Below are 62,307 nucleotides of genomic sequence, written 5' to 3'. Positions count from 1 at the left end.
AACGAATAAGAAGAAGAAGGTTTTAGGAGGAGAAATTTTGTATATGTTCAACTAGTAATAAACCTTTTGTTATAAGCTCTATCTTGTAATTTGAGGTTGAAATTTTGTAGGAGAAAATGCTAAATCACCCATTGTATTTACCCATATTTTGTTAAATACAATATAGAGAAGACTCTAAGGTCGATAACAAAACACCAATTAATTAGAGATTTTGAGTTCAATTCTCAACAAAGTCATATTATTCTCATTCTCTCGAATGAAAACTCCTATATTTCATATAATTTACACTGATTCCCTTGTACTATTGAACGGTTAGACCCCAATAATACTATAAAATCTATTGCTTATACGAAACACCAAAAATTGATGGGGAAGTGGTTTTATATTGCCCTTGTTCAATTTTAAATTCTATGATTTAATCTACAAGAACTAGATTTGTAAAGAAGAAAAAAAGAGAGAAGAAGAAGGAAAAAATAAGAGAAGAAAAGGAAAAGAAGAAAGCTTGTGAGAGGCACTAGTTAGGGTCAAGATTAGGGTTTAGAGAAGAGCTCAATGATCCTCCTTCCCCTCACTATACTACTTATATAGATGGGCTTGAATGCCCTAGTGTATAAACAAGTAAGAAAATAACTCTCAACTTATAACTAATTACAACTTATGCTACACACTCTCTTAATTACATGATATGCCACTTGAAGATCTTCAACATTCAATGATTTTTATTTCTTTATATAAAATAGCTTATAAAGGGTTCACCTCCTGTTGTTTAAATTAAGATTTCCAAATGAATGTATTAAGGTCGGAAAAGGCATATTAGACACTTGTTATCATTAAAATGTCTTATCTAGGTCTTGGAAACTTTATTTTAAAGTAGGAAAATCAAATGACAATAGTTGCTTTGATAGAGAAAATGGTTACTTAACCATAAATCTTTTAAATCCTTAAAGTTGAAGACTCTAACTGAGATCTAGGAAGCATGCATTGATGAAAATGAAGCTTTAGTGAAAACAATTTGAAACAAAATGGGAGAAACTTATTATTGAAGAGAGTATAATTCGCATTGCGATAACGTTTTAACCTTTTAACCATAAATATTTGAGACTTTATGTGGAGAAGAAAAATGAATGAGAATACAAAATACAATAAATACAACTGGACTACCAAATTTTCTAGTTCGGTGACATTTGTCCCAACTCAAAATCCGATCTCATGTAAAATTTGATCACAAAGCTTATTTGTTATATTCGATTTTTTCCGAACAATTGTTTGATGTATTTACAATTCAACTACCATTGGACCCGATAGACCTACTTGAACCACAACAAGATGTTTCGCTTGTTCAATTTATTCTTTATCTATACAGATGGACTTAATGGTAATATCATGGTTGCAAAAATGAAGTAAACTTATTTACAAGCTTAATTTATTAACTAAGAAAGAAAGTGATTTTATTTTCTCTCAATTATTCTCGGCTACAAAATAACAGAAAATACCATTATTTTTTTTCACAGTCACGACTCACGCGCCTCCGCATCCCGTACGTGCCGTGTTCCGTGGGTTTTTTGCTAAAACATAGAAAATCATGGGTATTCTCGTAAAATGCAGAGAGGTCCGTGCCATTTTCGTAGATTTGGAGCATATTTACAATATGATGCTACCAGCCTAATTGCTCACAAAGCAAAAACCTCTCTCCTTGTGATCTTCCCACCCCTCTCACTTCGTTGTGGACATTCCCAACGGAGGTTTCTCAAATCTTATTCCGCTTCTCGAATTCTCTGTTGCAGATCTTTAGATACACAGTTTTTTAGGTTCGTACTCTGCCGATCTTCGTGTTCTTCGCTACTCGTCGCGCAGGGTTCCCTTTGGGGTTTCGTCCAGCAAAATGGTAGGGTTTATGTCGTTTTTGTTTCGTTAATTTTGTTGTTTTGCTTGAATTCCGCTTAGATCTGGTTTAAGTCCGCTGTCATTTGGCATACGGGTTCGGTACATGCTTCATTGGACTAAATTTACTTCTCGTGGTGCTCAAAACTGATTCTATTTCAGTTTCTGCTTATGATTATCTCAATAGAATTGACACGTACTTGTATTATTGCGAGATCTGTTATTTAAAGTGATCACTGATTTATCTTTTCCGTTGCGTAATTTGTTGCTTGTGTGCATTGTTGATGCAGCCGCTCAGACTTGAAATCAAGGTAATGTTCTGCTTCGGTTCCTACTTTATTATTAATTGTCATTTTTCCTTTAAGCATCTCTGACATCTTTCCCGTGATTATGCCAATATGAACTGTGGGATCAGAGAAAGTTTGCGCAAAGATCAGAAAGAGTCAAATCTGTAGATCTGCATCCTACGGAACCATGGTAATGTCAATTATGTTTCGCAAGTTTATTAATTTTGCATATTTGGACTTCTTCACTAATAATCTCTAGAATCATCAAAAGCAATCTTCGCGGTTACATATAACATATAACGGCAGCAGATCTCAAATTTTACCTTTTTCAATTGAAAGCGTCTTCCTTGAGGCAACATAGTCATATATGTCCACTTCAATGCAGAAAGTGGCAATGACTTCTGTTGATCCTGTGATGCTTCAGACTTGTTTCTTTATGCACTTAACTTTTGACCAGGAAATTTAATTTTTGAAAGTGACTTCTCCGCTCAATTTCTTTCTTCAGGATACTCGCAAGTCTTTATTCTGGGACAGTCTGCATATGGAACTATCAGTCACAGGTCAGGACTAAATTTTGGATCTTCAACTCTCTTATGTTCTTATTTACTGCAGAACTAGTTACGGAATCAGATAGTCAGGTTTAATCTGCTTTGCCAGGACTATGTTACTTCTCATGCCAAATTATGTGAAGTTGTCTTTGTTGAAGTGACTGATTTATCTTATTTTTATTTCAGACTATGGCTAAGTCTTTTGAGGTCACCGAATTACCAGGTATTGTTTTGGTTCACTCTTATTCGTGTACTGCTCCAGACACTACCGGCGAATAGTAGTATACATAGGTTTGAATGTCTTTCCATTTGGGGTGTGTGGCTGTGTCAAGGGAATTAAAGTTGATTGCTAAATTTTGATTCTTTTTGTCTTAATTCTGCAGTTCGTTCCGCAAAGTTCATAGCTCGCAAGCAGTGGATTGTGGCTGGAGCCGATGATATGTATATTCGTGTTTACAATTATAATACAATGGATAAGGTGAAAGTGTTTGAAGCACACACTGATTACATTAGGTGTGTAGCAGTGCACCCTACCCTTCCATATGTGTTGTCATCATCTGATGACATGACTATAAAGCTTTGGGATTGGGAAAAGGGTTGGATAAACACTCAGGTGTTTGAAGGCCACTCACATTATGTGATGCAAGTGACCTTTAATCCAAAAGACACCAACACTTTTGCAAGTGCCTCCCTTGATCGTACTATAAAGGTGGGTTCATTTTTGTCTGTTCTCTATTTGTTCGGCAAGCTTGATCTTCATTGTTTCGTAAATTTGATAAATTTTACAATGCAGATTTGGAATCTTGGATCTGTTGAACCAAATTTTACACTAGATGCCCATTTGAAAGGAGTGAATTGTGTTGATTACTACACAGGCGGTGATAGACCATATTTGATCACTGGTTCCGATGATCATACTGCTAAGGTGCTCCTGATTCTGAATCCCGAGTGCTCATTTCAGTTTGTTTAGTATCCATGTTTTTGCTCATACTCATTCTATTTTATTTTATCTTTTTGGGTAACAGGTGTGGGATTACCAAACCAGAAGCTGTGTCCAGACACTAGAAGGCCATACACACAATGTTTCTGCAGTCTGTTTCCATCCTGAATTACCTATTATAATAACAGGTTCAGAAGATGGAACTGTGCGCATTTGGCATGCTACAACTTATAGGTCAGATTTGATTTTTTGAGCTCCATTGAGATGATCACCACTGTTTCTGACTGGCTCAAAAGCATTTTAAGCTATGAATTTTATTGTCTTTCTACAAGAGCTGTCTTGCATCCCTCATGTGCAAGCTGTGGCTTCTGAAAGGAACGAGCTCATCATCATATTTGTATATTTTAGTAGTTTTATTGGTTATGTTTTTCATTACATTTTTGTATGTTTTGATAGTTTAATGAGATTGAAGTATTACATGTTTCATTTGAAAAAAATGGTATAGCATGTTTATTATTTTGTATGTCAAGTCTTTCTCTCTTTCTCTTTCTCCCCTCGGTTTTAACTTTCTTTTTTAACTTCATTGACATAGCTTCTTTGTGAAATGAAGCTGAAAGTTGTTTTTTTCTTACTTGGATTTCATCTTTGATTAGTTCAGAATGTAGAAAGATGGCCACAACATCATTTTTTAGCATGAATCTCTGGGAAATGGTCCACTGTGTTTTTTGGTCTTCTCCCTTAACTAGTTGATTTTGGCTGGCTTAATTCAAGTGGACCAGAAACACTAAGTTTTTGTTCACAAGCATAAAAAACTTAATTGGAAATTTTTAGGTTTCTGTTGTGCCCTTAGGGTTTACAAATTTCTGCATGTAGCTTCTAACTCTCTGAGGTGCTGTTGTCCGATTAGATATTGCATTTTTTACATAGCTGAAATTTAGTTGTTTCATATGACCCTGGTAACTTCTACAGAATCTGCAGAGAAATGAAATCACTAGATGCTTGTTTTAAAACTTTCAACTTCCTTATCTTCTGTACTCCAACACCTGATCATTTTTTGTGAATGCTATACATGACTTTTGTTGGGTGGGTGCTTACTTTTTTATCAGGTAAATTATTTGGAGTATCATGATTTGTTTAGAAAACGAGATGCATTATTTGTTGAGTAGTGATATTTTTTTAACCTTACCATTTACTTGGTTGAACATAGTTGTTCTGCATGATAGTTGTCTTTGCACAAATGAATAAAAATTATTTATTCTTAAAAAGCTTTATTTAATTTATTTTTGTTTTTTATTCCATCCATTTTTTTTGTTTCCTCTCTATGAGTTTGTTAATGTTGTATTATTTATCTTTTCGACATTAAGCCCATGATGTTGTCACATTTTATTTGTTTAAGAGCATGTGTGAAATTGTAGAAATAAATCATCTGGTTGGAGCTGACTTCCTTACTGAAATCATTTATCTACAGGCTTGAGAATACATTGAATTATGGTCTTGAGCGAGTTTGGGCTCTTGGGTATATGAAAGGTTCACGCAGGTAACTCTTTGAAACTTTTGTCTTTTGAAGGTAGTTAACAAATATTTTTTCAAAGGCAAGCTTCAGAAGTTTGATGGTGACGATGCATTTTTATGTTGAAAAGCCCATCTGTAATGTTTTGTGTTCATAAATAGGGTCTGTATTGGATATGATGAAGGCACCATTATGATAAAGATTGGTCGAGAAGAACCTGTAGCTAGTATGGACAGCAGTGGCAAAGTTATATGGGCCAGGCATAATGAAATTCAAACTGTTAATATTAGGACTGTGGGGGCTGATGTTGAGGTTTGGTTCTTAAACTTACTTTGACACGTCATGTTCTGCTCGTAGCATTTTGTGGTTATTGCTGCATTCTGCTTGTAGCTGATATGAGTTTTATGCTGTTATTCATGTCTCAGGTGGCTGATGGGGAAAGGTTGCCTTTGGCGGTGAGGGAGTTAGGGAACTGTGATCTTTATCCTCAAGTAAGTTCTTTAAATGTAAATGTCTGTGAGTTTATCTGACTTTTTAATGGTTTTCTGAATCCATGCCTGACTTTTGTGCATCACACACATTCCTCCTAATATTCTTTGGAACATTTTATTTTGTCTAACTTGAGTGGAACATTTTGTCCTGTGAACAAACTATAACAGTGAATCTGCTTATGTGCAATTGGGTTTCTCTCTTTTTTTCTTGCCTCAGTTTTTGTTCATTTATACGCTTCTGTTTTTCTTAGAACTTGCATATTTTTGTCCTTGTAATTCTTTAGGTTTCTCAAAGAGGATTGCTGAGAGAATATTTAGCATGCATTTGAGTATCTGGCCTTGTTCAAGTTCTTTTTATGTCTTAAAATACAGCAAATGTTCCATTTCAAGGAAAAAAGGCACAGCTGGTATTGCTGCTTGAACTAGTTTGACCCAGTTCTGGTTGGATGATTGGGTACATCACAGCTGAATAGCCAATTTGAAACTGAAGAACCTGGTGGTATTTGAAGATGAACAGTTTGACCCAGCTGAGTGAAATGACTTGGTTTTAACTTAGATAAGTAGAACGCATCAGATGTATGGTTCCTTTTCTCTTCAATGTCACATCATCATCATCAGGGCTTCTTCCAAACTACATTGGTGTCCGGTACACGGATCCTCCTATTTGTTCTATTTTAGAGCTAGCTCAATTAGTTTAAAGCCTTCTTCAATTATACCTATTGCCACATCATGATGATGGCATCTGGTTAGCTAGTTTGATCTGTTCTGGGCACTTTGTTGGTTATCTGACTGGGCATTAACATATCAAATTTAAATCTTTTACAAGTTCAATCCAAGTTGACCACCAGACCTTGGGAATGATAACAGTGTACCTGGATATTTTTGTTTGAGGATTTGGATCATTCTATTGGACAATATATGGCTGTCGAAGTACCTGGTCAGTGGTGTTTTTGATGAGCGACGATTTCTCATGATTTATTTTTTGATGAAAATGAGAAGATAGGATTCATTAAGAAAAAGCCTCACTAGGGAGAGGTTCGATCAAGGAATTACACTGATAGCAACCATAAAAAGCCAAAATATCAAGGTGGAGGCCTGATCTGAGAATGACTTGTTGCCAGTTAACGCCTTCCATGGCCAACGCAACAGCAATGCTGTTGTCACTTCTAGGGGTGTTTAACCATGTAATGTCTAATTTATTACATGTATCTTAATTTTCATCAAAATAAATCAGACACTGGCCTAGGGGAGCTTGCTCTCATGACCCAACTGGTTACTCTCAACTGAGTTTCCTTCTACAATGAGAAGGGTGGGGAAACGGTTGGCATAGAGCTGATGGCCTTGAAGCTGATAACTGTCTGAGATGTCTCACACTCAGTAAAGTTTCATTAAGTTCAGAAGTATTTGAAGTCAAGCAATTGTTCCTCTGGAAACAGTGCCAAATTAAAACTTTCACCTGGAAAAGGAGAACTTTCAAATTGCTCAACCATTTTCTGCAGTATAAATGCACAGTAGCCCAAGGGTTTATGAATTTCTATGTAAACAATTAACTGTGCCATTTTGTTGAACAAAAAATATGTAAAGTTTAGTAGAAGGAAAGATGTTAAATCATTTCCATGTTGTATCTTAACAACTCTGAAGGGCTCAAATTGTAGAAGTGTATTTTTTGGTGCAGTGTCAGGCTTCCTTGCTTTCTTTTTTCCTTTCTTTGTTCTCTGTAGTTTATTATCATGGGATATTAATCTCTCAATCCTGTTTTTGTACTTTCTCATTTTTTGAAGTTATTCATATATATATATATATATATATTTGGATTCAAATAATTGTTGATATTTTTATTTCGTTCTCAACTATTTTTTTTTTGCTTTCCCTTTAGTATTTCAAAGATATTGTTAACCTTCTTCAGGAAAAAAACTTTGTTCACTAGCTACTTTATTTTGTAAGAGATATATTCCTAATTGAAGGTTTGATGCTAGATCCTTTATTAGATGTAGCAAAAAAAACAAAAATGGATTTCTTTTGTGGGTTTTGTAATGTTGAAAAATTGGTATGGCACTGTTAAGACTTGTGTATGTGTAATAGTTACTTAAGTTTACATCTATTATTCACTAGCTAGATATCTTCATTTTCTGGTCTACTGTAGTGGAATGATCCTAGAAATATATAGTGGTTAGAGGTTGTTCTTATTGTGCTTCTCGTTTGTGTTTTCAGAGCTTAAAGCATAACCCGAATGGGAGGTTCGTTGTTGTGTGTGGTGATGGGGAATACATTATATATACAGCTCTGGCATGGAGAAATAGATCTTTTGGCTCTGCCTTAGAGTTTGTTTGGTCATCTGATGGAGAGTATGCAGTCAGAGAAAGTACATCAAGGGTTAAAATTTTCAGCAAAAATTTCCAGGTCTGGTTCTTCTCTCTGCTGATCTAGTTAGCATGGATTTTGCCTGAAACAATTTGTGACAAATGTCATTTTCCAAATTCATGTGGTTAGGTCTCTGTCTTTCTCCGTCTCTTTCCCTGTCTCTCTGCTGCTCTGTATCACTTTCTTGTTCTTGTTCTGCTCCTTCCCCTCCCTCTTGTGTGCTGATCATAGGTGAACACAACATCTTTCAGGAAAAGAAAAGTATTCGACCTACATTTTCTGCTGAACACATTTTTGGAGGAACCTTATTGGCTATGGGCTCAAATGATTTTATTTGCTTCTATGATTGGGCTGACTGCAGGCTGATTCGCCGCATTGATGTTAATGTCAAAGTGAGTTCTGGTTTCTATTTAGTAGCTACTTGGTTACTCAGTTTTCTTCTGTATAGATTTCAGTTAGCATTTGAAATATACTATGGTTTTGTGTTCTTTTTCAGAATCTCTATTGGGCTGATAGTGGTGATCTGGTCTGCATTGCTAGTGACACATCATTTTATATTCTGAAGTACAATGTAAGATTGCATACTGCATACTTTCTTTTGTCATAAGTCATTAATTTTAAGTCTCATAAAGTAACATACAGGTTATAGATTTCATCTGTAACTTATATAATGGGAGTTTTAAGTTTGTTGAATGACTGTTTTTGCAGAGAGACATTGTATCCTCTTATTTAGATAGTGGAAAGGTTGTGGATGAAGAAGGTGTTCAAGATGCCTTTGAACTTCTACATGAAACCAATGAGCGAGTGAGGACTGGAGTGTGGGTTGGAGATTGTTTTATTTACAATAATTCCTCTTGGCGACTTAACTACTGTGTTGGTGGGGAGGTATGGAATATATTTTAGCCTTTTGCTTATTAATCTATTTATGATCCATGTCTGGTTCTTATGTGTCCTATCTGTTTAGGTGACCACCATGTTCCATCTGGACCGTCCAATGTATTTGTTAGGCTATCTCGCAAGTCAAAGCAAGGTGTACCTAATTGACAAAGAATTCAAGTGAGTGCGGTATAAAAGCCAGAATCTGAATACAGTGGCATTTTTTTTGTTGATTGTGTTACTAATGCTCTTATTTAATCCAGTGTCATGGGATACACATTACTTCTGAGTTTGATCGAGTACAAAACCCTTGTAATGCGTGGAGATCTCGAACGTGCTAATGAAAATTTGCCTTCAATTCCAAAGGAGCATCATAATAGGTACTTCATGTTTATGAGTTGCTAAAATGTCTTGTGGTAGCTGATGATCTTTCCTGTACAATTAAATGCTATTAAGTTCACTATTTCCAAAAAAAAAAAGTTCACAAAACTGGTAACAGTAGTATGAAGATGGCTCTGGTCCTAATTTTATTTGCATTTTCACTTAGTTATGTGTTAGTGGCTTTATGAATTTTGATTTTGCTAGGGGCCTTGTTGTTTGGGTAAAGCTTTTGCTTGACCTTTATCACAAGCTTACTTCTGTCCTCCAAAATTTTGAAGCAAGGAATCTATCTTTAAATCAGGCAAGATGTGATTGGAATGTTGAGGAACAGAAAATGACACAGTTTCCCCTTAGTTTTAGTCTATGAAATAATCAGGGAGCTTCCTCTTAGAGCCACTTCAAATTGTTATGTTGCTTTTGAAAAGTTTCTATCCACGGTAAAGTTTGCTTTAGCTGCCTCATAAAAGCTGAGTGTCTGTTACTTGATTAGAACAAAACGACAAGAATAAAATCGTCAGTGAGTGGCCTTCATGATGTACTAGTGTGCTGCATTGGTGAAACACGCTATGGCCAGCTTGTTCCTAGACTTAGTGATTTCTAGCAAGATTCTGTTCATTTCTAGAGGGTAAAGAGGCTGGATTCGAGTTCAGCCTATGTTGGATGCCCATATTATTTTTTTTCGTTAGAAAAGCCACTCTATTATAAGAATGCCATTTACTTCTTATCTTTACAACAATGCCATTATTACCATTTTATCATTAGAAGTTGATAAAAAAATCTCAAATGAATAATAAATCAAATTTTAAGTCATTCAATTCAAATTTGATGGTTAAACTAAAAATAAGTTGTACCTAGCTTAGATGGAATTGTTTTTTTTTACTATCTTCGTAAGTTTTACTTGTTCAAATCAGGTCAGGAAAATGTTTGTGGGGCTTTTAGCAGATAATATATTTTTTTAATATTGTTGCATGTAGCATTTTTATTCAACTCTTTACTTTGTGGGGCTTTTAGCTTAAATGCATCAACCTGCAATGTTAGTGCCCACTTTTATTGTGCTTTGAGTAAAAGAACTAGGAAAAGAAACAAAGATAATGATAAAGAAGGTAGGAGGGCCAATAACAAAATTTAAAGCCCCTCATGGTGGGTTCACAAGCCATTGGCTTGATTCACTCTGGCGCTTCTGCCTCTCATCTTCCTTTGAATAGAAAAAGGAAGAGCCAATTTCCTCTCTTCCTCTAGGATTTAATTCAGACTATTCATAATTAGTGAATGGATATCCTTGTCACATCTTCTGTTCGTTTTTTATGGAATCATTTAAAAAAAACTAGTGAATTTTATTGTGGATCGTGTATTCTAGATGACCGCACATTTTTTGTTTGTTTGTTGAGACATCTGCAGACCTTTTATTTTGTAATCTCTTATACCATCTTTTTCACGCCTATCATAGACCATCTGTATTTCAATTTTGATAAAGCGATTTGAGCTTCTAATTCAACACTTTTGCTTGGCAGTGTGGCTCACTTCTTGGAGTCTCGTGGTATGCTGGAAGATGCACTTGAAGTAGCCACAGATCCTAATTACAGATTTGATCTAGCTATACAGCTTGGCAGACTAGAAGTTGCGAAGGTGTGTTTCCATTATTCTGAATTTGGATGCATTACTATAGAGAGAAAAAAAAAAAAAAACTGAGATGTAACACCTTATCTGCTTGCAGGGAATTGCTGTGGAAATTCAAAGTGAGTCAAAATGGAAGCAACTGGGAGAGCTGGCAATGTCAACTGGGAAGGTATTGACACCCTACATCTGGCTTTCCATCACAATATCTGGTAGCATTTATTTATAACTGTTGTAAATAATTTGATGTGATTAGTCATTATAAAAACAAGTGTCAGTGAAGTGAGTCCTCTTTGATTAGGAGGCTCTGTTACTTGTGTATGAAGTCCCCTTTGAGGTTCTATATGCTACTTTCTGTGATGATAAATGGTGAATCGGTGATTTTGAACTGTCAAATTTCATTTAAGCGGTACCTGAAATGCCATTTAACAAAAATAGATAGAAGATATCTGGCAGTATGTTGACCTTGGATGTATGTTTCTGATGCAGTTAGAAATGGCCGAGGAGTGTTTAGTTCATGCAGTGGATTTGAGTGGTTTATTGCTCTTGTACTCTGCTCTTGGAGATGCTGAAGGAATATCCCGACTTGCATCTCAAGCCAAAGAGCAAGGGAAGAACAACGTGGCTTTCCTCTGTCTATTCATGCTTGGAAAATTAGAGGAGTGTCTCCAGTTATTGGTGGAGAGGTAAGTAGAACAATTTCATTTTAGAGACTACACTCAGTAATGTTAAAACTTGATCTTTGGATGCTTAATAACCACTTTCAGTCTCCAGTTATTCGTGGAGAGGTAAGTAGAGCAATTTCATTTAAGGGACTACACTCAGCAATGTTAAAACTTGATCTTTGGATGCTTAATAACTACTTTCAACAAGGCTATAACATTTTATTTGCTTTTCAGTAATCGGATACCTGAAGCTGCTTTAATGGCACGATCCTATCTTCCAAGCAAAGTTTCTGAGATTGTGGAAATTTGGAGAAATGACCTGAATAAGGTTCCAAGTCAAGCTTTTGCTTTCATATCTCTCTGTTTGTTTATTTGGGTAGAAGATGGATTTGTTTGGTCGTATAATGTTTGCTGAATTGTAGTTTCTGTATTGGTCTTTATGTATAAGGAAGTTTGTAGAGGAAGGTTGGTCTTTATGTGTAAGGAGTTTGGTCTTTCTCTTTAACTGCCTATAACTGTGCTAGCTTCTTTTTACTTTGTAGAGAAAATAGTTATAGCTCTTCAACTTACATCTTGTCATTTCCTTTTGCTGTTAGGTTAACCAAAAAGCTGCCGAGTCCTTGGCAGATCCGGAGGAATACCCTAATCTGTTTGAGGATTGGCAGGTTGCCCTTGGGGTTGAATCCAAACTTTCTGAGACGAGGTAACTTTTGTGGACCATTCTCCTTTTCTACGATCAGATATTTGTTATTTGGATATGTAAATCAATAAAGGGCACAATCCTTTTTTTTCCATCTTTTGTATGTGTACATAAATAACTGCCTATTGATGTCTCAAAATCTATTTGGCTATCTTTTCCTCAGAATTCTGTGATTCGGTTGGTTTTGAGAGGCCTTCCCTTTACTTGCTCTATCAGAGCTAACATCAGATTCTGGCTTGATGTTTGGGTGTGATGGTCATCAGTATGAGTCAATTTGTTGATTTTTAGTGTTGATCAGTCTACTTGCAACAGGGGAAACTATCCTTCTGCTGAGGACTATTTGAGATACGCTGAGAGGTCAAGTATCGATCTTGTAGAGGCATTCAAAAGAATGCAAATCGAACATGAGGAAGGAGTACCACTTGAAAATGGGGATTCTGTTCTTGAGGTATGCTGTGCTCGAGCTATAATCTCTTTTGCTATGAATTTAATTCAGGGGTTTGTCTGTGTATTTCTGATTCATGACAGGGAAGAAGAAAAGAGTGTTTTTGCATGCGTTTATCACTTACCACCTGGTTGCAGCGTTGAATAATTGCCTTTGTTAGTTTTTCTTGCTGTTGCTAGGGGAGGACAATCATCGAGTGACATTCTTTTTGGATAAAATTTTTTATATGTGCTGTCTGGGGGATTTTTTTTTCTTAAGTGAAACACCATTATTAAGCTTTCATGGCTTGAGAAGCTGGTTCTGAACATTTTGGCATGACTATCTTCTTACATAATCTGCATATGTCTTGTTCAGTACCAGATATGGATTTTGATGCTAAGAGCCTGACAGTAAAAATGGTTATCTTGCTAAGTTTGTAGCATGCATTTGTTATTTAAAATAAATATTGGCTGCTTTGTTTTAATTTTAGGAAGGTTTATTGGTATTATGTTCTCTTCTTTATTGAACATGCACCCCTATAGTTACTTTGACAGCTAGATTCTTGTGGACATCAGGATGTAGAAGGGATAGAAGAGAATGGAGAAGAAGAGGGCATTGAGGTGGATGAGGCTGATGGTTCTACTGATGGTGCTGTCCTTGTTAATGGCAGTGAGGCTGATGAAGAGTGGGGTACGAATAATGCAGGAACCCCGTCAGCATAAAAGCAATTGGTTGGGCAAGTGTAAAAATCCAAAATTTTCTCCGGTGATTTATTGTTTTTTCTCTAAAATAATCAATTTTTTCAACCACTTTTTTCTTGTTATTGTTATTTTTCTAATAATTACCTAACATTGGTGAAATTGCTCTTGCCTTACATATAACATAAAAATTTAGTGGTATTGTTAGGGAGAAAAACATTTTTGGCAGTTATGTCATTGCTCTGGCTGATGGTGCATTTGCTTGTTACTACAAGATACAGAATTGTTGCACCAAATCCAATTTCAGTGGGTGGGGATGCAAATGATTTGTTTGTCTGCCAAGTTAGGCACTCTTATCGATATTATTTTTTATTATAAATAATATTACTTTTCGTTTTACATAAAACAACGTATATGAAATTTCAAACCCGTTACCATCTTTCTCTGTGTATGTCATGATGCCTATTTTGGTGTTTGCAAAGGTTCCATTTTGTGGTTGCATGTTCATTAAGAGGTATTGTTAGTTTATCAACATGGGCCTATCAAATTATTGTTATTTTGCTACGTAAAAATTAGGCTCTTTTCTGGTTTGAGAAGAAGTAAGTGAAAAGAAAGAGTGTGATTAGCTTTTGAAAACTATCTTTTCCCTTAAAGAACTCCCACTCAGGGCCCCACAATGATTACCATAGAAAGTAGGTTTTGATTTCAATATCAAGGACAGTGATGTTGATATTCAGTCATTTTTTGCCGGTAGCTTGTTGCCTTAATGTATTCAAATGTAATTTGTGTCACATATGAAGCTATAATAAAAGATTTAAATGGTAGGTTTAGGTATCTTAATTTTTCATTATGTGTGTCATGGTAATCTGAATTACAGAAGGAATCTGACTCTCTTTTTGCTTTTTTTTTAATGCATTTCAGTTCTTACACCACAAGAGTAGGTGGTCCTAGCAGCGCAACCCTTATCAGCATTCATACAGGTAATGTTTATAACCTCTTTAACAAAAATGGACTTGTTGACGTAGCCATGTATGCCGTTGGTGCATTTCTTTCTTTTGTAATTATGCCATTCTTCTATACCTTCCAGATGCTTGGGGGAATATATGCACCGTTTCTTTTTCATGTGTGGAGCGAGAGATGTCGAAAGCACCGATTATTTTGGTGAATTCGGTCATCCACCCCTATGTTGGTCCCTGTATTAACTGGCGAAGAACATTTAGATACTCTTTTGCCTTTTTACTTTTCTGTGGTTCCCAGTTGGTACAAGGATCAGAGTTTCTTCTCTTTCCAGGTTGTCGGAGGACTAAACACAGGAAGAAACCAGTGACCGGTTTTGCATTAGGGAATTTTGTTTGTTATGCTCGACAGGACATCAGCTACTTTGACATTTGATTGCTTTCATATAATTCCTTTTATATCTTTTTTACTTCTTATTTTTTATGTTTTCCTTCTGTGTTGGTTCATTGTAACATCCTAGTTGGAAGGAAGATGTCGGCCCAGCATTTTTTTCCATCCTTTTCTCGTTATAGAAATGAATAAATTAGTTGCGCAGCTGCCTTTTCTTGGTTCACTTTCGGTTTTGATGGATAGTGCGGATGCAAAGTGCTATCTTCAATCATTTGACTGGCATGATTTCCGCCATATTAAAAGGACGAGAGCTAAAATAACATAAAATAACGAACCATCTCTGCATAATATGCAAGAATTATTGTTTGTTTATGACGACCATTTAAAAAAATTAGAGCAGTTGAAACTACATAGTAGTGTATGAGCTGGAAGCATCTAGTTTTGGTGCTGCTGCAGGCGGAGACTCTAAATTCCGATTCCAAAGGATGGAACTGATCAGCCTCGGCATGCGCTATTTTTATTCCATCCATTACGCTGCAGTAAGTACCCCCATACCTCTCAATAATGGATATGTTAGACACGTGCCCACCAAATTCGAAAAAAAAATATTCCAAATGGTAATCGTTGTATTTGGACCACTAAAACCTAATTTGGCCGTGAATATTTTAGTGGGTTCACATGGCTCCTACCAGCAAGTGATCTCCTTTTTATTTTTATTATTTTAATAATACATTCGCGAGTGTTCACACCAACAAGTTTTAACCTTTTCGTAAATCAGGTCCATTTCAAGGTTTGAATGGATGGTACTCGTAACACAGTGAAAAGAGTCGTGATTAGGTTGTTTCAGGAGTAAGCGTTCACATATAACTAAAAAAAACACACGTCAAAAGTACTTAGAAATCGGTTGGAAATACTGAAGGGACATCTTCGGGCACCGATCTGGCAAAGTGATGGAAGGACCCATGTGGTGGAATGCCGCGTCAAGGACGAAAGATGTGGACAGCGAGTGAAAGTTGCAGGGACCCAGCAACGGCTACTATCTCTCTCTCTCCTCTCCATCGAGTCTCGACCGACGGGAATACGCAAAGCACAGGCAAAGCCTCTTAAATCACGGTGGTTGCCCGAGATTTCCGTGGCGGGTCACCCCATTTATTAACATAAAAAGGCAAGGTTACTGCAACTGGACGTACTCTCTTAAACTTTCCTTTAAATTCTACTTTTCGATCCCGTCTCAAGTTGTACTCACCGTAACCAAGAATTTACATGGTATTTTATGAGCGTTACTCACGGGACCATGCGGCCATCCCTGTTACCAGTTTGACGCCTCCGTTTTCTTCCATTTTTAACAATGGTAAAACCCCAACTCTTAATTGAAAGATAAATATACAGTTCCGTGACTCTTAAATACTACCATTTTGCCGTCTTGAACGAGTAAATGATCGTTAAATACAATTTGTTCCGCAGAAGAAAAGTTCAAAAGTCCGTAATCCTTTCGTCCTAACTCCCCCTCGTCGTTACTCGTTCGCATCTACGGAAAAGAGATTCCGGGAATGTCCCTTCTCCCGCAAATTCAAGAGATCGTCCGTCGTCGGCGAAAGGCCCAATATCCTTCTTCTTTAATTCTCCTTTTTAAAGAATTACGGATAGGCCAGGGTCCAAGCACATGAGGAGAGCAGGAGCCGGTTCTCTCATTACTCGCCACGTGGCAAATCCGATGTAACGGCTTTGCGCGTTGCGTGGTCAACCAGGCCCAGGGTCCCACCCAGCCGAGCCTTCTTTCTGTCCCGTAGCGGCGCCCGGCGCGGTTCGGTTCCTGATTCCTAGTTAATACACGCCACCCAGTCTTGACACCTTCCTCTGGCGCTAATTCTTCGCCACGTGGAGAATCCAGCTGCGAGCCTGCTGTCCTTTTGTCATCGTTCGTTTGGTGGCGGCCTACGTGGCGTCCCGCGGGTCCCGCTGCGCGCATCCGACGGTCCGGATAGTTCGGCGCACATGCGGCTCATGATTAGTTAGATTCATACACGCATCATGGTGGAAGACAGCGTGAAGCCGGGGCGAGACGACGCATCCGTTATCAGCCTTCAAAGGAGACCAAAACTTTAATTAATTATATCTTTTCGATAATAAAAATAAAAAGAGAGACTTAAAAGCGCGTGGGAATTGTGGAAAAGATAGGGGTAGAAAGGGAATAATAAAATAGGAGACGCTGGGGGTTAGGTCGTCACGGGGACGCGGACGGGGCACAGTACCACCGACGATCCAGCCGTGCAGGACGTGACGCGTGGGCCCACTCACGTGCTTAGTTGAATGATGTCGTCTTCCTACTCGACTCGGTGACCCGGGGTGCGATTCTGTGAAAGGGACCCGCTGTCGAGTAGGACTAATCGAGTGTGGTGGGGTTTCTTTAGGGGAGAAAATTGGAATTATACATCACATCACATCACATCACATCCTTGTTAGTTCGTTAATTACAGTTTCGTGGTCTCTCCTTTGTTTTTTTTTACTTTAACATTTTCAGATTTTGACCCCTAAAAGGCTCAAAATTACAATTTTTTTTTTTTAACTTTTAAGCTCCGAGAAATCTCGCAAGTAGTCGGGACAAAAGGAGGGAGAGAAAACCGGAAGCGGTTTCGAAAGGCTGTTTCGGGTCCGGGTCGAGACGAGTCGGAGTCGGAGTCGGAGTCGGAGTCGACTGTACCTGGTACGAAAATTTGGAAAACCAGCAAAAAAGTAGATAAATAGAGAAAAGGAAGATAATAAGGAGGAGACTGGAGAAGTGCCTGGTGGCTTTTGAGCTGTGCTTTAGCTGGCTCTCATCTTCTTATTTTACTCTCTCCCAAATCCCTAAAACGACAACCATTACTCCTCGCCTCTCTCTCCTTCTTCCTCTTCATTCCCCTTCTTCTCTACCGTTTCTGGAAACCAAGCTGTGGTTCCGGAGAAGGCTTTTTGCATTTTTTCTCTTTTTGGGTCTTGTGGTGTTTACAGTGAGTTTTCTTATCGTTGAATGATGAGATGAAGGAGAGACAGAGACTCCATTTTCAGCGGCATTTTCTCTTGTTTGCTCTTGTTTTCCTCTGCTCTCTGCCCTTGCTCTTGGGCTTCTCCGGGGAGGGTCTTACAGATGTGGAAGCGCGATTTATCCGGCAGCGCCAGCTGCTTTACTACAGGGATGAGTATGGGGACCGAGGGGAGAATGTCACCGTTGATCCATCTCTCCAGTTCGAGAATCCTCGCCTGCGCAACGCCTACATTGCTTTGCAGGCATGGAAGCTGGCTATTCTCTCGGATCCCTTGAATCTTACCGGCGACTGGGTCGGATCCGGTGTCTGTAACTATACCGGCGTCTTCTGCTCGCCCTCGCTCGACGACCCCACTGTCAGGACCGTCGCTGGGATCGATCTCAACCATGGAGATATTGCTGGATACCTGCCGGAGGAGCTGGGTTTGCTTACCGATCTCGCTCTCTTTCACATTAACTCCAACCGTTTCTGCGGGACTCTGCCTCACAAGTTTGTCCGCCTGAAGCTCCTCTTTGAGCTCGATCTGAGTAATAACCGGTTTGCGGGGCGGTTCCCTACTCTTGTTCTCAAGCTTCCTTTGCTCAAGTTCTTGGATCTCAGATTTAACGAATTCGAGGGCAAAGTGCCCAAGGAGCTGTTTGATAAGGATCTGGACGCCATTTTCATTAATCACAACCGTTTCGCCTTTGATCTGCCTGCTAATATCGGTAACTCGCCGGTGTCCGTCATCGTGCTGGCGAATAACCGGTTCCACGGCTGTGTTCCGGCGAGTTTGGGCAATATGTCCGATACCTTGAACGAGATTATCTTTATGAACAATAAGTTCCGGTCGTGCTTCCCGTCGGAGATTGGGCTGCTGAAGAGTTTGACTGTTCTGGATGTGAGCTTCAACGAGCTGCTTGGCCCTCTGCCGGACTCCATCGGTGGGATGACGAGCTTGGAGCAGTTGAACGTGGCGCACAATTTGCTCTCTGGCAAGATTCCGCAGAGCATCTGTCAGCTGCCCAATTTGCAGAATTTCACGTTTTCTTACAATTTCTTCACCGGAGAGCCGCCAACGTGTCTGAGGTTGCCGGACCTGGACGACCGGAGAAATTGCTTCTCGGAACGGCCAGCTCAAAGATCGGCCAAGCAATGTAAGTCATTTTTGTCCCGTCCCGTCAACTGCAATTCCTTTAGGTGCGCTCCGTTTGTTCCTTCTTTGCCTCCGCCACCGCCTCCTTCTCCTCCTCCACCACCCCCTGTCTTTTCACCTCCACCACCACCCCCTGTATTTTCACCTCCACCACCACCCCCTATATTTTCACCTCCACCACCGCCCCCTATATTTTCACCTCCACCACCACCCCCTGTATTTTCACCTCCACCACCACCCGTTTATAGCCCACCTCCGCCGGTGTTTTCACCTCCGCCTCCTTCCCCTTCTCCACCACCACCGTCCCCACCTCCGCCGTCTCCTCCTCCTCCATCGCCCTCTCCTCCGCCACCTTCCCCGCCTCCGCCTTCACCTCCACCACCATCCCCTTCCCCGCCTCCTCCTTGCCCCCCTCCGCCATCCCCGCCTCCACCAGTTTACTGTGTACGATCACCACCGCCCCCTCCACCTAATTCACCACCGCCCCCTTCACCACCAATGTCATCTCCACCACCTCCTCCACCATACTACTACTATTCACCGCCGCCTCCTACCTACTCTCCACCACCCCCACCACATTCACCACCGCCTCCGCCAAACTCACCTCCTCCGCCACCGTCCTATTACAGCTCTCCACCGCCGCCTCCACCACCGAATTCACCTCCACCGCCACCTCCGTGCATTGAGCCACCGCCATCTCCCCCGTGCATTGAACCGCCGCCACAAGAGTCCCCCCCTCCACCTGTTCACTATCTGCCTCCACCTTCTCCGTCACCGCCTCCACCGCCACCTCCGGTCGTATACAGTTCACCTCCACCTCCTTCGCCATCTCCACCACCACCTTATGTATACAGCTCGCCTCCACCTCCACCACATTCTCCGCCTCCACCTCCCCCTGTTCACTACGCATCGCCACCTCCACCGTCACCGTCACCGCCTCCGCCACTTCCATGTGAAAACCCACCTCCACCATCCTCTCCTCCACCGTCACCGCCATATCAGTATAGTTCACCTCCGCCTCCGGCCCCTGTTTATGAGAGCCCACCGCCTCCTTCACCTGTATACGAAGGCCCATTGCCACCAATCTTTGGGGTGTCATACGCGTCTCCACCACCACCTCCGTATTATTGATTCTTTTGAGATTTGAGAATTTTCCTCCTGCTGCTCCCCCTTAGAAATCGAAGAGGAAACATTGGATTTATTTTGACTGGTCATGGCTTCTTATTACCTCTTTTCCCTCAAATTCATCTGGTTACCCCGTTACCCCCCTTCTTTCTTTGCCGGCAATGGTTGTTGCCAGATAAACTATACAAGGCTGGAGTGTGCGTCCAGTCGAGCCTTGTACTGATGATGAACTTGTAAGACGATCCGGGAAACGGAGAGAGGCCGGAAGGGAGAGAGAGGAGCAGAAGGTCCCACATAATTTATTTCAATTATGGATAATTTCTGTTGTGAATAAAATGGTTGAATGTAGGTGCAGGGAAGTGTAATGTATAGAATGAGATTCATCAAGGATAAGTGGGTATTCTCTCTTTTATATATGTTCCTCTTTTTCTTTCTCGTTCATAATTTGATGTTTACTCTTTGAGAGCTTGCCGTGTGCTTCTTCTTCTGGTGCTTGTTTTTTTATCTTTTCTGCCTGCGGGGTTCTTTCTTCTCTAATTTCTGCCGGAAGGACCCAGCAGCTTGCAATTTTCCAGGCACATTTCCCAGTTTTTTTTATCTAATTTCTGCCTGCCGTTCCCTTTTTCTGCTTCACTCACGATCAAAACTTAAATCTTTCAAAGATGGGATTTCTCTTTGACCCTCTCACATCAGGAGGAAGCTGGGTGCCAGCTCCAGAAAGCGAAAGCACAGCTCAAAATCTCATATGGTGCTGGCCTTCGTTTTCAGCCTGTTAAAGTCCAAGTTGTTTTCAAATCACGGTTAGAAATCACGCTGCTGGTTGGTCTGAATGCAAATCCTTCCAGCTTTCACTCATCACAGAGTGGATTAAAGAATCATTGAATATTGTGACGCCTTCAATTTCGACAGGTTTCCCTTGCGATGCTATCACCCATCTTTGTCTAATTATCTTTGCCCTACCTGATTGATTCTCTCATTACCGTTTTCTCAGCTCTCCATGGATTCATTAAAGAAATAAAATCGAAAATTAAGCAGATGGTCGAAGCATCCCTTTGGAATCTTCCTATCATGAATCCTTTCGAGGAAAGAGCTCTGTTCTTGAAATTTTCATGGCGAAATCCTTTTCTGGTATATAAACGGCAAAGGCAACGAAGCGAGATGTCAAACTTTAGACGGCAACACAGAATCGAATCAAATGTGGGGTTTCCGTCACTGTCTGTATCTCGACGACGCAATCTCGAACTTTATACTATCCATTAGATGATCAACCCTCTTCATTAAAAAAAATCTCCGACGGCAGCAGAGTAGTTGAAATTTAATAGAAAGAATTTGAGGAAAACCCAACTGAAATTTGTTGACAGGTCACGGCGAGAATGGCGGCAAGAGAAACCCGAACACTTGGTGCGGGTCTCTGACAGAAAGAAACGGAAGTGAATCTGCTTTTCATTTCTCTTTCTACTTTTGCTTACCTACCTCTCGTCTTCTTCTCCCATTAATTACTTTCACGCATTCTCGGTTCAGTCTCTCCTCGAATTCAATCCGGAGGTCCAAGAGAGAGAGACGACGAAAGAAGGCAAACTTTATGTCCACAAATCGCCCATTCACCGTGTGAGGCTTGCGATTCCCATCTCTTCTCATGAGAAGGGGGTAGTTGAAATTTATTTCGCTGTAACTAGGGGAGTCATTTTCAGACCATTGAAAGGCTCCCTCCCAGAAGGACATCCCATGTTTTTATAATTATGGCAACTTCAATTGTTTAGCGAGAAGCTTAACACCCAACGGTACCGGCCTTCTTCTTGTTGGCCCCTTTTCATTTTTATTTGACTGAAGATAACAGCTTTCATTAGATGTGGCGGCATTTGGCCGCTTTTGCTTTCTTTGATGGAGCTCTAATGGCAGACCTTGACTTGGTTGATCAGAGAATTAACAAGCAGAAGATCCCAAAATTGACGCGCTTTAAACCAGTCATCGATCGTCACTTTTTTCATTTGAAAATAGAATAGATGCTTCAGATACTGATTCAAATTTCGAAAACATTCGGTGCTCTAGTGGCGCCTTCTGCTACTTCCCGTTTGCAGTCAAGAAAGTTCTTAAGAGTTAATGCATTTAAGGGTTTTAAATGGCTAAATTGAACAATGACAAAGAGGAAGAAAGTTAGTCATTAGAATACTCGAATCTTCAGCTTTACTTTTTTCCACTTTACAGTTTGTTAATGGGGGAAGGAAGGTATCAAATGCGACGACTTCCTTCACTTTAGGCTGGTGTTCTAAGGCCTACTGATTGCCCTTGTTTGCCAATAACAGCTTAGAAATGTTTTTCTTTGTTATAGATTTCTTACAGTTTTGTAATTTAAAGTCTTTTTAGTGACTTAAAAAAATTACCTAAAAAAAATTAATTATATTTTTTTGTGTAATTAATTACTATAAATTTCAAAAAAATTACAGAAAATTCATGTTTATGTATCATTGAACTAGTTCGGATTCGGATCAACTTGGTTAAACCCTACATTAAGCAAAAACTCAAATTAAAATCGTGTAGGTCATGTCATGTATCGACTTATGTTGTAGGTTATTTGGCATGTTCGAGTCGACTCGATTGAGACAATTGGAGGGGAGAGGATTCGAAAAGGAAGGAGGAAAGCCCTTTTTTTACTTAAAAGTAAATATTTTTGAATAATTACATTAAAAATTTTAAAAATATACTATTATCATCTAATAACTTTTATCGAAAAATTGAAAGATTTTGTGAGTTTTCACTAATGAGAAAGTAGCAATGGATGAGCAACTCTTAACAATAGGACCCTATTTGGGATTACAAAATCTAACAAGTTATAATTGAAAAATTCTTCAATTAAAAGTATAGTAATTTAATTTTATGACAAGGGTTGCTCCAATTCATTACAAACCAAGCTAAAGTGATAGTAACCTAAACCTCTCAATTGAGTCCTTCCCACTCTAAATGCCCTTCTCATTTCCATAAGCCACCATCAAACATTATCCACCCTTCTCACACCTCATTTCTTGTTTTTTAATGAGAATAGGCATGTTGTGGGGGAGACCCTTGACTAGAGACACCCCCACCCTTAACCTTTAACCAAACTAACATGGTAGTTGCTTAAAATGGCAATTTGCTAGAGGATAATTCTCCTCACCCCCATTATGCCCCACTTCTACTAACAACTTTGACAACTCTACCTCTCAAGCTACTCAATTATCTACAAGTCCTTATACTCACAAAAAATACTAAATTGCCCCCTTTAGATGGCCTATAACATTCTACCCCTTGTAAGATCTACCTAGTCCTTATACTCACAAAAAGACCAAATTGCCCCCCTCATATGGCCTATAACATTCTACCCCTTGTAAGATCTACCAAGTCCTTATACACACGAAAAGACTAAATTGCCCCCCCCCCCCAGATGGCCTATAACATTCTACCCCTTCTAAGATTTACCTAGTCCTTATACTCACAAAAAGACTAAATTGCCCCCCTCAGATGGCCTATAACATTCTACCCCTTGTAAGATCTACCAAGTCCTTATACTCACAAAAAGACTAATTTGCCCCCCTCAAATGGCCTAAAAGATTGTACCTCTTGTAAGATCTACCAAGTCCTTTTACTCACAAAAAGACTAATTTGCCCCCTTTAGATGGCCTATAACATTCAAGTCCTTATACTCACAAAAGACTAAATTGCCCCCCTAAGATGGCCTAAAACATTCAACCCCTTGTAAGATGAACCACATCCTCGATGTTTGACTATCATTGACTACTCACATCCACCCCACAAACTTCATTCCTGAATGTAACATTTTGTGTTTTCCTGATCGAAACAAACACTTACAAGGCTATTTTGGTAAAAATGAGTGTTTCTCAAAATTATTTTACAGATAGGTCAGAAACAAGTGTTTTTTTTTTTTTTTTTCCTTTTGCTTAATTGTTTGAAGCATTGTAAGAAAATAAATTGATGAAAAATTATGTTTACTTTAACCAATTTGCAAACCAGAAAAGAAGGTTTCAATCTTAGATGCGGCTAAATGCCATTGGTCCACTCCTAAGTGATATATGCACTAACCTGAACATAGAAATGATAGTGGGGCACTAACCCTTTTGATGATTAAGGGCAATCTCCATGCAGCCACCCTTTTGGTAGGTAAAGATCAGACAGCATTGACTAGAGACCTTTGGTTTAAAGACGCACTCTGGCGCCGACCAATTGCTGCAGGCCCCTCTGTGGCAATGTTTCAAGCAGTTGGCAGGCATTGTCATGAGCCGTCCTTTCCAATCTGAAATATCTCTCAAAGCCCACAAAAGGTAGAAAGCAAAGAGGTATGTCAAAACCCTTTCTGTGATTTTCATATTCCCCGTGAGCTCTTTCCCTAAGCTCCACCTACCAACAAATTTCCCTACTTATTGCTGATTGTGGCTCTCAGTACTTTTCATGCCACCTCATATCTGCCCAAAAACCCAAATTGCTGCAAGAATCATTGGAGATCCAGCAAACCAAACAAAGGAAATGTGTCGGTTGCACTCGATATCTTTCCTTTCATACAGGAAAATCAAAGAGGGCCAAGCGGATTTCTTGTGAACTGGTTCAGATCTTCTGAGAAAGTATATGGTTCACCTAAGAGGAGGATCACCGACAAACAGTTTCTGAACCTTCTGCCTGACTGAGTTAAAACTCGGTCCTACCTGAGTGAAGAGTACAGCAGATCGAGGCCAGAGCATTGAAATGTGTGTCGGAGGCAAATACATGAAGGGGGCACTGGAACTACCAAAAAGGAAGTTAAGATGCAAGAATAAACGAGCTGCTCACAGATGGCAAAACCCACTTCAGAACAGTCAGAATCAAGAGGAAGAGATAAATATTTTGAGTAACTTATATATCATGAACTAATACTCCTGAACCCCAGCCAAATTTAGAAGCTTAATTCCGGGTTTTTCATAACTTGGAAACTTATTATACATTTTTCAACATCAAGAACCAAGTTATTTATATGCTTTGGTTCTTCAGTTGGAATAAGGAATAATTTGCAGTGTTTATGACAACATGACCAGCTTCCAGACGACCATGAAAACAATGATATTACATACCATTTAACTTCTATATTATTTTTATATTTTATACATGGCTGAGAAACAATGGAGTATACAGAGTTACAAGTAAAACGAAACTCACCAACTAAATTGTTGAAAACTAATGAGAGTCTAGCTTCAAAGCAACTCCTTGGCTCACCAGGAACTCCTTTCTTTATGTGATAATTTCTGCACAAACCACGTGGCAAAAGGTAAAATTTGATGTCATCAAGAGATTTCAGTTACGCCAAAAACCAGTGAAAGAAGCAAATTTAAATCTCGAATTCTAGCAACTACCTGTAAACAGTAATTTTCTGCACCAGCTCCAGCCCAATTTCAACTTTTTGCAGGTAGTCCTGCTTTTCTTCTAAAAGCTCCCAGTGTTCAGTCTTGACAGCAGACTCAGGGTCAACAGTCCTAGAACCACAACATGAACAAAAAAGAAAAACTGTATCAGCACCAACTGAAAAGGCAAGATGTAATGATTTGCATCTGAAATCTCTTTGATTACCAATGATGGAGCTGAACTGCTCGAGACTTGTGCAGAAAAACAATTGGACAAATTGTACAACAGTGGCCAGTACCAAGATTCCGCTTCAACCTAATCAAAACAAAGTAATTGAAGTATAATGATCAGCACATCGCCAGCAGAGAAAGAAATACCAAGTAGATAGTCCATATGATGGGATAGAAAAGAAAAAAAAGGAAAACAACAACAATTTTTTTTTTTTTTCATTTTAGCTCTGGAAGTAAGATACTTCCTTCACATTAGCATTTTCTAGTGACAATCATCAACAGAACGGGACCATTCTCCCATATAGGATGTAGAAATACAATTTGGCCAATATTAAGAAAGGATAGGGAAATTCTAACAATGTTCCCTCCAAGCACATTTGGGCACACTTTTACGCGCAAACAAACTAGTTGTGCTTAACCTGAAACATCTTAGAAAGAACAAGAAATGATATCCATAATTAGAATAACAGCAACTTTAAACCAAAGCAGGTTGAGTATAAGTAAATCCACCTGCCATATATAAGTAAAGTGAAGCCTCCAAAGAAGAGAGAATAATCTGTGTAAATACAAGTTGCCTTGCCTTGAAGCATGCTGATGTGGTCCTAGAACTTCTCTACAACAGGTGCACCGCATCATAGGGGTTAGAAGAATAAGAATCTTGCACACCTAGCCATGGGATAATAGTAAAATTTGTCAAAAGCTCCAAAATGTCAAGGCTCAACAGGCTGGCCAGAACTCATTGATCCCAACCTTATATATGATGAAGAGGGCATAGTCCCAGCTTCAACTTCCACACACGTTTGCAGTGCTCAACCCTGGAAAAGTAAGCACCAATTTCACAATTCCATTCTAAATTGCACAATAAATAGCTTCTAGACACAGATGCTAAAAAAGGAATAAAATATCTCCACATTCCGGAATCTGTTAAAGATCTGCAAACTTGCAGTCCAGAGTGATTTGAGCAAAAATGTCTCAATTTGAACTCAAGGGAAAGAGCTGATGACAACAAGGGCCACACCTCTGGGTGGCCTGATGCAAAGACTTCGTCCTCATCTCAGAGATCAGATTGGTGTAGGAAATGGGTGAAACCGAAGGCAATTTTCTCATTTGACTAGCTATAAGGCCAATGGTACTGAAATGGTTAAAAACATATTTGTTAATGGGAGCATCTAAATTAAGGAAAAAATCTTTATCTTCAGGAATATAAATGGAAAATTTATTGCTTGCAGTAGTACTTGACTGGTATTACTGCAATCATTGCAAAGGCAAAAAGTAGTACCTGACTGCAAGGTCATTACTATTGACTACTAGATATAAGTTTCGTATCCAAATTTAAGTTAGTAATTGCTAATATAATAACCAGACAACACCTGAAAGTGTATAAAAGCTACTGGATGAATCCATCATGGGAAGCTTACCATCTAGGAAAACTCTGGCGGCAAAGGGACAAGCAGATGCCAAGATGACAGTCACTATGTTATCAGTCAAGATCAGGCCCAATATAACAGTTGCCAATAATATTTTCCTCATTAATAATATTCTTCTGACTCAAACCTTGTGGCACTTTAAGCAAATGAAGAACCTCTCTCATCTGATTGCTGCTTAATGGTGGCAAAGCATTTAAGGTAGGAGAGACCTGTTCATTGAAGTCCAGCTGAAGCCCAGAAACATTTGTTGCTGTACTTGACGTTCTTGGCCTCTTGTGCTTACCAACCCCATCAATGCCTACCTGTGGAAACCCTGGTAGGTCATTTCCTAAAAGGGCATTCATTTCATTTGGAGGAAGAGGCTGCAACAAACCAACACTGGATAGCTCTTCCAAGCCCTTAAGCTCCTGCTGCATCTTAGTTGCATGTACAATGGCATGATCAAGTACAATTGGATCATCTGGAGGGTTTGCCAGCAGACCAAGTAAGGTCTGGCGATAAATTTGGGCAGATAATGATGGTCTCGCAACATGACGAATTCTACATATGATACCAACCTTTATTAAGTGCTTGCAAAAATTTCCCAACCTAGCCCATGGGCAATCACAAAATGAAAATTCTAAACCAGGATTCCAGATTGTATAAGCTAATCTACGATCCGATTGAGATATGACCTTCACAAATTGAAGATCACCTTCATCAAATATAACATCATGATCAGGAATTTGTAATGCCCTCTGCCATGAATTTGGAAGAAATAACTCGTCTCTAGAGATTTTGAGGGAGACACTTTCCTCTGAATAGTGTTGAAACCAATATAGAGAGTGAAATGTGGTAGTTAATGTATGGACCAGCCAGTCAAGCCTCGCCCAGAAAGCAGCTTGTGAGTCTCCGAAGAGTTTGGCTTTTAGTCTCAAGTGATAGGATTCAATTGCAGCATGAAATTCTTGATTTGCCATTGGGAGAGTCTTTGCTGCCGTTACCCATGCCTCTGAAAACCAAAAAGTGACTTGTCCATTAAATAACAATGCATGAGTGGCAGAAAATTGTCAACTTGCTGTTCAATTAACAAATTAACAACTAAAAAGCTGTATCAACTATGGTCAATACCGATATTTGGCAGCCATCGTTCCTTGAAATAAGCCATAAAATCACTTTGGTCGATAAAAATTTGCATAAACTCCTCCAAAGGGTCTGGGGCATTTGAGGCACTCCTTGTACAGTAAAGAACCTGACCTAGGTGCTTCAACATTTCCCTTTGCACATCAAAATTGCAGCATTTCTTTAACAGTCCTCTCATCCATGACCTTCTGATGTGCCAAAGGGATAGCAAGACACGGCACTGGAAAGTGTCTCTGGATAGAATATTTACAACTCCAATGAATACTAATAATTAGGACAATGCACTGAAGAATCAAACGCTAAATACCTGATTAATGAGATTTCAAGATAGGGGTCATCTACTATGAGAGCATGAGGTCTCCATCTAGGATCCTTTGTTCGAACTCTGTCAACAAGGGGGCCCAACCACCTGTCCATTCCTTGGTTATTAGAGCTCGAGGCAATGATCCATGCAACAGGAATTGCGGTTTGGCTCAAGTCAAAGACTAATAGAGTACACAAGGGATACTGTCAGTGGAAATATGAGAACACACATCAGTTTATGGTAAAATATAAAATAAATAGACCACAAGGATGAAAAAAATTTTTTATACCCGGAGTCTGTTTGAGCCAAAGGTTGAATGCAAAGCAATGTAACAGTTATGCCCATAGCGGAGCATCTGCTGCAACTGCCACTCTGTTTGTATTCCCAAAATGAATGAATCTGAACTTGGATCATCTTGAAATGAAAAGACAGATTTTTGGTGCCGTTGAACCCACATCCTTACACTGTATATATCATTAGCTTGTAATTCATGTGTTGAATGACGAACAACTCGTTCCATATTACGCACATCATTTCGAGTGAGATAGTCATCCCGATTGCTGGGCCCACCATGCTTCTCCACTTCTTCTAAGTGATGCTGAATGATGCTCTCCAAAGAGACCCCAACATAAAGCATGGACAAGATTCTTTGCCGTAGTTCCTCAGAAATTCTAGGAGCATACATTGCCCGAGTTCCAACTGCCTCCCTATCCAATAAACCATGACAGGGAGCACCACTTTTATCCACATGATTCCGTTGATTATATATGATGAGTGCTAGTAAGGGGCGAGTGTACAAACGTTTCACAGTAAAGTGACAAAGACAGCCTCTCATCAAGTGGCGCCTTCCTGGCCGGCTACCCTTTCCTGATGATGGTTTACTGTTTGGTCCATCATTCACACTAGGATCACATTCACGATAATCTTCTGGACCATATGAACACCAGTACCTACATGATATGCAAGAATGAAAGTAATATATATCAGAAAAACAATCCACAGAAAATACGCTTTTTCAGGTTATAGATAAAAATGAATGATGCGTACAAAGTATATTCAAGATAACCATCAACCCTTGGCTTGCTAACACTTCCTTCAGGACGTTTTCTTCTAGATTCGATACGGAAACTAGCTGGGCACTCAGCATTAGTCGATTCACCTTTTACAAAATCCTCCACTCTACAGAAGGGAATGAGAGCAATATCATCGCCACCTTGGTGACCACCATCTATTTTAACCCAATTTAGGTGAGCTGCAGAAAATTCGGCACAAGGAGGATCTTGCACTGGAAGATTTAGGATATCTTCCATCCGTGGCATCTGAAATGAAAGAAAAGATGAGATAAAGGTATTTCCAAGTAGACATCATAGAAACATTGAAGCTGATCTGTATCTCTTTCAAGAAATGCAGCAACTCTATTGCTCAAATGGACTCCGTGCTTTACCATGTGTTCGTTATGCTAAACAAAGGACAGGAAGGACTACTTTTTCATTCTTCAGTATCTTAATCATCTCAAGCTATAGATCTCTCAATGGTAACCTCTCATTAGGTAAAGTCCATGCTTTCGTCTGCTTACTCTAATCTGTGTAGCCTGCTTCTAGTGTCTATGAGACTTCTTTTTAACAGCATAAGAGCAATCCTGGGAGACGTAGCTCAGCTTTTTAAATTTTGTGCTCACAAGTACAAAGCGGTGTGATTAGACCAGAGTCAATTATTAACTAGTTTAGACACAGTTTTATATGATAAAAAAATATTTTTCACATGAAAATAACAGAAAAGTATAAAACTAAAGCAGAATCATCCAACTAAATGAAACAGAAGTCTCAACCTTATCCAGTTCATAATTATCTAAATCCAATTCCCTATCAAACAATTTCTTAGGATTGTGAATTTGCATTTGTGAGAAACATTTAATATCAATTCAAACATATCAAAGACCTTAGAGCATTTCAATGGATTGGATTAAAGCAAAACAGATAAAAACTACCTGAAGAAAAATTGTAGTACAACAAGATGGTAAAATTAGCACTCATAAATGATAAACCTTTAATTATAGCGAATTCACATAGAAACCCTTCCCAAAACTAAGCTATTGAAAACACTTAGCAATATTGAGGAGTTAGAATACCAATGGGACAGTTAAAAAGGGGAATTTATTTCACTATCTTTCTAAACTATGTGTTCATATCGAACTTTACTCATAATGAAGTTGAAATCAGCTGCATTTAGAAAGAGCAGTACCTTTGTATCATGACCCTTCATGATTCCTTCAAGGGGCGAAACCCAAATTGCGCGCACCTATTCGACAAATGACACAATTGCTAGCATAAATAATTCAGCCTTTAGCAAAATGAATAAAAACGATAAACTAATCATCCTACCAATTCAATCGTCTAAGGAACCAAGGAACAAAAAGCGCATTGATGCAAATGAAATATTCAATTGAATCAGCATAATAGAGGGGTTTTCCTTAAAAAAAAAGAAAAAGAAAAAAATGAATCAAACAAAGACGCACTGGATATTCTTAGAGAAGCCTGCAGAAAGGACAAAGGAGAAGAAAAAATCATTACCTGTATTTAACTCTTCCAGATGAAGCTCTCGACGAACTCTCCACAAGTGACTTCTCTCTTCCCCCAAAATGACTTCTCCCAGTCGAGACAACGATCTCAAACATTATTACCCCTGAACTTTAATAAATCAACCAAAAACCCATTACAAACAGAACTCACAGTAAGAGTTGTTTTCGTCATTACACAGCAGAATCTCGTTTACAGGTGCATCAATGCACCGAGGAATCAAAAGAATCGACTAGGTGGACCCAAAAATTTTACGTGGGTCCCATAAAAGCTCTAGTTTGGTAATCGCACGTGTTAATTAAAGTTAAAAGTTCTTTAGCTTCATAATCAACTTTATATAAACTCTATAAATTATTATAACTTTATTTTTAACATTATCTATAATTATATTATTATCTTTTTTTTTTATAAAAAAGTGAATTGATTGGATTTCAATTTTTGAAAATTTTAATTATTATCAAAGAGAAAAATATGTATGACAAGTTATTAAAAATAATAATAAATTAATTTATTTAACATTAAATATATGTATTTTTTGTGTTATTTTATTCTTAGGAGATTTTTTTATCTTATAATTTCTTACTCTAGTGTTATTTTATTTTTAGAATATTATTTTATTTTATTTTATTCTTAGAAGATCTATGTTTTATTTATTAATAATACCAGGTAAAAAAATTAAAATATTTATATTTACTTGGCAATAATATATATATATATATATATGTATTTAAATTAGATATTATAAAGAATTGGTCCCTCATAAGAATGACCATTTAAGATATAAATCAAGCTACTTTTATATGAAAATATATCAATCAAGTCATTGTATATAAAGAAAAACAAATCACATTTACAAATAATAAAAAAATTATTAGCTTCTATTAAAATGGATATTTTTTATTAAATTTAAATAAAAACATAACATGATGAAAATATATCAATCTAGTCATTATATATAAAAATAAATAAATCACATTTATAAATAAAAAAAATTAGCTTCTATTAGATTTTTTATTTAAATTTAATAAAAATATCCATCTTAATAGAAGCTAATATTTTTTTAATTATTTTTATAATTAAAATAAATCTAGTTATACTTAGAGAGCCCATTATAACCTCCTTGGCTTGCAACCCTTTACATTAAATTATAAAACTTCTCAAGTCTTCATTAAATTTTTTTCTTAAAAAAACTATTTTTAGCCTCGAAAAATTTGTTACCCCATCGTTGCCTTGCAGTAGAGGTTTTCAGTAAAATTACAAGCAATTAAACTATAGAAGGATACTTAATATTATTATTTTCATGCAGGGAAAAGAAGGCATTATTTTCAATTGTATCCGAAATGAAAGCTCTCCACCCCCCATTTTTTTCTTTCTATTCTATGGGATCAAGTAGATAATAAATTTCATAAATTTGAATATTTTCTAATTTTCTCTTATTTTTCACGTCTGAACATTCAAAAAAATTACATTATATTACTATCTAATATCGTCTCTAACATAATTTATAAAAAAAAATGAACATTTTCTAATTTTTTCAAGAAGACCAATCAAATTACCTATTTTTACATATGAAATTACTTTAAAATATGGATAAACCTTAACATAGCCCTCTTATATATTGTATTTTTAACTTTGACTAATTAGATTTTTTTATTTTCAAATATTAATTTATGATTAAAATTTAATTTATATTTTTAATTGTATTTAAAAAATAACTTTTTTTTTTAAAATATTGGATTTAAACTTTTATTATAGTTTAAAAAATTAAATTACAAGACATAACCCTTATTATAGTTTGTGGACTTTGGAGCTTCCATGGCTCCTTGCTGGTGATTTGAATGCCATTAAATATTACTTAGAGAAGTCGCTTCCTACCCCTAGAATCACCTGATCCATGAGGGGCTTTGCGGACTTCATCGTAAGCTGTGATTTGGATTAAACCGACCTGAATCTATACTACCCCAAATCCAAAGAAACCGACTCAATCTGTGGATACAAAACCCCATAAAAAAATTTATTTTATTATAATTATATATAATATTACTACAAATGGTCCATTCCATAATATTTACAACTACAATGAAAAAATACCCTAATCCATAATATGGTCCATTCCAATTTTAACTCGTTCTTTTTCATCCGAGTCGGCTCAGCTCAAATTCGGACAAGCGAACCGGTTCCGAATTTCTGTTTTTTAAGTGTGACGAGTTTAAACGACGACGGCTCCAGCTCGGTGTTCAGCTTCCTTTTCCGGTGTGGAAGTCGGTCTGAATTCTGAATCTGGTGCTCTTTGTCTTGCGCGGAAGAAAGTGAAAGTGTTTCGGCTGCCAAAAGAAGAGGAACTCGCGAAGAAATTTCATGGCACCGCCGGCGGACGCTGTGGATGATCTGGATGAGAAGAATCCCCGACCATTGGATGAAGACGATATCGCCTTACTCAAAACCTATGTGTGTTATCTTTATTTCTTTATACTGTATTTTTCATCAATAAATATTCTTCATTAATAAGACCGCTACTGTATTTTTTCTCTCTTTCCGTAGTATCAGAAACTTTCTGATACGATTATGTTGATAGTCCTTACCAGTAGGTTTAGGCGTTGAAAATTTCCGACTGTCTTCCTTGCTGATCCGTTCGTGAAATTTTGGTTTTCTGTCTTGTAATTGTTATTATTTTTAGGCATAATCGCCGTTGTTTTCCCCCGGTGTTAGATTCTATAATTGGCAGATTCGCAAACATTGCTTTCTCGTTCATTGTAGATATTCTTTTTGACAACATAACTTCTATCAATGTGTTTTACAGTCTAATTGCAATTAGTCATCAAGCAGTCTATGTTCCCATTAATCGCCACAGTTGTGAAGATTTTACTACCGAAGATTATTGTAGCTTAAAATTACTTGTCGTGCACATGGAAGGTCTAGCAATTGTTTCATAGCTCCGCTTCTTGTGTTTTCTATACGTTTCTAAGCACTCAATAAAATCCACAATTTATTTTTATATAAATGTTTATTCTCTGGTTGCAGGGTCTGGGTCCTTACTCGAACAGTATTAAAAAGGTGGAGAAGGAAATTAAGGACTTAGCTAAGAAGGTTAACGATCTGTGTGGTATGTTGTGTAGTTTTATCTTCTGTGAGACTCTTCGGTAGTATTTGCTGTGGACCTTTGAGCTTGCCGGAACACTGACAGCATTTTTCCTTTAAAATTGTTAAACAGGTATTAAAGAATCTGACACTGGTTTGGCTGCACCAAGCCAGTGGGATCTTGTCTCTGACAAGCAAATGATGCAGGAGGAGCAACCACTTCAGGTAATTCTGTATGTGGGTGGGGGGCAAAATAAAGTCCTTTCATTTTCTTCTCATGTTCTTGATTTATGTTAGACAATCACTTGCTAATACAGAATTTGTTGTGTGCTTAGGTTGCACGATGCACTAAAATCATCAATCAAAACTCTGAAGATGCAAAATATGTAATAAATGTTAAACAGATTGCAAAGGTATCTTCTCTTTTATTTTTGTGCTTTAGATATAGGCTGAAAATCTTCTGAAATGTCTCACTTCCAGTTAGCATGGTTGATTTTCTCAATTTTTTTTATACAACTCTTGTTTTTGGCTTGCAGTTTGTAGTGGGTTTAGGGAGTAAGGTTTCTCCGACAGATATTGAAGAGGGCATGCGTGTGGGGTATGTTCTACACTATCCAAGAATCAGTCTAAAAATGTGCCTATTACTCTGAATAAACTTGCGCATCTTAACTGTCTCCAATGTTATTTAACGATCTTGGATTTCCATTGCAGTGTAGACCGCAACAAATATCAGATTCAGATTCCTTTGCCTCCAAAAATTGATCCTAGTGTTACAATGATGACGGTTGAGGAAAAGCCTGATGTGACATACAATGATGTTGGTGGATGTAAGGAGCAGATTGAAAAGATGCGAGAAGTATGTGCTTAACATTCCTTCTACTAAAAAAAACATGTTTCATTCAAAAAACACTATGAAGTCTATATTAGTCTCTTTCAGTGGAACATACTGTTATCTAGTATTTACGATCTATAAGTAGAGCATATGTGAGTAGTAAGACACATTCATAGAGAAAATCTTAGTGTCGCATGTGCCTAAAGATGTGCTTGGTCACGTATTAATACATTAGCTTTTATAAGTTCTGTGGGATTTCTTCGTCTAGCTGTTGTGGTTTAATGAGTTTCTGCCATTTTCACAAAAAAAAAAAAGTTCAGTAGGCTTTTGTCTGGATCTTATTTATTGTTTTTCTCCCAGGTTGTAGAGCTGCCTATGCTCCATCCCGAGAAATTTGTTAAGCTGGGAATTGACCCTCCAAAGGGAGTTCTCTGCTATGGTCCTCCAGGGACGGGGAAGACTCTCTTAGCTAGAGCTGTAGCCAACAGAACAGATGCTTGCTTTATTCGTGTCATTGGTAGTGAGCTTGTCCAAAAATATGTTGGGGAAGGGGCAAGGATGGTTCGAGAACTTTTTCAGGTGACAATTAATGCCCTGCTTCATAATTTTATTTTTAGTCTCATCTCACTGTTACATTTCCTTATGTTATTTTCTAAAGAATGATCTTATTGTATGAGAATTTAAGAAGTACAGAGGATTAGGTATTTATCTTTGGATTATAAACTGATGTTTCCTTTGTTATTCTCATGTCCTAGATGGCTCGTTCAAAGAAGGCTTGCATTGTATTTTTTGATGAAGTGGACGCCATAGGTGGTGCCCGGTTTGATGATGGTGTTGGTGGTGATAATGAAGTCCAGCGTACAATGCTTGAGATTGTTAATCAGCTTGATGGGTTTGATGCTCGTGGTAATATCAAAGTTCTGATGGCTACAAATAGGTTTGTCTCTTTCCTTTGAGCTTGCTTATTGCTTATTTTTGTATGCTCTTTTCAGGGAGGAAAAAAAATGAAATTTAATAAGTTTTAATTAAAAAGGAGCTGGTAATGGTTCATCCTAATGATGTGCAGTTCTTCAGTTTAAGATCTTTTAAAGATGAAGCCTTGCTGCTTCAGATTGTTGGTCCTCTACAGACCCAGAATAGGTGTTTTCTTACGATTTAGATTCTTCTTTGCTCTGTATGTAAATTTCAAAGAATTAGGAATCTTCATTATTGTTTCCTGTTTGACTTAGCTGCGGTTTATTACAGAATATCAGAACGGACCATACTAAAACAACCAAGTTATTAACTGAAGAAAATTTTATTTTTTCCCTTAAGAAATTTTTTATTGTTTTGTCCCTTAAGAAAAGAGTCAAATAGGAAGAAATTAGTGAATGAAAAAGATTGCTGTGATGATATTTTTTGTGGATTGGGCATTTGACTCAATGCCATATGGTGGATTTCTAATGCGAGGTCTTGGACGAAGCCTCTCTAGGGAAAGGGTGAAGTGTCCCTCTGTGTGATCAAACATTAAAAATAAATTTCAGGTTACTTTCAGATCACTGTTCTCATGGTAAGTGAGCTTGTTGATCCACCTTTTGAGGAGTTGAATGACAGACACAGATGGTGGTGTGATCACCTGATTAAGTCTCTTTACCATTTTATCTTTATCTGCAATTTGTTAAAGCTAATTAGAAAAAGTTCACACTAAAGTAGCCAAATTTTGCAAAGAAGAGACTCCTGAACCACAGGGAACTTTATTTTCCCTGAACTAGTCAAATAGGAAGAAATTTGTGAATGAGGACTGCGGAGATATTTGATGTGGATTGGGCTTTGACTACTTGGTGGGGTATCTGATGTGAAGTCTTGAGTTCAAATCTGACTGGCGCAAAGGGGTGTGGAGTGTATATAACCAACATTAAAAAGTATATTTATTTTACTTTTGGGTCATCGTTCGCATGGTAAGTGAGCTTGCTGATCCACGTTTTGAGGAGTTAGAATGCTGACAGACGGTGATCTGGTCACTTGAAAAGTCTCATAAAACATCAACCAGGTGCTGAAATTGCTGATATAGAATGAAACTCGACTGTCTTGAAATCATTTGCGTGAATTCATATCCTTCATTTACAATGAAGTGACCAATAAAGGATGAAAAGTTTGCCGAAGTGACCATGTTTCATTGGAAAGGAAATGAAGTACTTCTCTGCACATGTTATTGCTTATTGCCTTTGTTTTTCTTTACTGAAACATAGAAGTGGCTACATGGTATTTGGTTGTGTATCAAACCATGCACTACTACAAGCTTTTCTGACCACAAGTGGTAGTATCTTTCAAGTGTTTGCTTATGTTTTTATGGGGTTGTCTGTTATGAGATATGCATCAATGCTTAAAACTGCGCACAGCACTAGGCTGTCCATAACATTACAAACTAGCTAAACCTTGTCTAATTCCTGGAGGCTGCAATAAGTACCTGGTAGGCTCTGGTCTTGTTGCCACTGGAAAGCAAAGTGATTCATTTTTCTCTCGTTTGTTCTTTCATGAAAGAGAGAGAGAATACATGAGGCATTCAAGAAGATCATTTAAATTCAAAGTACATGGCCTCAACCATCAGGGCGGTAAGTGCCCTAGTCAAGGTGTTGTATGGAGAGTCAGTTGCTAGGCAAGGAATCTGGCAATGTGATTAGCACTTTACAGTGTTCGAGTCCTAGTGATCGTCCAATTGCAAATAATGGTCTTCAATCTTGTCATAGATTTTGCTATGCTCTTTCATCCTGATCTCCTGCATCCAACAACTTAACAGATGAAACTTTTGTCCTGTTCATGATCTTTTTTTTTTCTTCCTTTTCTGTTGAATTTTTCAGACCTGATACACTTGATCCAGCATTGTTACGTCCTGGGCGTCTAGATCGTAAGGTTGAGTTTGGTCTACCTGACTTGGAGAGTCGGACACAGATATTCAAGATTCACACAAGAACAATGAACTGTGAGAGAGATATTCGATTTGAGCTTCTTGCTCGTCTTTGCCCTAATTCAACTGGTAAGCGAGGCTTGTTTGCACTTATGTGCTGCTCTCATTATTTAAAGAATCAATCATTTGAAGCTAATGAAACATGTATTTGTTGTCCTTGGATACTCTTCAGGGGCGGATATAAGAAGTGTTTGTACCGAGGCAGGGATGTATGCAATCCGAGCACGAAGAAAGACGGTGACTGAGAAAGACTTCCTGGATGCTGTCAACAAGGTCATCAAGGGGTACCAGAAGTTCAGTGCCACACCCAAATACATGGTGTACAACTAACTATTTCATATTTTGTCAATAGAAGAGAAACAGCCACCCTCCTCCCCAACAGTTGGTTTAATACACAGCATTGATACCATGGGGTTCTTGATTTCCTGTTCAATTATAGCTGGGGTAGTTTGTACAGCCCATGCCTGTCCGGTTTCGGCCTCCCTGAGATCATGGCTGCCAGGATTTTCCGGGGTTTTCCCGTTGTCAGGGGCATTCAGTTCTCACAGGGCCTTGCTCCACGGGGAAGTCAAGCGAGGAGAGACCTTGGTTGAGGCTGGACTGAGTGTTACTGGATCTGGTTTGTGCTTTTCGTCTTGATCAGCATAGCGGCCAGCGAGTAATGTAGTGATGAAGATCAAATGGATGGACTCACATCAACTGGAATACTAGTAAGGCCACAGAATATAATAAACTTCATATATTGGGGGTAATGATCTTCCTACACAAGATTGCTTCTCCAATAAATTAACAATCATCTTCAATGTGTTTCATCCTTTTATGATATATTAAATGCTCACAATAAAAATCATAAACCTAATTGTCATAACCCCCATCAGCAATGGAACTTCAATTGGGAACCCAAAACCTTTCCATCTGTGATCTTAGTTATGTAAATTCTTATGCCGCGTGAAGATCTCCATAGCCTACACATCACTTTATGATAAAATAATTTCATCCATATATACAATTAAAACAACAATGAATGATCATAGTGACTTCTTGAAAAAAACAAACCCTTACCAATCCTACAAAACTTTTCAAAACAAACTCTTCGGCTATGCTTGAGTCTATAATAGTCTTTAAAGTCTACATTTCTTAGTTACATTCCTTGAGCAACAGACCCAGAAGGTTGTTCTATGAAGACCTTTTCATGAAAGTCACCATAAAGAAAGACATTTTGAATATCTAACTGAAATAAAAAGGCCTATTTTGATTGACGATCATTAATACTAGAATTTTTATGAAATTATGTCAAACCATTGGGGAAAAAGTTTTCATATAATCCACGACATATGTTTGTGTATATTTCTTAGAAACTGTGCTTCATACCTATTGATAGATGTTGAACATTAGAGTGGTATTTAATTTGTCTTTATTTTCACCTAGTCGCTTTACCACTCTTTTAGAGACTTCGTGTTGCCCTTATTGAAACAAGGGCATATTTGTCACACTGTAACAATGTTGTTCCTTGTTAATAAGAGAAGGAATCGACCTTAGGGTGAAAGGGAGCTTTTCCTACTTGATTCCCTCTTGATTCTTTTTCTCTTAATGTGTCTTGTTCTCTCTTTTCTCTCATACTTGTGCCCTAGTCTTCTTCTCCCTTTCTTCTCTCTTTGATCTATTTTCTCCTTCAAGGAAGATTAATATTATGTCAGGTCCTAAAATTTTTTACTTTCCCATGCTCATTATGCATAATGCGATTCAGGATGACTCTTTTCTTATTAGATCAATCTAATCGTTATGATGGATCAAGATCAGAGCCGTTCGATATGAATCTATACTTAAAATGCAGAGGATCTTTTCAACGATATCTTGATGCCCATATTCTTGTCGATGAAGACACCCCAAGCAATGGAGCCATGCATATGACAAAATCAAACTTGTCCACTTGGAGGAAATGTTTGTTTGTACTAGATGAGCTCGAACACTAAAAAAAAAGGTGCCAGGAAGAGGAGAACAAGCATTAAGCTAACAAATATCAACATGGGTGTCTTACATCCGGTGTTGAAATTAATGGGAATTTTTGAAAATGGTTCTTAAAGAATATAGATGCCATTGCCACCAGCATCAAATCCTAAAGCTTGAAATGGAGCAAGGAAATGAATTGAAGGAAACACACCGGTAATAAGTAGTATCAAGTGCAGAGCCGATGAAGTTCATCTTCCCAAAAGCAATCATCTCCTTATTCTCATCAGTCTGGTGGTTCTTAATTCCTGCGAATACCTCTCCAATAGCTATTCCTTCTTATTTCAGAGCTCGATGAAATTCAACAAATTAGGATTGCACGACAAACTGATAAATATTATTCAATTAACTGCAAGAGTTGTTGAGATTGCAAAATCTGGAATATAAGATTGAGGATGCTCCTCCACTAGATCCTTCTAAGCTAGAAACTTTTTCTCAGCTCCTTCCACAGCCTTCCTTTGGCTCTGAGCAACCATTTCTTCGTTGGGGTTTTCTTTACTGTACTCTTCCTCCTTGGTCAAGTCACTTTTACTTCATATTTTCTTCTTTTGTATTTGTCTCCCCCTTCTCTTTAGTCTCTTTGCCTCTTTCTCTTCACTTTCTTCTACCTCAAGCACTTTACTTGTCTTATTCAACATTTGGTCAGGAATCTCAGCACTTAAGCCTTCAATTATTGCTTGTGCCCCTTCCTTACTCAATTCCTCTATAAGCTTCTCAATGGTTTCTCATAAGTTTTCTAGTCCTCCTTCAGTTTCTTGTTCCTTGACCTCTTCAATTACTAGTTTTGTAGTCTCTACTAACCCTTCTTTTGGTTTCTCCTTCTTCTATGCTTCTATCTTTTCTTTCATCTCTATTTCTTCCTTCTTTTTACCTCTTGTGTCATCTCAAGCTCTGGATCATTTCTGTCCTTTTACTTTTCTTTTTCCTCCTTAGATTCAAAGGTGCTTCATAGCCATCCAATAGGGTGCATGCACACCCCTAGGTGCAAACTTGTAATCACCTCCCTCATGATCATCATCTTCATCATCCCCTCCATCTGAGTTATCAAACTCAGTTTCATAGTCTTCCTCTTCTTCCTCTCATTCTATATTTTATGCTTCTTTTTCTTCCTCACCACCTTTTTCTACTTTCATACTATTTGTGAATTAAGTTGGGTCCAAGGTCCATCTCAAAATGACTAGCCAAATTAGGAAGCGTTTTTCCCAACTAGTAAACCCAAGATCTTTGTAATCACTAATCTATATGAAACAATTATTTAACATTTTGCCTCATGCACATGTAGGCCCTCTTTTGTGGTGCATATTTTGGGTAGAGACCCACATATGAACACTATTTTGATACCATGTGAAGTTAGGTCCAAAACCCATCCCATAACGATTAACCAACTTAAGAAGCCTCTTTACCAACTAAAATATTTGTACTCATTAATCCTTGTGACACTATTCTTTAACACTATCCTCTCAATTTTCTTCCTTCTTCTCTTGAGTCTCTAATTGAGGTGGCTCACCTACTACTCCCTTATTCATCACAAGTTAGGACATCTAAGTTGAGTCTAGACAAGGCTCCAAGTGTATTATTACTTTCCAAAGTAGCTCCTTCAACATACTATGAATGACCTTGAATTTCCCTAAGGTCATGGAGGTCGACGATATAACTGATGTTTTAGTGGGTTTCTTCTCCACTAAAGGAGGTGCCACTTGTTTTTCTCTCCTTCTCTTCCCTTCCTTGGGGTTCAATGACAATGGCTGGGTTTTTTTTTTTTTTTTTTGGAGCTACTTCCTTCTTCCTTGTTCCACTAATTCCAATCACAATAGTTTTGTTCACAAATTTGTCAAACTTTTCAATCAATCCATATATCTCCAACTTAAAACATCTCTTCAAAAGAAATAAGTAATAATCCATCCATGGGCAATCTTGAAATCCTTCTTGTATCGGCTTAGAAATATGAAGTCTACCACATATACTCCAAAGTTTATATAATTTTTCAACATGCATAATAGTAATTTGTTTCTCAAGGTTACATGTTTTGTAGTCTTGACCACTATTGAGTATTGAACTATAGCTAAGAGTGGCTGATCAAATTTACTTAGTCACTAGAAACTCTTTTTCATCACATAGAGGTGAGTCCAAGTGGTTCACCTTCCATACTTGGTCCTGGAAACTATGACCCATCACATGCTCTCTTGAACATGATTTTGATTGCCTCCATGTCTAACACTGCTTCTTCTCCCTCAATTTAGACAAGTTGCCTCGAATTCTCAAAATGACTTACTACATGCATACAATTTCACTACTGGCCTTCTAATCACACAATACAGAAAACACACCATCTACGATAGCTCTACTATCAAGAGACTCGATTTTCAATTGAGATAGGTCTAGGAAAATTTTCTTTGCTTTGATTTGGAACATATGAATGAGCAGAATTAGGAAGACGATTGAACAAAGAATAATGAACAAAATTGAAGAAATTCAAAATAAAAAATCTAACCTAAGAAAATATATCAAAGGCACGAAAGAATAACTACTAATGTTGAAATATTGAAGAAAAAACACCATCTCTATGGGTTCATGGAGCCAACTTATAGACCTTACTTTAATACCAAGTTGAAATTTTAGGAAGGGAAAAATAATTCTTTGATGGTGTCTGAACTTAGTACATTATGTTTCTATTTATAATAGAAAAATCACATAGAATTAGAGTTAAATTAAGCTTCACATGTCTTAGTTACATCCATAGTAAAACTACTAGTTAGTACCAAAGAAAAAAAAATATTAATGAGAACTAAAAGAACTAAAACACCTTTAAATTGAAACACTTATGTGACCTCCTCCCATGAGACTTCATAAGAGCATTTTACTATATTAATTATTCAACTGAGTGATTTGTTTCTTTGATAGTCATGTAAGACTCTTGTATGTTTGTTCTGGAATACCTACAACTCTTCAGAAAGGGGTTAGATCATGTAATAAACATTATATGTCCGAAATCGTGTCACTTGGATACTTATCTCCATCTTTTCATACCTTTGCATTATATTTGTTATTAATATCTACACCTAAGTTACTTGTGCATGCCTTGGAACTTCCACTGGGGAAGGCTGCAATGGAGGAGAAATGAAGGCTCTTATATATTCATACCTTTGCTTTATCTTTGTTTTGAATATCTACAACTATGTCACATGTGGAGGCCTTGACACTTCTACAATGGAAGGCTGCAATGGAGGAGAAATGAAGGCTCTTATATCAAGGCAAACATGGGTGCTAGTAGATCCTCCATCAGGAGCTACTGTAGTTGGATGTAGGTGGATTTATACTCTTAAATACCATTTTGATGGTTCCCTTAGTGCTACAAGGCCAAATTGATGGCCAAAGGTTACACCAAGTATATGAAGTAGATTATTTTGAAACTTTCTCCCTAGTGGCCAGGTTAAGTTCAATTTGTATTCTATTACCAATAGTTGAGAATATGGATTGGCTTATTTTTCAACTAGATGTTAAAAATACATCTTGTATGGTGATTTACAGGATGAGGTGTACATGAAGCAACCTCTAGGGTTTGTTGGTCAAGGGGAGGCAAGTAATGTTTATTGATTAAAGAAGGCCATATAGGAAGGCCATATATGGTCTTAAACAAAGTCATCGTGCATGGTTTGATAAATTTAGTTGTGAAGTTTGATTTGATTCGTTCTAGTTCTGATCACTCTTTGTCTGTTTGAGGTTGAAATATGGAATTATTATATTAAATATTAATGTTGATGATATATTCATTTCTGGTGATGCTAGCAATGACATTGCAATAGTTAAAAGCCCATATCTTGTAACACTTTCAAGCATAAGATTTTAGTCATTTGAAATATTTTCTTGGTATAGAAATGGCCAGAAGCAAGGAGTTGGGTATTCGCCTATTTAATATAAGTTCATTATGGATCTATTTGGTGAAGTTGAACTTTGTGTGCTAAACCAATGGATACACTGGTTAAAGCTAATGGGTATATATATTGAGTTGAGTCTAGCTCTCAAAGGTAATACTCAATATAGACGCTTAGTTGAAAAGCTCATTTATGCCATAGTAAAAAGACCAAATATTACATTTGCAGTGAGTATGATAAGTCAGTTTATGAAAGCTCAAACCAAGGTGTACTTTGCTCAGAGTATAGGATATTGAAGTGTTTAAAGGGAGCTCCAGGGAGATGACTCTTGTACAAGAAGAATGGGCACTTGTTGATTAGTGCGTTCTCAGATGAAGATTATGCTATCTCTTTGCATGATTGGAGGTCTATTAGTAGGTCATGTATCTTTAATTTCTGGGAAGAAATCTAGTGTCAAGGAAAAATAAGAGACAAACAATGGTTGTTAAATCAAGTGTAGAGACAGTGTGTAGAGTCAAGGTTCATACATGTAGAATGATAGGTATCGAGGCTATACTTTCAAAGTTTAGGTTTTCTACTAGTCAACCTACGGAGATGGCATGTGACAATGGAACAACCATACACTTACTAGTAATCTAAGTCTTTCATGAGAAGACAACTTATTGAAGTAGATTATCACTTTATTTGAGATACAATGAAGTAGGGTTTAATTGCTATACCTCATGTTTAATCCTCTGATCAAGTTGGTGACTTCTTTACAAAGGTTCTTCCGAAAAGATAGTTTGACAATTTTTGTAGCAAGATGGATATGTTTGATATGTATTCTCCAGTTTGAGTACGAGCGTAAGAAAATAAAGAGTATCTATGCATATAAAAGGGAATGGGGTTTAGTATAATTTAATTTTTTTAACTCTATTTTTCTTTATCATATAGGGCAATGCTGTAATTTTTTATTGAGTTATTCTAGTTCAAAAAAAGGAAAACTCAGGATGGGAGGACCCTTTTCTCCATCTTTCACTTCCACATCAACTCCTTTGTTCACTTGGTCTTCTCAATGTAAAAGTCTCTCCCTCCCTCTCTCTTTCTCTCTCTCTCTCTCAACTTAAAAACTGAATTTTGCTGACGATAACAAGAGATTACATGATATTTCATACAATTCTCAGATATCAAACATTACATCGATAACTTGGCACATAGATGAAGTTGCAAAGATGCTACAAGAACAAGAGAACAACTCATCTCAAAATACCAATTCCCCACGATCACTGTTACAAATTTCAGATATCACTCTGTATATTTTTCTGGGTTTTCAAGAACATTGGCAATCGGAATGGTTTTTTTTTTTTTGGGATCAGTCGTCCACTGCACAATCAGATAAAGCTGCGTTTTGGGATAATAGCTTCCGAAATGGAGGAAACGCTCGTATTTGGGACAATGGCATCTTACAATACCGTGACGGCTTGATTTTCTCTTGCAAATATGTATAATTGGGCCCTGATGCTTGCTTTTTGAACCACAGATGCCGGCCATGAATCTTCACTCCCTGTCATCATCCACGAGTTCTTAAGCAATCCAACATCTTGATCCTTATAATCTCTATCAAGTTCATCATTCTAGAGTTTCCTAATTTATATAATTCCTTGTTTAAAGCAGAATGTTGATTGAAGACGTTCATACGATTGGATTGGAAGAAAAAATTACCATAGTTTTCTTTATTAAAAATTAACACTGATATGGATTCAAGAGAGTAACTAGTCCTCGGTTTCAGAATCATCTGTGAGCTTTCCCTTTTTTGATTCATGAATCACGAACCGACATGACGCCACAGCCTCTGATATCGACAAGAAAATCCATTCGTGTCCGATGGTATCCAGAAACCTGGATGCTGTAAACTTTTCTGTCAATTCCATTCTGGGATTTATTAACGCCATCTGCTCAAACAATTAAAAAAAAAAAAATCATAGTTACGAACTGTTTTCTGATATTGTAAGGGAAACCTGATTCAAATTCAAGTAAAACAGAAGAGGTACTTTGATCCCTTGTTTCTCTGCGATTCTGTTGACTTCTTTAAGCATTTCGATGCCTGTTTTGTCGATCGATGAAACACCTACGACAAGACATAAATGGTTGAATTGTTGAAATATGAGAAGAAAGCAATCTTAAACCACATCTGGGTAGTCCATACCACTTAGATCAAGAACCAGGTACTGCAATTCGTTTCCAGTCATGATGTTGCTCCTCTCAATTTCTTCGTTGATGTATCGCCCAATCCTGGGAAAAGCCAGAGAAGATCATGAAAAAGGATGAGTAAGATTAGAAGCAGAAGGGAGGAGTCTGTTGTTGCTGCAAGTTAGCGACTTGCCTCTCTCTCATGTATCCGGCATTGGCGAAGTAAATGGGAGAACCTAAATCAAGAACCAACACGTTGGGCACCTCGATTGATTCCGGATACTGCTCGACATCTCGGTAAAGCATCGTGTCTGACATCTGCCCAAGCTTGGAAATCCCCGGTCTGGAAACGTACAACAGTGCCCTGACGACCGAAATGCCCACCTGCAACGAGCGAGCATTCAGATCAAACACGGTGAAATCGTGAAGTACAGATGAGACTGCAAATTAAAATGTTGTGGATCTTTTCACCGAAATCATTATGCCCATATCCATGCTGATGAAGACAACCCCAAGCAATGCAGCCATGCAGATGATGAAATCAAACTTGTCCACTTTGAAGAGACGATAAATCTGTTTATACTTGATGAGCCCGAGCATGGCGGACATGATGATGGCTGCGAGAGCCACCAGAGGAGTGTACGCAAAAAAAGGTGCAAGGAAGAGGAGAACAAACATTAAGCAAACAGACATCACCACGTTCGACATGGGTGTCTTGCTTCCGGCGTTGAAATTAACTGCGGTTTTTGAAAATGGTCCTGAAAGCAGAGAGACGCCATTGCTATCGTCATCAAATGCTGAAGCTTGAAAGAAAATACAGAGAGGAAATGGAGAAAACTTACCGGTGGTAAGGTAGCATGAAGTGCAGGAGCCGATGAGGTTCATCATCCCAAAAGCAATCATCTCCTTATTTCCATCAGTTTGGTAGTCCTTAATCCCTGCGAATACCCGTCCAACAGCTATGCCTTCCTGTTTCAGAACACGATGGAACTCATCGCATCAGAATTGTAAATAGAACAAAGTCGTAAATATTATTCGATTAACTTCCAGAGCCGCTACGCCTGCAAGGACTTAACTGCAAGAGCAATCATGCCTGTGATTAGTCCCGTTTGAACGGTGACCGAGATGTATTTCGGATCAAAGTTGAAGTATTTGATAGATATAGGATTCAATCCTTTTTTCAGCGGGCCGACCTGCCAAATCAAAGATAAAATTAAGTCAAAACAAAAAACCAGATTGATCTTCATTAACACTTGTTTCTCTTCAAAACTAAAAACTGATATCGGAATCTTCAGTTTGTACATGCTCCAAACAGCTTCAACTATCTTCTTTACTGATTGTTACTTCATATTTCAACCTGTCTGATTTCACTTAGTTAAGAACTGGTAGCAGATCAAATGAACTAATACGAGGATAGGTGAACTCAACTATCTGGATTCCATGCTTTTCTGCTCCGAGTAGATAAGCAATAACTCCACTGACGATGACAGCCACCATTGGAGCAATTGCTGAGACATAGAACAGCTGTGGTTTTTTCCTTCTCTGTGTGCAGTGACACGATATAGATCATTCCCTGATAGTAATTATGAATGTTAAAAGATAGGAAAGTAGCCATTATTGGTCTTCACTCACAATGTACTGGGTGAACGTGAGGAAAATAAGTATGACAATTCCCATGGCAGCACTCTCCCATCGCCACTGCCAGAAGCAAATCATCTAGTTTTAATTTTATCCTTCCGTGAGATGTAATGAGGGAGAAAAAAACATGAAAAGGTTTGGAATCAAAGGCAGAAGACCTCATGAGTTTGGCTGAAGATCGCGCGGAGTACAGACACCACATCAGTTTTGCTTGTGAATTTCTTCAGTCCGAAAAAGGGCTTCAATTGCTGAAGGCAAATGATAATGGCGGTGCCTCCCATGAAACCGAGGATAGTCGAGTGTGATAAGAAATCTACCAGTATTCCCAGTCTGTAGATGCAAACAACAAATCTCTAGTTCAATGATGATCTGATCTACTTTTTGTTCAGATAGGGAAGCACATGTTCACCTGAAGAGGCCCAATGCTAACTGGAAGATCCCAACGAAAAAGGTGGCTGTGTAGAACAAGTGAAGATACAGTTCCGGGTCTTTGACAACATCTACTTTTGAGCCGATTATGGAAGCAGAAAGCAAGGAAGCCGCTGCGACTGTTCCGACAGCCAAATCCTTGGAGCTGCCAAAAGCCGCGTAAATCAATGGTGGTATGAAGCTAGAATCTGCATGAACAATTGACAAGCGGACCCATGAATCAACTCCGTTTAGATTCATGCAAGTACTCATCACAGGAACAGATAAAAACCAGACGAGCTAGAGGAAAAGAAAAAAAAAAAAACATAACAAGGGAGATGATTCTCACAGAGGCCAATTATGGGCGGCAATTTGGCGAGGTTGGCGTAGCTGATGCCCTGAGGGACAGCAAGGCAGGCAATGGTGATGCCCGCTAGAACATCGTATTGAAAGAGACGAAGCGAGTACTTGGATGCCCAGTCCAAGATGGGGAAGAAGTATCTCAAAGTCTTGACAGTTTTTCTACGACGAGTAGTCTCGTCTTTGAATTGCCTAAATGGGTCGTCGGGGAAGAGAGCTTCTTTGAGCGAGGATTTGAAAATTTTGCCGAAGGGTCTCGGGGGAGGGAAATTTACAGTGACGGAGTGAGGAACTTGGCTGTGCTCTTCCATGACTCACAATCAAGCAAGCACACGAGAGGCCAGGGGATCAAGGGAAGAGCTCAATTTATCTTAGATCGGGTCAAGCGATGGAAACGAGGGGACGTAGACCATCTGTAGAAGTGGAGAAATGGATGAATGGACGCGTGGGTCAACCCAGGAAGAAGACGATGGTTGTTCGATTCGTTAGGAAAACCTCATCACCGGATAATGTCGTCGCCATCCGAGTCGGAAGAAAATCAACTAATCAAGAAAGTAGCGAACTTCGTCTACCTTTCATGGTCCTTATCAGACGTTCACCGGACACGCCGCTACATAAGATCCCCCTTCACTGGATAATTTCGTCGCGATCCTTGTTGGAAGAAAATCAACTGTCCAAAAGAGTTGCGAACTTCTTCCACCTTTCACGGTCCTTCTCAGACATTCACCGTATTTCGCCGCTAGATAAGAGTGATTCCGTTTACTCAGACAGATCTCTTATCTAATCAAGGTAAATCTCTACATTACCAAATTCAAACCCGCGTATCGCACTGTATCCATTCTTGAAGAAGAAAGAGGTTAAGGTTTCTTCATGGAATTGCAACGCTTGTTGAACCGCGTGGGCAGAACGTGGCTGTCCTCTATCGTCTTCTCCAACAAATCGTCCAAACATCATATTGTTCTGTTAGAAAGTATGAACCGTTTCATTGCCTAAATGGGTTGGTTACAGGAAGATTAGACAAGGAAACTTTAGTTTCATCTAGTAAGAATAAGAACAAGAGCATTCATTTCTCCACATGAAAAGCCATTAATGGGCAATTTAAATGTTTTCGACACGTCTGATTGAGTGCTTCAGTGTCTTAAATGGGTAAACGTCAAAGCCATGGAGCTTCTTACCAGATAGAACATCAACAAGCAAAAGAAAGTCTTCCTACTGCAAAATACCTATTAAAATGTGGTATTCAGGTTCATCTCCACTACCCAGGAAGACATAAATCACCTATTCCTCTCATGCCCCATGACTACTCAAATTTGGCAAAGAATGGCCATGTTGCTCTCTAGGCACATGACAGCTCCCAGACACTTTAGGGGATTCTGTTTTAAATGGCTCCATACAAAATTTAGTAGGAAGGCAACTGTTACAAATATGGGAGATCGCAATATTTGAATCTGATGAGCACAGTCTCTCTTACTTGCTCTCCTTCTTCCATTAAGAAATTCACCATATTGCCCAAGCTAAGCTTGATGGAAAGATAGAGAACATAGACGAGATGAATGCCCTGAGAGCATTGGGCTCATGGTGTCATTCCACCTAAGCGAGATTATTCTCTGGTGGCCTGGACTCCGCCAGCACTTTGGACCGTGAAAGGTAGGGGTGGCATCGAGCCGAGTCGAACCCGAACCTGCTTATGTTCGAGCCGAGCCTAGCCTTGAGCCTAAAATTATTATCAAGCTCGAGCCCAATCATGTTAACTGAGTTCGAGTCGAGCTCAAACATTCATTTAAAATTTTTCAAAAATTACATGTCTCGAGTTCGAGCTCCAAGATACATTTAAAACTTTAAAAAAAATACATGTCAAATAAATAATATATAAAATTATACATACATTTTACATAAAATTGGGCATATATTTTACATAAAATTGGGCATGACCTCTACTTAAAATTAGGCATAAGGGTGACATCGAATCCATCTGAGTCTAAACCTTCCTATATTCGAGCCGACCTAGCCTCAAGCCTAAAATTGTAATTGAGCTTGAACCTAATAATTTTAATTGAGTTCGAGCTCGAGCTCTAGTCGAGTTCGAAGTTAACCTACATTTAATACTCTACATAAAATATATGTCAAATAAATTATCTATAAAATTATGCATACATTTAAAAAAAAAGAATGATAGGGGAGTTTCGGGATTGAATCTCGATAATGGATTAGAACCCACCAATATTAATCTTTTTTACCCCAAATATTGTCTATCTTATTTTGTAATTTTTGAATCTGGCCATAAATTTACTATGACCTCCTTAGTGCCCCTCATTGAAAATTTATAGGATTAGTTTTTCCTAGGATACACATTTCCAAAAAAACCTTCAAATAAAATCCTATTAATATTAGAGACTTACTAGAAAATTACAAGAAATATTTTAAAAATTTCTTAGGAAAATTAAATGGACCTCTTATTGCCTCTTATAAGGAAATAAATAAAAATTAATAATTAATCTAATATATTACTATACTTATCGATAAAATTTTAATAAAATAAAATGTCAAACACAAAATTGCTATGAAAATTGCCTCATGTTAAAAGTATTATATCATCAATTGTCAAATACTTATTCAAAATTTTTCTATACGGTTTTCTAGCCCATCTTGGCAAGAAAATCTTACTTAGAAAATTATATGACTTTTTAACAAGAATTTTTAATTAGAAAAATATTTTAAAAAAACATGAGGTACTAATGGTCCCTATATTTCTACTAAAAATGTTTTTTCAATATTTATTGAAAAAACCACGAATAGTCTCTAGAAATGTATTCTACTAAAATATCTTTTCAATTTCTTCAAGAGCGAGGAAGGGACAAAGAGTTTTTATTTTTACTTGTTTATGATCTCGCACGTGCGAAATCAACTTCGGGGGGGGGGGGGGTGGGGGGGGGGGGGGGGGGGGGTCTCGCTCCCGATCACGCGACTCGCCCGTTAACGAGCTGGCTCGCGAGCTTTTGAGCCGAACCTTGATTCGGTCGAGCTCGGCTCGTTAACTCAAATGAGTCGATTTCTGATCTCGAGCTCGAGAGATACCAAATCGAACTCGAGCCGGCTCGGTTCGAAGCCACCCCTACTGAAAGGAAACTTTGACGGGTCATCTCTCTACATGATAAAATGGGGGAGAGGCTATAGTCATTTGAGAGAGTACATGACAAGTTTTTATTGCCGCAACCTCTTTCAAAAAATGACAAACAACTGTGTTGGAATAATAGCTCTTAGATGTTGGATATTAAACTTGACTGGAATCAAAGTATCAATAGAAGGGGTTATTCTCATTTAAAGTGTGCAAATAATATGAAAACTATGCCTGTCTAGGTTCCATTGAATCAAACCATTCATGAATTGAAGTTTTCTAGAAGAAGTTATTGCCAATTTACTATAGGTTGTTCAACAAAACCGAAAATACATGTATTCATTGATTAATGTCTTTTGGTGTGATAAGATACATCTAAAAAATGTACTTAGTTACAAGTCATTAAATGTAGAAATGTCTTTTGAGTAGTATAAATACCCATGTAGTTAAGTTTTCAATTAGTAAGCAATTATAATAAAAATTTCTTTCATCTTTTGTCTCTCTTCTTTCTTTTTTCTTCTATTTCTTTAGAATGAGTTGTTTCCCCACCTTTGCTTCCAACAAAGTGGTATCAAAGCGAGCTTGAGAGAATGAGTTCAAATGGAGCATCTCTTTCTTTTCAGTATCCACAGTTATCCAAAACCAATTATGAGAATTGGGCAATTTGAGTGAAGGCTATCCTTGGTTCTCAAAGATTATGGGAGATTGTTGAATATCGTTTAGAAGAACCAGAAAATGAAGCGACTTTACCAACAAATAATAGGAAGCTTTGGAGAAAAAGAGGAAGAAGGATCAATTTGCACTTACCGTCATTCATCAAGGGTTGGATGATGACATGTTTGTGAAGGTTGCCAATGACACCAAATCCAAACAAGCATGGGATACTCTTTAGAAATTTGTCAATATCGTTTAGAAGAACCAGAAAATGAAGCGACTTTACCAACAAATAATAGGAAGCTTTGGAGAAAAAGAGGAAGAAGGATCAGTGTGCACTTACCATCATTCATCAAGGGTTGGATGATGACATGTTTGTGAAGGTTGCCAAAGACACCAAATCCAAACAAGCAAGGGATACTCTTCCGAAATTTGTCATGGGAGTTGACAAAGTTAATGAGGTACGTCTTTAAACTCTAAAGGTTGAATTTGAATCACTTAGGATGAAGGAGAACTAGTCTATCTCAAATTTCTTCACAAGAGTCTTGGTGGTGGTGAATCAAATGAAGATGCTAGGAGAAAAGATTGAAGATGTTTAGGTTGTAGAAGAGATTCTAAAAACTTGAAGATCATGCCCATTGATGAATTAAATGGGTTATTATGAGTCCATGAGGAGAATGAATCAAGACAAACAAAAACAAGTTGAGCAAGCCTTGTAAAAAAAATTCTCTCTCAAATATGAAGGCGAAAGCACTTCGAGAGGTGGAAGAGGTCGTGGACGTGGACGTGGTCAAGGAAGAGGTAATGATAAGCCAAAATTCTAATTTTGATAATAGAAACCAGACTTTTTAAGAGGTTGTGGAAGAGGAAGAGGCAACAATGGAGGAAACCATTAGAGAAATAATGAGGTAAGAATTGATAAATCTAGAATTGAATACTTGTCTAGTGGGAAATATAGGGCCTGTTAGTGCGCAATGTAAGTGAAATGTAAGTGTAGAGGGAAAGTAAAATACAAATGTATTTCGTTTCCCCCCGTTTTAGGCATAAAGCGATGGAAAGTGAATTCAGAGGGGTCGAGCTCTGAATTCACTTTCCCACTCTCAATTACATTGGGCTCGGGCTCGGGAAGGAAGCTCTGTCGAACGAGGGTTTCGGAGAAAAAAAAATTTCTCTCTCGCTCACTCGCGACCTTCGGCGATTTCAATCGCCCTCTGTTGTGCGACCTTGTCTCCGGCGCTCGACTCCCTTCCACTTTTGTCCCCAGCACCGACGACCTTCGGCGACATCTCTCCTCTCTCTGCAACCTCTCTGGGTCCTCCCTCGCTCGCGACTGTCGGCGATTTCAATCGTCCCCTCTGCGACCTCTCCCCGGTGCTTGATTCTCTTCCTCTCGCCGTCCCCAGCACCGACGACCGTCAGTGACTTCTTTCCCCTCTTTGCAACCTCTCCGACTCGATTCAGAAGAAAGTAGGGTGCAAATTGTTTCCTATAAATCGATGGTTATTTTTTTAATTGCTTCTTGAAAAAATTGCTTCTTTTTTTATTTTGATTTGTTACTTTCCACAAACTTTTCCAACCGACGGTCAGAATTTTTTCGAATATGTCCTTGAATTCATTCCAGACCTGAGCAAAACTCAAATTGGAGAAGATTATGGTGTCTGGTTCCTTTTATTGGAACTATGTTTCTATTTATTTTTTTTCTAACTGGTCAGGTGCTCTTTTACATTGGAAAATCATAGGAGAGTTAGCAGCACCTATGAATGATATAAATACTACTATTGCTTTAGCTTTACCCAGATCAGTGGAGTATTTCTATGCAGGTTGTGATTATGATCTACTGGACTCGTCTATTTGGGGTTTCTAGGGGCTGTTGTTTATAGTTTTTCTTCCCCATTTATGTGGATTTTGGTAGTTATCTTCTAACTTGTTGGGGGTTTAGAGGTGGGTATTGCAGGTTCGGATTTAGCTATTTTTTGTGTATTTTGTCATTATGGGTTTTGTTTGTGGGAATTAGTGTGTTTTCTGTGGCTACTGAAGTAGGGGTTTGTTTTTACGGTTTTAACACTGACATGTTATTTTTTTATATTTTTTGGTATCTCCTCCATTTTCTCTTTAAGAAACATGACAAATCTTTAGAGATATACTGATGTCTATCTCATAAGACTTCAAAAATATTTTTAACTTTATTGATGAAATTGTGTATCTGGTAAGGTAGAGGGGGGGGGGGGGGGGGGGGGGGGGGGATTTCCTCTACCTTTTTTTCTTCTCCCCCTCTTAATTTTTTTTAAGAACAACTTATTTTTGTTTAATTGTCTACTTGCTATGAGTTTTAGATGGTTGGAAGGAGGAAAGTTAAAGAAAATATGGATACATGGGCGTGCAATGAAGACAGTAAAATGCTTGATTTGCTCATTGAGCAAGTCAATTTGGATAAAAAATTACCCAATGGAGCTTTGAAACACGAGTTTTCAACGATTGTGTCTGTATGTTCAATTTGGACACAACGAATCAAAAGACAGTAGAACAGTTGAAAAACCGTGTGAGGACTTGGAAAAAAAAATGTATATGGTTGTGGGTACATGCCTCAACACTAACGGCTTTGGGTGAGATCGAACAACCCAGAAAGTCACTGCTAGTAAGACAGTGTGGCAAGACTACATAAAGGTTTGTAAATGTAACATAGAATGTTATGTTTCTTGCTTTATTAATCAGGTTTTTTAGTATTTTAAACGATAACTTTTCATGTAGGCGCATAGAGAAGACGATAAGTATAGGCGGGAAGGTTGTCCGCTCTATGAAATCTTGAAAAGTGGAGGACTTTTATTTGATACAAGGATAATATTTGTGGAATAACAACTTGCATATTTTTGTATCATTGTTGGCCAACAACAATCTTACAATGTCACCTCAGAGATATTTGAAAGATCAAATTGGACAATTAGTAAGTATTTTAACAGGGTGTTAAATGCTATTATCAAACTACATTCTGATTACATCAAGCGATCTTCAAGACGTACTCATTCAAAGATCTTGAACAATGATATCTATTATCCATATTTTAAGGTAAATAAAAAGTTGTTTGATGAATAATTTTTAGTTACTATAAAAATAAATATTTGTATTAATGATTTTTTATTAGGATTGTATTGGTGCCATCGACGGTACTCATATTAAAGCACATATCCCATCTGATCAACAAGCAAGATTTTGGAAAAGGAAGAGTTTCCTCTCACATAACCTAATGGCAACATGTACATCTGACATGCAATTCACATATATACTTGTTGGATGGGAGAGATCAGCAGTCGATTCATGTGTATTGAAGTCAGCATTAACCAGACGAGATAAACTTTATGTTCCTGAAGGTAAATATCGCTTCTCTCTATATAGTCTATTTAAATTTATAATTTATATATATTTTATTGTAGGCAAATATTATTTGGTAGATGCTGGATATGCAATTCTTCCAAGGTTCTTGGCTCCCTATCGAGGTACTCGTTATCACTTGCAAGAATTTGGAAATAATACTCCTACGGATGAAAGAGAATTTTTTAACTAAAGATACTCATCTTTATGGAACACTATCGAGCGTACATAATATTTTGGGCTTTAAAAGCTCGTTTTAAGATATTAAAAGATGGTCCTCCTTTTGATTTTGATGTCCAGGTAAAAATTGTGATTGCTTGTTATGTATTGCATTATTATATACACATGGGAGATTACATGGATTTATTTGAAGATGAAGAAGATGATTCAAGTGATGATTCTGGTAGAGAACATTGTGAAGATAACAATGAAAGTGAAAATGAAGACAGTTATAATAGTGATGATGAGGACCCTCAAAGAAGTACTCAAAGGGAATCCGCAGTATAATCTGCAAGAACATCATGTTATCGAGATGTTTTAGTAATTCAGATGTGGCAAAATTATTGACTATTATGTTTTAATGCCACTAAATATTTTTTGTGTTGTACTTTTGTATGAACATATATAATTTTTTATACTAAAAAGGTGATTGAGTTATATTTATATTATTTTTATGTTTATTATTACAATATTTGTGTAGTACGCTATGTAGTACGATATTTGTATAATTATTTCATATTTAAATATTATAAAATTAATATTTGATTATAATTTTAATAATATAAAATAAGCATTTGTTTAATTCTTACATTTAGTATATTATATCTATTAACTAATATTAATTTAATTTTCTTAAAGTCAGATATATCAAAATATTTTATTTAATAAATAATCTATATAAACTTTACACTACAGTTTCCATTGTGCACACTAACACAAACAAGTACTTTACATTGTGCACACTAACACAAACAAGTACTTTACACTGCACTTTCCATTGCGTACACTAACATAAACAAATATTTTACATTCCCTCTCACTTTCCCCAGAGAACACCCCTCCCCCCTCTTGATTGAGCATGAAGAAGAAGTTGATGAGCCTACACTATTCCTTTCACTAAAGGATGTACCCATGGGAGAAAATAGTACATAGTACTTTTATAATGGTGCTAGCGATAACATGACAGGTGATAGAAGCAAATTTGTGAAACTTGACAATAATGTGATGAGTCATTTACACTTTGGTGACGATACAAAGGTAGAGATTAAAGGCAAAGGTACAGTCTTATTTCAAATAAAAGGTGGTGGCCACAATTCTTCATAATGTTTATTACATTCCCAAGATGAAAAATAATATTTTGAGTATTGAATAACTTTTGGAGAGTGGTTACAAAATCACCATGGAAGATCGCTTTCTTTGGCTTAGAGATCGAAAAACCAATCTTATCGCTAAGGTCAAAATGACAAAGAATCAAATATTTGTGCTTGATATGAAGAATAAGTTACTTGGGAATTGAAGTGAAGTAAATGGAGGATAATATTTTCATCTCTCAAGAGACTTATGCAAAGGAAATGATCAAGAAATTTAACATGGTGAATTGTAACTTCACCAATACCCCCATGGAATGTGGCATGAAACTTTAAAAAATGAAGGATAGATCAAGAGTAGACCCAACTTTATTCAAAAACCTTACGGGAAGTTTGAGGTACTTGACTTGTACCATACCTAACATTTTGTTTTTAGTTGGAATTATGAGTCGATTCATGGAAAGTTCCTCTTAAACGCACATGAAGGTAGCTTGGAGGATTCTTCGCTATCTTAAAGGTATATTTAACTATGGATTTTCTATTCATCTTCAAATGAATTCAATTTGATGGGGGTATTATGATAGTGATTATGCTAGAGATATTGATGATAGAAAAAACATTACCGAGTTTTTATTTTTGGAAAATAGTGCAATATCTTGGTTTTCCAAGAAGCAGGCCCTTAGCATGCTCTCAACATGTGAATTTGAGTATGTTGCTGTAACTTCTTCTACCTGTCATGCAATTTGGTTAAAAAGACTATTAAAAGAGCTTCATTTGGAACAAAGTGAAACAACTAAGATTACGATAGATAACATATCAATACTTGCTCTAGCAAAGAATCCGGTGTTTTATGGTCAATCCAATCATATTGATACAAGATATCTTTTCATTTGGGAGTGTTGAAAAATGGAAGTTGAGATGGAATATGTAAAGTTACTTGCTCAAGTTGCTGACTCAAATATGAAAATTTTCAGAAGTGAAGAATGTTGATCGGTGTTGCAAAGATATCAAGTTTAAGAGGGGGCATTAGATATTAAACTTATTTGGAATCAAAGAATCAATTGAAGGTGTTATTCTCATTTAAGTGGTACAAATAATATGTCATTGAAAAACTTTGCTTATCTAGATTCTAATGAATCAAATTATTCATAAATTGAAGTTTTTTAGAAGAAGTTATTGCCAATTGACATTGTTCAACAAAATCGAAAAATACATGTATTCATTTATTAATGTCTTTTGGTATGATAAGATGCATCTAGAGAATGTTTGCTTAAGAATTCCTTTTATCTTTTGTCTCTCTTCTTTCTTTCTTCTTCTATTTCTTTAGAGTTGTTTGCCCACCTTTGCTTCCAACATCAGAGTACCTACTCATGCTTCTTCATGTTCTTAATGCTTAATATGTAGTGGTGGAGGATGACTCGTCTCTTCTGATCCAGGCAATGCAAGGGCTTCTCAAATTGGGTTGGACGTTTGGGCAGACAATGGACGACTGCTTACATCTTTCTATACTTTTTCGAAAGTGCACTCCTCAGCATCAAGATGGATAGGCTAATTTTGTGGCAGATGCTTTAGCAAAATATAAGGCTTACCGTGCTCGTGTTGCAGATCTCCCTCATTTTGCTGTTCTGCGTGCTACTGCAAATATTTCTCGTAGGCTTCACGATGATTAGGACTTTGGACCATTCTATCTTTTTGAATTCTTTTTTAGTTGGGCATAATCTGTTTGTGCTTCTCCTTCCGTGATGAACGCCCAAACACGAAGCTTTCTGAAAAAATCCTAAAAAATAAGAGCATAACCAAACAAAGTTCGAAAACCTGTCGAATTAAGTTCGTGATGGTCTCAAGAGGCTAAAGCGGGATGTTTTATTAATGGGTTGTGTCAAAATATTGCAGTTGAACTAAGTTCTTTCTACCCTAACACTGATGAGTGATGAGACCAGGCTCACTTATGTCTAAGAACAGGAACTCGGTAGTTTGAGAACTAAGAGAATGCAGTCTTGCCGAATGGCTTCTTCTTCACCTCCTACTTCTCGGCCAAAGGGGACTAATTCCATTTCTCCATGACATATTGTATCGACCATTGCCAAACCATTCTGGAAGTTGGCACAAGAGGAAATGGATAGTCACGAGCCCATGATCTGTGCTTTAACTATGATGAAATATTTTCTCCAGACCATCGCTTTAAATAGCACCAATTGCATCTTTATGAGGAATCAGTGCAAACTGGACAATCCAAAGTATCGAAATGATCACACGGCGCTTGAAATTTATAGAAAAACTCTTGCACAGATTTCGTCAGTTTTCTTGAGAGACTGAAGTTGGTTTCTCAAATAGAGAATTCACTGTACTAAGAGTGATGAGCGTATAAAGATTTGACTTGATTCCATACATCTTGAGCTATCTTGAGACACGACTAAGTACCTGGTTGCAGTCTTTTTGGATCGTAAGTAAGATCCTTAACAAGCGAGTTGTCATCATCATGTATGGTAATGATATACTCTCCACCTGATCTTCTCCTTCCTGTTTAAACTTAATTTGCAGAATTGTTTCAAGAACCCAAGACAACAAGATTGGATGGTTAAATTAATGGACTACAACTATTCACCCTATTTTTCATGTCTCATATCTGAAACTCAAGCCTTTCCACATCACAGAGGCATCCCCCTCTCTTCCTCATTGGGATGATGTTGGCGTTTATTTGGTTAGTATGTTCTTCCTTGATTTACATGTAGGAGGTATTCTTGTAATTTAACATAAATAAGAAAAATGTAAGAATTAGTCTTGCCTTTGTTGATGGTAGACTTTTCCTCCCAAAGTTTGTTACGGTTTCATAGCATAGGACATAAGGCCTTCTCGAAGTGGTCCAGTTTTTGGTTCTAACTTAATGAACAACACTTCACTCTCTCATGCTGAAAATCTTCACTTGTCTAGTTGGGAAAATGCCATGCCACAATGTTGAATAAGTACATATATAGCACATAGTGACATATTACAATGTCATTATGTTAATACTATTAGCAAATTAAGTATAACATAGGTCTGTGATATTATATGATAAATATGACAAATAATTACCTAAAAACAACAAAATAATTGAAATGTATGGTCATACCTGCTAACTAGAACCAAGTCTTCTAACACATGATTCTCATGTTCTTTCCCAATCCATGCAAAGAAAAATAGGAATGAGAAGAGGACAGTTATAAGTTGCTTCCCAGTTGCGATCGATATCACTTTATGTTTAATTTAGCAAGTTATATTTGGGTATGAGTGGGAGATGGGTATTGTAGTTCAGGTATGATTCTAAGAATTTGTTTTTATAAATAGAATGTGTGAGTGAGACAAAAGCAACTCTCTCTTCCCACTTTGTTCTCTTCAAACGTGCACTCTCCTCTTTCGTTTTTTCTCTTGTTCTTCTCTCTCTTGCATGTTCATTTACTGAAACTCAACATGGTAGCAGAATGGATTCATTCTTGACAAGGAGAAGGAAAAAAATGGAAAAGGGGAAGAAGATCAAGAAGGAAAAAGAAAAAAGTTCTCTTTCAAATGCGAAGTTTTTTTTTTTTTTTTTTATCAAACCAAATTTTCCTTGACTTTCACACCATTATTGCATAAATTTCATATTCAAATTATATATTTTAAGAAATATCTTTAGTTTATTTTCTAACACAAAAATAATTTTGACAATCTGAGTTTTCTAGAAGAAGAAATTGATATCTTAAGTAGCAAAGTTAGACAACAATAAGGTTACAACTAGCAAAAAAAACTTCACTTTTCGAGATGATTTGTACCATAATAAGCAAGACTTTATGTAGAAAATTATAGGTCCAAAAAAATATTTATAAGTCCATTTTCTAACCCAACAAATGGTTTCGAAATCCAAATTTTCTAAATTTAGATATCTACATCAGAAGAAGGAATGGTCATGTTGGAAGCTTGTTGCCAGTAGAAAACATGAATTTTAAGCTTATTAATCCCCATACATTAATATCTTTGGCAAGGTAACATTAAAGAATACCAATGACATCTACCAGATGTGCAACCACTAGGTTTACTAATTCAAACAACTTTCTAAAAGTTTTAGATTCCTAGTTTTCATTTCATTTTGGATGGTTTGCTTTGAGAAGGGCAGCACCAATTTATTTGCTTTAGTTAAGACCCTTCTTCTTTCTATGTTGAAGAGAAATCTATTGTTGGAAACTTTCTAATTTTGAATCTTATCTCTCTTTATCTAGAAAGTTTCTCACATCCTTTGACAATAGGTTCTATTTTATTTTTAGCAACATCCTATTTTAACTTGGCATTGAAGAGTCTCTCTCCTGTTATACGTCCCACCTTCTCTTGTTGCCAAACAAGTGTCCTAGTTTGGGTCCACTAACAACTATCTCATGGTCAAACACTCATGCCTCTTGAAGTGTTTTTTCTCTGATTTGTTAAAATTGAATTCTACAAAGCTATTCCACCCGGTCTCGTCCATTCAAATCTTACCAATTCTTCATCCCTCAACCATGTAGTTCTCAGTCTGATGATTAAACCATTTAAGCCAAAAGTATAGGCTCTCTTCTAAACTATAATTTATACATTCTCATTATCAATAGTCTCCTATTTTGTTTGCACAATGTCTTTTTGGACTTGCATATCGGAGCAAGAGCCTTAACATAAAGACTGCATGGTAGTCTCCATCTCGTGTCTTTCTTCGAAGAGGTCAAAAATTTAGTGTGCGCCTCCATATTTTTGAAGTTTTTAAATTTAAAATTATTGATTTCTAGGGCTAATACATTAACACAAAATATCTCAGGCGAATGAGAGAAGAGATGAACTCTAGCTCTTTGGAGAGAGGAGAGAAGAAACCAAGGGAGAGAAAGAAGAGAAAAGAGAGAGAGGTGTAAGGAAAAATTTGAGCTAAGAGAAAGATGATTGAATACTCTACTCCATGCCTTTATATTGTATTTATAGTTGTGTAAAGGTGTTTACAATGCCTACAGTTAAGGAATAGTCCCACATGGATTAGTGAGTACAAAGATCTTGAGTTTATTAGTTAGAAAAGACGTTTCCTAAGTTGGCTAGTCATTTTGGGATGAGCTTTAGACCCAACTTCACAACTACAATGCTCTTTGGGCTACATGCTTCAAAAGAAAAAAGACATAAAATTACATAAACCAGCTTGCATAATTACAATTCTATGTCATCTCTATGAAAGTTCTCCTTATTTATTAGCCATGCCACCCCTATACACGTGGGTGTCTTTTAGCAAAAACCCAATTTAGAAGTCATGATTGTTGTTGCCTTTATTTGCATATTTAAGTACAAGCAATGAAACCTCTAGTCTTTCTTCAATTTGTAATATTTATTTTTATCACTTCATAACAATGCCTATAAATCACTACCTATAAGAAACAGATTGAGTCAAATCTTTTATTTTTCACCCAAGTTTATTATTTTTAGCTATCCTTAACAAACATTTTTTCAAGGCTTAAAGGTTTGTTCCCTTTGAAATTGAGCAATGTTTTCATACTTAGACCTCTTTC

General features: G+C 37.6%; 5 protein-coding genes across 19 annotated transcripts; 3 read left to right on the top strand and 2 right to left on the bottom strand.

Annotated features, from left to right (window-relative positions):
* The first annotated feature begins 1,683 nt into the window (after positions 1-1,683).
* On the top strand, positions 1,684-14,946 carry LOC137950538 (coatomer subunit beta'-1-like). 8 transcript variants are annotated; one of them, XR_011111962.1, is made up of 26 exons: positions 1,684-1,885; positions 2,172-2,192; positions 2,297-2,358; positions 2,674-2,728; positions 2,903-2,939; positions 3,100-3,425; positions 3,510-3,641; positions 3,742-3,890; positions 5,125-5,193; positions 5,328-5,478; positions 5,592-5,657; positions 7,869-8,057; positions 8,270-8,410; positions 8,515-8,589; positions 8,727-8,903; positions 8,983-9,074; positions 9,158-9,274; positions 10,787-10,901; positions 10,990-11,061; positions 11,379-11,575; positions 11,789-11,882; positions 12,151-12,257; positions 12,567-12,702; positions 13,254-13,414; positions 14,298-14,356; positions 14,668-14,946. XR_011111962.1 is itself a non-coding variant. In XM_068797070.1 (26 exons), the coding sequence occupies exons 1-25, from the start codon at positions 1,883-1,885 to the stop codon at positions 14,315-14,317; spliced, it is 2,718 nt and encodes a 905-aa protein (XP_068653171.1). In that variant the 5' UTR covers positions 1,684-1,882; the 3' UTR covers positions 14,318-14,356; positions 14,668-14,946. The 8 variants fall into 8 exon arrangements, 2 of the variants coding, with proteins under 2 accessions (XP_068653171.1, XP_068653170.1); XR_011111959.1 differs by having other exon boundaries at positions 14,464-14,946; XR_011111961.1 differs by having other exon boundaries at positions 13,254-13,420.
* Positions 14,947-17,504: 2,558 nt separating this feature from the next.
* Positions 17,505-20,423, top strand: LOC137949600 (leucine-rich repeat extensin-like protein 4). The gene has a single exon (XM_068795689.1). The coding sequence runs from the start codon at positions 17,742-17,744 to the stop codon at positions 20,013-20,015; it is 2,274 nt and encodes a 757-aa protein (XP_068651790.1). The 5' UTR covers positions 17,505-17,741; the 3' UTR covers positions 20,016-20,423.
* Positions 20,424-25,027: 4,604 nt separating this feature from the next.
* LOC137950325 (uncharacterized) lies at positions 25,028-31,080 on the bottom strand. Of its 8 annotated transcripts, XM_068796725.1 has the most exons (12): positions 31,024-31,080; positions 30,695-30,751; positions 29,501-29,772; positions 28,743-29,403; positions 28,457-28,656; positions 28,138-28,382; positions 27,019-28,018; positions 26,619-26,732; positions 26,351-26,415; positions 25,596-26,266; positions 25,382-25,501; positions 25,028-25,273 (listed from the first exon to the last, which is right to left on the bottom strand). In XM_068796725.1, exons 2-7 carry the CDS (start codon positions 30,713-30,715, stop codon positions 27,081-27,083), a joined length of 2,337 nt encoding a protein of 778 aa, XP_068652826.1. In that variant the 5' UTR covers positions 30,716-30,751; positions 31,024-31,080; the 3' UTR covers positions 25,028-25,273; positions 25,382-25,501; positions 25,596-26,266; positions 26,351-26,415; positions 26,619-26,732; positions 27,019-27,080. The 8 variants fall into 8 exon arrangements, with proteins under 8 accessions (XP_068652826.1, XP_068652823.1, XP_068652825.1 ...); XM_068796722.1 differs by having other exon boundaries at positions 25,596-26,415; XM_068796724.1 differs by lacking the exon at positions 26,619-26,732 and having other exon boundaries at positions 25,596-25,685; positions 25,843-26,415.
* Positions 31,081-33,266: 2,186 nt separating this feature from the next.
* Positions 33,267-38,292, top strand: LOC137949807 (26S proteasome regulatory subunit 7-like). Its single transcript, XM_068795994.1, has 10 exons — positions 33,267-33,477; positions 34,051-34,132; positions 34,241-34,332; positions 34,443-34,520; positions 34,644-34,705; positions 34,819-34,963; positions 35,300-35,518; positions 35,695-35,876; positions 37,777-37,952; positions 38,056-38,292. Exons 1-10 carry the CDS (start codon positions 33,388-33,390, stop codon positions 38,211-38,213), a joined length of 1,284 nt encoding a protein of 427 aa, XP_068652095.1. The 5' UTR covers positions 33,267-33,387; the 3' UTR covers positions 38,214-38,292.
* A 6,662-nt stretch (positions 38,293-44,954) lies between these two features.
* LOC137950677 (probable sulfate transporter 3.5) lies at positions 44,955-48,765 on the bottom strand. The gene is made up of 13 exons (XM_068797265.1): positions 48,327-48,765; positions 47,979-48,186; positions 47,728-47,899; positions 47,564-47,629; positions 47,360-47,473; positions 47,008-47,124; positions 46,774-46,900; positions 46,403-46,689; positions 46,125-46,315; positions 45,948-46,033; positions 45,793-45,869; positions 45,464-45,693; positions 44,955-45,305 (listed from the first exon to the last, which is right to left on the bottom strand). The coding sequence occupies exons 1-12, from the start codon at positions 48,646-48,648 to the stop codon at positions 45,514-45,516; spliced, it is 1,947 nt and encodes a 648-aa protein (XP_068653366.1). The 5' UTR covers positions 48,649-48,765; the 3' UTR covers positions 44,955-45,305; positions 45,464-45,513.
* Positions 48,766-62,307: the final 13,542 nt, after the last annotated feature.

This window comes from Aristolochia californica, unplaced genomic scaffold (genome assembly GCF_029961685.1).
Source record: "Aristolochia californica isolate CCGP_79_NKW_82.1479 unplaced genomic scaffold, dmAriCali1.0.hap1 SCAF_14, whole genome shotgun sequence".
Taxonomy (NCBI): Eukaryota; Viridiplantae; Streptophyta; class Magnoliopsida; order Piperales; family Aristolochiaceae; genus Aristolochia; species Aristolochia californica.
This window is presented reverse-complemented; position numbering and strand designations above follow the sequence as displayed.

Coding starts and splice junctions, on each gene's coding strand:
- LOC137950538 (XM_068797070.1), top strand. Junction 3,642..3,741: donor CCGATGATCATACTGCTAAG/GTGCTCCTGATT, acceptor TTTGGGTAACAG/GTGTGGGATTACCAAACCAG. Junction 5,479..5,591: donor CTGTGGGGGCTGATGTTGAG/GTTTGGTTCTTA, acceptor TTCATGTCTCAG/GTGGCTGATGGGGAAAGGTT.
- LOC137949600 (XM_068795689.1), top strand. CDS start 17,742: ATGAAGGAGAGACAGAGACTCCATTTTCAGCGGCATTTTCTCTTGTTT.
- LOC137950325 (XM_068796722.1), bottom strand. CDS start 30,715: ATGAAGGGTCATGATACAAAG. Junction 29,773..30,694: donor TGAAGGGTCATGATACAAAG/GTACTGCTCTTT, acceptor CTTTCATTTCAG/ATGCCACGGATGGAAGATAT. Junction 28,657..28,742: donor TTGGCTCAAACAGACTCCGG/GTATAAAAAATT, acceptor TTCCACTGACAG/TATCCCTTGTGTACTCTATT.
- LOC137949807 (XM_068795994.1), top strand. CDS start 33,388: ATGGCACCGCCGGCGGACGCTGTGGATGATCTGGATGAGAAGAATCCC. Junction 34,964..35,299: donor AGATTGAAAAGATGCGAGAA/GTATGTGCTTAA, acceptor TTTTTCTCCCAG/GTTGTAGAGCTGCCTATGCT. Junction 37,953..38,055: donor TCTTTGCCCTAATTCAACTG/GTAAGCGAGGCT, acceptor GATACTCTTCAG/GGGCGGATATAAGAAGTGTT.
- LOC137950677 (XM_068797265.1), bottom strand. CDS start 48,648: ATGGAAGAGCACAGCCAAGTTCCTCACTCCGTCACTGTAAATTTCCCT. Junction 47,900..47,978: donor TTAGCATTGGGCCTCTTCAG/GTGAACATGTGC, acceptor TTGCATCTACAG/ACTGGGAATACTGGTAGATT. Junction 45,870..45,947: donor CCTGGTTCTTGATCTAAGTG/GTATGGACTACC, acceptor GTCTTGTCGTAG/GTGTTTCATCGATCGACAAA.